Source organism: Aquarana catesbeiana, linkage group LG02 (genome assembly GCF_042186555.1).
Source record: "Aquarana catesbeiana isolate 2022-GZ linkage group LG02, ASM4218655v1, whole genome shotgun sequence".
Taxonomy (NCBI): domain Eukaryota; kingdom Metazoa; phylum Chordata; class Amphibia; order Anura; family Ranidae; genus Aquarana; species Aquarana catesbeiana.
The window spans coordinates 36451175-36523263 of record NC_133325.1 but is presented as its reverse complement, the minus strand read 5'-3'; the positions used below and the strand labels follow the sequence as shown (position 1 = coordinate 36523263).

The 72089-nt window shown below is 43.7% G+C and overlaps 1 protein-coding gene across 1 annotated transcript; it reads right to left on the bottom strand.

Annotated features, from left to right (window-relative positions):
* Positions 1–23521: 23521 nt before the first annotated feature.
* PLEKHB1 (pleckstrin homology domain containing B1) lies at positions 23522–60378 on the bottom strand. The gene is made up of 7 exons (XM_073612770.1): positions 60292–60378; positions 46926–46980; positions 45097–45249; positions 42716–42818; positions 28144–28183; positions 25577–25676; positions 23522–24104 (listed from the first exon to the last, which is right to left on the bottom strand). The coding sequence occupies exons 2-7, from the start codon at positions 46960–46962 to the stop codon at positions 23971–23973; spliced, it is 567 nt and encodes a 188-aa protein (XP_073468871.1). The 5' UTR covers positions 46963–46980; positions 60292–60378; the 3' UTR covers positions 23522–23970.
* Between the last annotated feature and the right edge of the window lie 11711 nt (positions 60379–72089).

Genomic DNA, 72089 nt, shown 5'->3' with positions numbered 1-72089 from the left:
ATAACACCTAGTACCCTGACGGGACGGGTGGATGGTTTTGCCATTGCTCTTGACAGAGAAGTCGGGGGAAGAGGAACGTGGGGGAGGAAATATTATAAGCTCGGTTTTGGACAAGTTGAGTTTGAGGAAGTGGTGTGACATCCATACAGATATGTCGGTTATAAATATCTCCAACTGTATAAAGAACAAACCTCCCCTGCAGTTTCAGACAAATGCCGGTATCTGTAAGCAAGGTCGGAACCTTGAAAGGTTGGTCAGCATAGCACCCGCAGCGGTGCTGGTAGGGAACATCTTAGGCCCCACAGTTGGATGCATCACCGAAAAAGACATGGACACACTCTGATCTTCTCAGCACGATCACGAGGCCTCTCTTCTTCTCTGGCACCAACACACACACACGTCCCACACGGTATCAAGTAGGCTAGGCTCCTCCCACTTGTTCCTCTGATCATGTAGCTCCCGGGCTTTCACTGGCGCCCACCGCCTACGCAGTCAGAAATAAAGTCCTGCAACTTTTAACCTCTTCTTCTCCTGAGAAATTGACAAAGTCCAGCTTTCACCGTAAACTCCCGGTGAAACACTTCTCTAGGTTGCGAGAAACTGATGGCCAACAAATCCCGGACGACGCCCCCACATGTAGCAATAACTCTCGGTGGAGCTGCTGGTTTAAAGCTGGCTGTTACCTTCACTCTCGATACCTCTGTTTCACCAGCACCAGGTCTAGGGTCCCGTTGAGTTTACCTCTGGATGATATAAGCACCAAACACTTGAGTATGTTTTCCAAGGCTTTAATAAACAAGTGATAAAGGAAGTAGCAGGAAAGAGGCAGAAGGAAAGTTGCAGGGAAGCTCAAATACCTTTTCTTAGTATTCTTTAGAACAATATTTGGAATTGAACACTTGTAGTTGAATGCACTCCCCTTGTGGGATTCAATCTTTGCCCGCCTGGATAGGCCTCTCTTACTTGTCTAGCAGCCAGTACGTAGCACAAACAAAAGTCTCTGCCACAGACTTGTTTGGAATAAAACCTGTACGATCCTCTGCCACAGGATGTATTGGTTTACGATGAATGTCAGACACAGTACTTGAACCTTTAAGCCAACCCGGCAGTACTATGCAGTAAGATTACTTCAGGATATGTCCTCCAACCGAGTCACCAGGCCCCTCTCCAGACCAGCACTCTGCATGATCCTTCCATGACGGGTCCTCCCCTGGGATCTCCTCAGTTGTCCAGCTTCTTCACTCAGGATAGACAGCTCAGGACCATTCCTCTGCTGCTGTGGTAGGCCCCCAGACAGGCTTCTGGGCCAACCCACACGCCGCAGCGATGTAGGCCTCCGGAATGGAAGACCATGAGGTGTTACTCTTAATGCATACCTGTCAGCCAGGAGGGCCAGCAGGTGGCTGAAAACCAACCGCTAAACATGGCGTCTGTCCCATAAATACCCTCTTCCAGAATGCAACTCGGAGGACCACCTCCACGAGTTGTCTCCGGGACAGAGGAGCACTCATACGCTTCAACACGTTGCCTTTCCAACACCAGCCCATGGTGACGACACTCACCGGCGCAGTGTGGAACTACATGCAACTCAGCCAAGCTGGAACAGAGGCAAATCTAACTTCCTCTAACAAATAACCCACAAGATTTACCTATCAGCGATAGATTAAAAATCTACCAGCGCTACATCACTATACAGAGGAACTAGACAGGGATGTCCCCTGTCTTCTCTGTTATTTGCAATGGCCATCGAACCTCTGGCTGAAGCCATCCGACAATCAGAATCTGTTTGTGGATTTATTAGAGGAACGAGGAATGAAAAAATCTCACTATATCCAGACGATGCTCTGCTCTTTCTTGGGGATACGGATACATCTTTAACCGGTTCCCGACCGGCTCCTGTAGATATACGTTGGCGCCGTGTGCGCGCGCCTGCCGCAATCTCCGTCAGTCGGGTCGCGGGTCCCGCGGACTCGATCGCCGCGGGCATACCCGCGATCGCCTCACGGAGAGGACGAACGGGCAGATGCCGTTGTAAACAGCATCTCCCCGTTCTGCCTAGTGACAAGTGTCACTGGATCTCTGCTCCCTGTCATCGGGAGCAGAGATCAGTGACGTCACACACACAGCCCATCCCCCTGACAGTTAGAATCACTCCCCTAGGACACACTTAACCCCTCCCCGCCCCCTAGTGGTTAACCCCTTCACTGCCAGTGTCATTTACACAAGAATCATCATTTTTATAGCACTGATTGCTGTATAAATGACAATGGTCCCAAAAATGTGTCAAAAAATGTCCGATGTGTCCGCCATAATGTCGCAGTCACAATAAAAGTCGCTGATCGCCGCCAAAACTAGTAAAAAAAAAAATTATTAATAAAAATGCCATAAAACTATCCCCTATTTTGTGAACGCTATAACTTTTGCGCAAACCAATCAATAAATGATTATTGCGATTTTTTTTTACCAAAAATATGTAGAAGAATACGTATCGGCCTAAACTGACGGAAAAAAATGTTTTTTAATATATTTTTTGGGGATATTTATTATAGCAAAAAGTAAAAAATAATGCGTTTTTTTCTAAATTGTCGCTCTTATTTTGTTTATAGCGCAAAAAATAAACATCTATAAATAAAAATCTATTTGTGGGAAAAAAAGGACGTCAATTTTGTTTCGGGGCCAGGTCGCACGACCGCGCAATTGTCAGTTAAAGCGACGCAGTGCCGAATCGCAAAAAGTGCTCTGGTCAGGAAGGGGGTAAATCCTTCCGGGGCTGAAGTGGTTAAGATCTTTAATGGCACTTATACAAAATGTCGGTTTGCTTTCTGGATATGTCATTAATTGGGATAAATCTGTCTTGCTCCCTTTAGATAACCCTAGTTTGTCCATGTTAAGAGCGGCTCCTCGGGTTAAAATTGTTTCATCATTTAAATACTTGGGAATAATGATACATTATAAGGTAGAAAATTATTTGATAGATAATTTATCCCCTATTCTTACTAAATTCCAACTTAAGAGCATAGCATGGACTAAGCTGCCATTATCGGTGGTGGGTTTGACCAAATCTTATAAAAATTATCTGGGCCCCTCAATTATTATATATTTTTCACAACTCACCGATATGGGAAGCAACACCGATGCGGGTTAACGTACCTATACATCGCCTTGCAACAGTGGGTCACAGAATGTGCACCCGGGAGCCCGGCGGTCAGTATGTCACCCGGGCACATTACCACTTTGTCCAGGTGATAAGAAGTTGTTTTACCATGATCACCGCCATTTAACATACTAGCATCCTGATCACCACCACTACACCATACCAGCGTTCTGATCACCGCCATACCCCATACCAGTACCATGATCACCGCCATCTGACATACCAGCATCCTGATCACCACCACTATGCCACACCAGTGCCCTGATCACCACTATACCAGCGTCCTGATCACCCCTACCGGTACCATGTAAGGTTGCCACCTCATCCCTTTAATCCAGGACACATATTAATTACACAGGTCCTGAGGCTAATTTAATGCAGATAAGGCACCAAGTGAGTTTAATTACCACCTTAATCAGCCACAGAACCTGTGTAATTAATGTGTGACCTGGATTAAAGGGATGATGTGGCAACCCTAGTACCATGATCACCGCCATTTTCCATACCAGCATCCTGACCACCACCATACGCCATACCAGTGTCCTGATCACAGCCATACACCATATTAGCGCCCTAATCACCACCATACCCCATACCAGCATCCTTTTCATTCCATACACCATTTCAGTGTACCCCATATGACATACTAGCATCCTTGTCACCGCAATATCCTATACTAGTGCTTTAATTATCCCCTATGCCATATCAGCGTCCTGATCACTGCCATACCCCATACCAGTACCATGATCACCGCCATTTGCCATACCAGCATCCTGATCACCACCATATGGCATACCAGCGCCCTGATTACTGCCATACACCATACCAGTACCATGATCACCGCCATACACCATATTAGTGCCCTGATCACCGCCATACCCCATGCCAGCATCCTGTTCACCGCCATACCCCATACCAGCGTTCTAATCACCCCATATACCATACCAGCATCCTGATCACTGCCATACCCTATACTAGCATTCTGATCATCCCCTGTGCCATACCAGCATCCTGATCATTGCCATACCCCATACCAGTGTCCTGATCATTGCCATACCCCATACCAGTGTCCTGATCATTGCCATACCCCATACCAGTGTCCTGATCACCTCATAGGCCATAACAGTGTCCTAATCACCACCATACCACATACCAGCATCCTGATCACCCCCATACCTCAAACCAATGTCCTGATCACTTACTTGCGCACCCCATACTAGTGTCCTGATCACTGCCATACGTCATACCAGCGTCCAGAGTTTTAGAGTCTCAACTGATCAATTTTCAGATATATATACCCCCCTAGTTTGTAGGCCCAAAAAAATTTGCAAAATACAATTTGAATTGAAGTTGAGGGACAGATGGATGGTGCTAAATAGAGGAATATTCTTGAGCAAAACCTGTACCACTCTGTGTGCGATTTGAGGCTAGGACGGAGGTTCACCTTCCAGCAGGACAATGACCCCAAACACACGGCTAAAGCAACACTTGAGTGGTTTAAGGGGAAACCTGTAAGAGCATCTATCCATTAGAATACATGTTCTTCCACTGTGGAGACTCTTCAAAGTTAGAGTTAGGGTCTGCAGGATACAGGGTGCCTTGCCGTGGCCTGCAGTTCATGCACGTATTTGCAAATGTGTGTTCCTGTTTACAAAGGTGTGAACTGCTGCTTTAAATAGTTAATACTTTTATTAACAATTTTATTTATTTTTTTATTAAATATATTACACTTTAGAGTGTCACAGAGGAAAATCACAAAAAAAGACCTGCGTGCGATGGCATAGTTGAGTACAGTGTGATGCACAGCGGCATGCGACAAATGAGAGCCACTCTTTTTTTGCGGTGGTGACCGTAGCGGGGCGAGTTTGGCTGGAAAGTGGCCATGGGGCTATAGAGACAAGTTCCTGGACCTCTCTGCAACTTGACAAAGTTATGGTGAACAATGGGCCTTCTAGTTTTGTTTTCTGTCCATCGCACATGATGCCAATAAAGGAATGATTTCTCTCTTTTTTATAAGAACGTCCATTTTTTTTTTTAATGAACTGTTATTGCTGTGTACCTACCTATCTTTACAGCTGCCTTTCTCAACCAGGGTTCCTGCAGACCTTACCAGGAGTTTCTATGAGCAGTGGTGGATTGATCTCATACTCCTGGTGGTCCCTGTTTAATTTTAACCCCAATCTCACTTGGCAGAGCTTTCGGTATTTTACCAGCTGAGCTTCTTCTCCTGAATCTCAGATGTTTGTAAGGGGAACATTCTTCCCACCAACCACCATTGTACGAGACATTCTTCCCACTGACCACCATTGTAAGGGTTATTCTGCTCACCAGTGTAACGGAGCCCTTCCCTTTTCGGCCTTCAGTATGCTCTGGCAAATATACAATGAGCGAAAGCAGGGGTCTCCAAACTTTCCAAATAAAGGGTCAGTTTACTGTTCTTCAGATTTTTATGGTGGCCACACTGGTCCAAGTGTCAGTAAACACCTGGGTTGATCTACTAAAATTGGAACGTGCAAAATCTGGTGCAGCTGTGCATAGTAACCAATCAGCTTCCAGGTTTTGTCAAAGCTTAATTGAACAAGATGAATTTAGAAGCTGATTACTAGGCACATCTGCACCAGATTGTGAGTGCTCCCAGTTTTGGAAAATCTCCCCTCAGCCCGAGTTCACACCTATGCGAATTAGATGCGGATTACACCGCATCCAATTCGCAGGACATTTTAAAATACATTCATTTGAATGTATCTGGTTCACATATGTGCGTTGCATTCGCACTGCGCATTGCACAAAAAACATGTGCGTTTTTTGGGCATTGCGATGCGAATTACAAGCCCATTACTTCCTATGGGAACGCATCTGATTCGCAGATGCATTGCGTTCTGAACAAGGATTTACTCCTTCTCCTCACTACACCTCCCCCCCTCCCTCCCCCTCTCCCTGCTCACTGATCCGCAGCTACAACGCAGAGAAGCCTTTGAACAAAAGATTTTTATCTTCCCAGTGAAACCTGAGCTTCAATTTGCACCGCACATGTGTGAAACCGAGCTTAATGTCTGTGATTAGTAGGAGGAGGAATAGTTCCCCTTCGCTGCTATCGGTGGGAGAAATAGTTTCCCTATCATTGGTGTCAGTGTCAGGAATAGTGCCCCCTTCTTTGGTGTCAGTGGGAGAAATGGTGCCCACTGTTGTTGGTATCAGAGGAATACTGCCCTATCGTTGGTGTCATTGGCAGTAATCGTGACCCATTGTTGGTGTCAGTGAGAGAAATAGTGTTCCAACATTTATATCAGTGGGAGAAATGGTGAACCATCATTGGTGTCAGTGGGATGAATATCTGATCTATTTATTCATCACTCTCTTTCCTTTCTTTCTTTCTCTTTCTTTCTTTTCTCGCTTTTTTAAAAATTTTATTTGTTTTCTTTCTTTTCTCTCTTTATCTGATATATTTCTTTCTTTTTCTTTCTTTTCTCTCTTCATCTGATCTCTCTCTCTCTCTTTTCTCTCCTTATTCTCACTCTCTTTTCTCTCCTTATTTCCTTTCTTCTTTTCTTTCTTTTCTCTCTTTCTTTTTTCCCCTGATCTATTTATTCATCTTTCTTTCTTTTTTCTGAGCTATCTATTCATTGCTCTTTCTTTTCTTTATTTCCTTTCCTGTAAATGGACCTATGTGTGCTCTTGTGCTTTTTCATTCTCTTTTTGTGTGGTTCCTTCAGACAGGGGCTCAGTTACACTCCCGCACTGCTGTCAGTGTAGTGAAAGTTCTCCCTATATAAAGAGAGGAGAAATACTGTACATGCATTACAATTACAATACTCGTAATACCGGCTATTAGAGATCCTCTGCTGCCCCCTCTGGAGGTATGTGGATGGTACATTGCGTATCACATTTCTGGTATAGGAGACACTCAATCACAGTTGTGATGCCACCATCATCTGAGTTCATATCGTTTGCTGGTCACAAAAATACCCAAAGCAATAACATTGTCACTAAGGGTCGGTTCACAGTGGGGCAACATGACTTACAGCGTGACTTTGAGCGACTTACAACACGACTTCAAGTCGCCCCCAGGACAGGCGACTTTGCCTGTGGCCAATCAGAGCTAATCAGCTCTTTTGACATACAGTACCTGCCCGCGAGATGTGTTTCCAGCGCGGCAGGGTACTGTACATCTCGCGCTCGGTGCAATAGGAAAAGCACATTTTCCTATTGCAGCGAGCGCCCGAAAGAATTCCCCTCCAAGAACATACCAGGCTCTTAGGTCTGGCATGGATGTTAAGGGGAACCCCCTATGCTGAAAAAATGGCATGGGGGGTCCCCCAAAATCCATACCAGGCCCTTATCCGAGCATGCAGCCCGGCCGGTCAGGAAAGGGGGTGGGGACGAGCGAGCGACCCCCCTCCTGAACCATACCAGGCCGCATGACCTCAACATGGGGGGTGGGTTCTTTGGGGGAGGGGGGCGCCCTATGGCCCCCCCACCCCAAAGCACCTTGTCCCCATGTTGATGAGGACAAGGGCCTCTTCCCGACAACCCTGGCCATTGATTGTCGGGGTCTGCGGGTGGGGGGGCTTATCGGAATCCGGGAGCCCACTTTAATAAGGGGGCCCCCAGATCCTGGCCCCCCACCCTATGTGAATGAGTATGGGGTACATCGTACCCCTACCCATTCACCTGGGGGAAAAAAAGTGTCAATAAAAAAACACACTACACAGGTTTTTAAAGTAATTTTTTTAGGCAGCTGCAGGGGTCTTCTTCCGACTTCGGGGGTCTCTTCCGACTTCTCCGCGTTCCCCGGCCTCTACTCCCTGCTCTCCGGTTCTTCTCCCACTCTCCGCTATCTTCTGCTCTTTTGCTAGCGGTGCCTGGTCTTCTCCATCGTCTTTTTCCCTCTTCTCTTCTTCCGATGTTGATACAACGCTCCCTCCCACTGTAATGCCGTGTGCGCAGTGCGCAACGACTTATATAGGCATGGGGCGTGGTCACCGGGTGATGTCTGGTCTGGAGAATGACAATCTCACTCGCTGGACATTGCCCGGAAGAAGCTGGAAAATGGCATCTGTCCTGGGGACTTGTGAATAAAGATGCTAAAGTGATCCCTGTGACTGTGCAGTGTTCTGGCTATCGCATTGGCTACCAGCAGGTGTGCAATGGCACAAGGTAACCGGATGCCAGAAAAACTTGTCCCCTGGTCCCCAGCTGTCAGGTCTTGGTCTGTTCTGAAAGCTGAGAAAAAACTAAGGCTAGGCTAAAACTAAGTTGGGGACTTTGTATGAGGCAATAGTAAATTATACCTCCATCCCCGATAAATTGGACAAAAAAAGACAATTTGTGGGACTTTATGTGAAGCACATTACTAAGTCAAATGAACCAATCAATGTAAGCATGGTTATTTATTACAAAAGGTATACATACACATTTACAATAGTAACAAATAAATAAAATGGTATAATAGAATAATAAGTCTCAATAGATGAGGTCTGAACAATTCATAATATAAAACAATTGTCTTGACATAAATACATACAGTAATAAACCTTGGGTATGTAGACCGAAATTGTAGCAGTAGCATATAGGCATAATAACAATGAGGGATTGGTTCATTATAGTAGACTAAAACATGATACAGGTGTTAGACATGGAAACTGTGACGTGGCATCATGGAAAAGCTCTACGCGTTTCGTGGTTACATTACCACTCATCGGGAGCAGATGCATAGTTTGGGGGTATCTATAATAGAAATTGCCAAAATGATGTAAAAGTAAAAAAGAATGTAAAACACAGAAGAAAGAGGGGGGGGCCTGAAAGATCCCAAACACTCTCACCTATCTGTAGTATATGGGTACGACTGTTGGTAGTATCAAAGGTAGAGGGCACTGTAGAAGACGTTATTCCCGGGAGCTGAGGCGGTAACACCAGAGGTACGGCATTGGCACCAGCAACCAAAGTAGGTATAGAAGAGGGTATCCAGTTTTCAGCTGGGATATTAATGTTTGATGGCATGCATAGTTCATAATATAGCTAAGGGTATCTGTGGAAATCAATACTTAGACAGTAAGCTAATTCCATGGCTAATATACTGGAAAGAAAACACCCAACAGTGGCGAAAATAATTATTTGAACCCCCTGCAGATTTTGTAAATTTCCCAACATACAAAGAAATGAAGGGTCTATAATTTTATCATAGGTGTATTTTAAATGATAGAGACAGAATATCAACTAAAATTGTAGAAAAAAATCATGATACAAATGTTATAAATTGAGTTGCATTTCAGTCAGTAAGATAAGGCGTTTCTCGTAGTTGGTGACTAGGTTTGCACACATCTCAGGAGGGATTTTGGTCCACTCTTCTTCACAGATCTTCTCTAAATGCTTAAGGTTTCTTGGCTGTGTTTCTATAGGATTAAGGTCTGGAGACTGGCTAGGCCACTCCATGACCTTTAAGACACCTTTCACACTGAGGCAGCTTTCAGGCGTTTTGGCGCTAGAAATGGCCTCTAAAAAGCACCTGAAACCTGCCTCCCATTCTTTGCAATGAGTGCTTTCACAAGGGGGTGGTGCGCTTGCGGGACGTTTTAAAAAGTCCTGCAAGCAGCATCTTTGGGGCGGGTTTTACCTTTTTTTTTTCTTTAGGTAAAATCTGCCCTGCAAGTGGCCGAAAAGCGCTGCTAAAGCACAGCAAAACACGACCAGCGCTTTAGCGGCGCTGTGGTGTGAAAGGGGTCTAAGCGAAACTAAAGTCTATTTTTTTTTTCATTAAAAATAACAAGCATGTTATTCTTACCTCCTCTGTGTAGTGGTTTTGCATAGAGCAGCCCAGATCCTCCTCTTCCCGGGTCCCTCTTAGGTGCTCCTGGCCCTCCCCTCCTGTTGAGTGCCCCCACAGCAAGCAGAAAGCTTCCTGCATGGATATGACCTTTGTAGTTCGGGAATATCTTTTATTGATGAAATCTTCAATAAAAGATTAGGAAAAAAATAGTGCAATCAATATTATGTATGTAGTAAATTAACGGACCCATGTGAAAAAATTCAAAGGGGGAATTCCACTGTTAACAGGTGTCAATATCTATCCAGGTAACAATGGCCATTGGCCTCCATGTGCCTTATTGTGAATTCAGGTCTGGCCCAGATCACACAGGCAACGAGTCTTATTTTTAATATAATTTATAATATAATATACATACAGCATAACCGTGCGCGAAGTGGGTGTGCCAGGTGTGCCTGGGCACACCCTAATCACTATGCCGATTCCGCCTATTGCCCGGGCCCCTCCCCCCCTTGTTATCCGCCTCGTGCCGCAGTGCTGCTGTCTTCCCTCCTCTCCTCTCCACCCTGGGGATGTTTCAGGATGGAGAGCAGGGGAAGGAGCTACTAAATGTGTCATTTACAGGTATGATGGGAGTCACTTTGGGCAGAGGGCTTGTGGAACCCAGCTTGCCTTAGAGAGGTTGGGAAACTCCTTGTCCAGCTCCCCGGCCCCCTCCTATGTGTAAGTTACCCTGTGTCTATTAGGGGCACAGGGTGACCGAGAAGCCCAGTCTGGTCTGCACTAACCAGACTCCCAGTACAACCACACCAGACTCAACATTTTGCTTTAGCCCTGTTATCCCAGGTTCTATATGTGTGGTGTGTGCTGAATGAATAAAGGGGTTCTTTCACTTGGGACAGCAATATTTCTGAACAATATCCCTCAATGAATATATGAAGATAAATAATTTTACCTTTCAGACTGCTAGATCGTTTGAGGTGTGGTGGGGTTTGTTATTTGTTTGCCAAGTGCCTGTATCCCATTGTTCTATTGTGTCTGTCTGCCTTGAGAGCAAAGTATTATGGGATGTATATGTGTATGTGGATTGGCTGACATGTTACTGGAGGAGGTAAAGTCTACCCCGCCCTGCGTCATTATGTAAAGGAGGGGGGAATGTCCTCTGAGTGTATATCTCTTTGTGCCTCTGTTCAAATAAAGAGTTCTTATTCTGGTTTTTACTCCAAAACTGGTGTTGCTTAGTTCTTGGGGTAACTATAGCCAGATTCTTGGATCTTGTGTTCCAGAGCATTGGGAAGCAGCTTTTTGGCGGAGATACCCAGTCAGGGTGCCCGAATTCCGTCACAACAGGCCCCTTTCTTTTCTAAGATTCCAAGGTTCCGAGATTGTTCATCATCACCCACAATCCACAGTGCCTTCTCCCCTGCCTGGGATGCACGTAAGCCTATACATGGTCATTCTATCCACCTTTTTGGCTGGTTGTAATCGGTGTTACCCCTGCTGCCTTCTTTAAAATTCTTTTTTCAATTGTATACACACCACAGTCCACTATGTTGGATGTGGATACTTTTGATACTTTTGATGCTCAATTTTATTTATGCAGTTTTTTTGGCACATATTTCCGTATTTCACCATGCTCATTAGAGAGAGAACATTGGTCTTTTTTTCTTTTTTACCAACACCAAATTTGACACATTGTTTCAATTTAATTTCTCTCCCAGGCAGTCCATATTGGCACTCTTTGTCGATACTCCATCCATCTCGGCTCTGTGGCTCCCGCGCTGTTCCTCCGGGGGGGACTCTGTGTACCCGGCTCGCCAGCGCGCATTCCGCTGCACCTCAGCTCCCGGGAGAGATGCTTAATGGTCTTGGCCCTGCACTTGCCATGTCCCAATGTACCACTCACATGTAAGTGTTTTAGGGTGACCCACCCCTCTTTTGCTGCCATTATGAGCTACTATCTAGACTCACTTTATGTTGTATTACATTTTAGAAATCCCTGACTACCTGGCCCCTGATGAGTGTGTTCTACACGAAACGCGTCGGGCTTTTGGGATACCAACATATGCTGACATTACAACATCTTAAGAACAATCATTATGGTTTTATATACTATTTATTTATTTTGTTGTGCTGTGGTATTGTTTTCTGTACATATTATGTAATCCCTGTACATGCATTAAATTTCTCTATTAGACCACTATGTGGCGCCAAGTGGATTGTACCCTTGATGCCGATCGCTTATACACAAATACATGTGTTGTGATTTTGGAATGATATTTATTATAATGTCCTTCTCCACAGTATGTGGTTCTGTTTTGAATTGTTTTATGCATGTTACTTGATTAATAAAATTGCACTGCTACCCCAGGTACCTACATGGTTTCCATGACCTCATTTAAAGTCCCAATTCTTATTTATTTTCTTTTCTAAATGAACACACTCGCTCACTGTGTCCATTCATAACGGAAGCATAGTAAACTATGTTTACTATGCTTCCGTTTGTGAATGAAAAGAAAGCCACTCAGCACAGAGCGCTTCCCATGCATTCCCTGTCCGGTGCAGCTGAGGCTGCAGAAAAAAAGGCATGTGTGTTTGAGCTTTGGGGTGCATACCCTAATGCAATAGGCTCCGCACACCTATGGCATACAATAAACTAGCTGACCCATGTGATAAAAATCAAAGGAAAAATCTCACTTTAGACAGGTGTCAATATCTGTCCCGGTAACAATGGCCATGGGCCCCCAGGTGCCTTATGGTAAAAATCATGGTTGGACTCAGATCACACAAGGTCTGAGTCTCCATATAGATACATTTTTAGATCAGATCACACAAATAGCAGGTACAGTAGATTTATTTTTAGCGGATTGCTTTGGCAGGACAGGATGGAGGAGAACAGTGAGAAATAATTGGAAGGCTCCTGGGGAAATGGCCGACATTTGGCACTTTGATTTATTACACATATACGGTTTGCTCTGATACTGACGTCATGGGCCAGCTGTCTTCTCTACCGGAACCGCCTGCTGGGAATTCTGGGAGCCCCCACAACGCAGCTGTCCGATGTCTCTGCAAACACACTTCTTTTATTTAAAATGATTTAGTTAAAGTGAACCTGCCATGAACCCTGATGAGCAAACGTAACGCAGGACAAGAAAACACATAAGTTAACTTCAGTGAAAACCACATCAATCCAGTATATCTGGAAACAAAGGCAGCTGAAGTTATATGACAATCCTGTCTTCTCCACTGTGAGTACTGCTCTTGGTCACAGCTCCACCCACATCCTGGACCTCCCTGTTGGTGGTGAGCGGCTTCATTGACCAATAGGAAGGCTCGGGAGGCAGGAAGTACAGGGCAAAATTGGCTTTCATAGGAAATGTATAATCTAAAAGCACCCACCCCAAATACTTACACCTAAATTAAATATAGCTGCTGTCTTAAACACCGATCCAGTGTTCCAACAAATTGTGAATATACACTATATTGACAAAAGTATTGGGACGCCTGCCTTTACAGGCACATGAACTTTAATGGCATCCAAGTCTTAGTCTGTAGGGTTCAATATTGAGTTGGCCCACCCTTTGCAGCTATAACGGCTTCAACTCTTCTGGGAAGGCTGTCCACAAGGTTTAGGAGTGTGTCTATGAGGATGTTTGACCATTCTTCCAGAAGCGCATTTGTGAGGTCAGGCACTGATGTTGGATGAGAAGGCCTGGCTCACAGTCTCCACTCTAATTCACCCCAAAGGGGTTCTAGCGGGTTGAGGTCAGGTCTCTCTGCAGGCCAGTCAAGTTCCTCCACCCCAAACTCACTCATCCATGTCTTTATGGACCTTGCTTTGTGCACTGGTCCAATCATTTGGTGGAGGGGGGATTATGGTGTGGGGTTGTTTTTCAGGGGTTGGGTTTGGCCCCTTAGTTCCAGTGAAGGGAACTCTTAAGTCCTCAGCACACCAAGACAATTTGGACAATTTCATGTTCCCAACTTTGTGGGAACAGTTTGGGGACGGCCCCTTCCTGTTCCAACATGACTGCGCACCAGTGCACAAAGCAAGGTCCATAAAGACATGGATGAGCGAGTTTGGGGTGGAGGAACTTGACTGGCCTGCACATAGTCCTGACCTCAACCTGATAAAACACCTTTGGGATGAATTAGAGCGGAGACTGCGAGCCAGGCTTTCTCATCCAACATCAGTGCCTAATCTCACAAACGCTCTTCTGGAAGAATGGTCAAACATTCCCATAGACACACTCCTAAACCTTGTGGACAGCCTTCCCAGAAAAGCTGAAGCTGTTATAGCTGCAAAGGGTGGGCCAACTCAATATTGAACCCTACGGACTAAAACTAATACACACTATTAGATTTTTGTCTTCAGATTTACTAAAACCATATAATATGAGGTCAAACCTTAAGAGTTTCAATTTGTATGCAATCAGGCAGGCCCTGGCACTACATGGTTTTGGTAAATCTGAAGACAAAAATCTGCAGAAAATCCAACAGTGTGTATGGTGTCTAAGACTGTAATGACATTAAAGTTCATGTGAGTGTAAAGGCAGTAGTCCCAATACTTTTGGTATTATAATGTATATTCACAGCGCTGTGCCTGTACCTGTATATACACAAACTTCAAACAATCATAACCGTCCAATAAATATACATGTAAGCATGCCAAAATATTAAATAAAAGTGCTGCATTATAGAATGAAGAAAGAGTTCAAAGCTTCAATGACAAGGAATGAGTTCAGATGAGTGGTGCAGAGTTCAGAGGTCAGTATAAGTGGTGCAGAGTTCAGAGGTCAGTATAAGTGGTGCAGAGTTCAGAGGTCAGTATAAATAGTGTAGAGTTCAGAGGTCAGTATAAATAGTGTAGAGTTCAGAGGTCAGTATAAATAGTGTAGAGTTCAGAGGTCAGTATAAATAGTGTAGAGTTCAGAGGTCAGTATAAGTGGTGCAGAGTTCAGAGGTCAGTATAAATAGTGTAGAGTTCAGAGGTCAGTATAAATAGTGTAGAGTTCAGAGGTCAGTATAAGTGGTGCAGAGTTCAGAGGTCAGTATAAGTGGTGCAGAGTTCAGAGGTCAGTATAAATAGTGTAGAGTTCAGAGGTCAGTATAAGTGGTGCAGAGTTCAGAGGTCAGTATAGTGTAGAGTTCAGAGGTCAGTATAAATAGTGTAGAGTTCAGAGGTCAGTATAAATAGTGTAGAGTTCAGAGGTCAGTATAAGTGGTGCAGAGTTCAGAGGTCAATAAAAGTGGTGTAGAGTTCAGAGGTCAGCAGTAAGTGGCGCAGTGTTCAGAGGTCAGTATAAGTGGCGCAGTGTTCAGAGGTCAGTATAAGTGGTGCAGAGTTCAGAGGTCAGTATAAGTGGTGTAGAGTTCAGAGGTCAATAAAAGTGGTGTAGAGTTCAGAGGTCAGCAGTAAGTGGCGCAGTGTTCAGAGGTCAGTATAAGTGGTGCAGAGTTCAGAGGTCAGTATAAGTGGTGCAGAGTTCAGAGGTCAATAAAAGTGGTGTAGAGTTCAGAGGTCAGCAGTAAGTGGCGCAGTGTTTAGAGGTCAGTATAAGTGGCGCAGTGTTCAGAGGTCAGTATAAGTGGTGCAGAGTTCAGAGGTCAGTATAAGTGGTGTAGAGTTCAGAGGTCAATCAAAGTGGTGTAGAGTTCAGAGGTCAGCAGTAAGTGGCGCAGTGTTCAGAGGTCAGTATAAGTGGTGCAGAGTTCAGAGGTCAGTATAAATAGTGTAGAGTGCAGAGTTCAGAGGTCAGTATAAGTGGTGCAGAGTTCAGAGGTCAGTATAAATAGTGTAGAGTGCAGAGGTCAGTATAAGTGGTGCAGAGTTCAGAGGTCAGTATAAATAGTGTAGAGTGCAGAGGTCAGTATAAGTGGTGCAGAGTTCAGAGGTCAGTATAAATAGTGTAGAGTGCAGAGGTCAGTATAAGTGGTGCAGAGTTCAGAGGTCAGTATAAATAGCGTAGAGTGCAGAGTTCAGAGGTCAGTATAAATAGTGTAGAGTGCAGAGTTCAGAGGTCAGTATAAGTGGTGCAGAGTTCAGAGGTCAGTATAAATAGTGTAGAGTGCAGAGTTCAGAGGTCAGTATAAGTGGTGCAGAGTTCAGAGGTCAGTATAAATAGTGTAGAGTGCAGAGTTCAGAGGTCAGTATAAGTGGTGCAGAGTTCAGAGGTCAGTATAAATAGCGTAGAGTGCAGAGTTCAGAGGTCAGTATAAGTGGTGTAGAGTTCAGAGGTCAGTATAAATAGTGTAGAGTGCAGAGTTCAGAGGTCAGTATAAGTGGTGCAGAGTTCAGAGGTCAGTATAAATAGTGTAGAGTGCAGAGTTCAGAGGTCAGTATAAGTGGTGCAGAGTTCAGAGGTCAGTATAAATAGTGTAGAGTGCAGAGTTCAGAGGTCAGTATAAGTGGTGCAGAGTTCAGAGGTCAGTATAAATAGTGTAGAGTGCAGAGTTCAGAGGTCAGTATAAGTGGTGCAGAGTTCAGAGGTCAGTATAAATAGCGTAGAGTGCAGAGTTCAGAGGTCAGTATAAGTGGTGTAGAGTTCAGAGGTCAGTATAAGTGATGTAGAGTTCAGCAGTGAGAAATTGCAAAGAGAAGCCCCCAGTGGGACTTTAATGGCAAATATAAAGGCGTATCTTTAAACGGCCATTTATTACATAGCCGATTTCCCCTGAGGAAAGAATCTTTCCGAAACACAAATCGATCCAACCTCTAGCAGATGGATTCTACTGGCACATCTTGGACAAGAAGGGTATCCTAGATCGTCTCTGTAATGTGCTGCACTCGTGTAATTAGAACAATCACTGTCGTATGCAGTTTTGTTTGTTTTTAGATCTGCTATGTAATAAAGATTGGCATGAATATTTTTCTGTATTTAGTGATCAGGGGTCTATTAGATCCATAACGTCTGCCCGGCCCTGCACTCCATCCAAAGTACTGAAAAGTAATTGGATGATTCTATAGTGGGCCGGATTACATTCACATGAAAACCGGGAGCCAGCTGAAAAAAAACGAAACCATGAACTTGTCTTGACCCCTTGAATACCAGGATGTTTATAAATGTACCTTGGTAGATAAGGGGTTATACACATTAACAGGTGTAACTAGTAGTATAAGTAGGTGGTGCTGCGCTAATCCTGAGTGAACTAGCTAAAATTTAGTTTTACATTCTGTGACATACATTGTAATGTGCATCAAAACGTATATGTTCCACTTTGGTGGTTAATGACATCAACCGTGTAGGACTAAACACTCATACGGCAACAAATCATAATAGTGAAAAATAATCATCAGTAGTAAAAAATAAATAAGTAAATGTCGCCATATACATAAGAATAAATAACAGTAATGTGAAAGTGTCAGCTATTAATATAGTGCATATTGCAATAAAAAAGTGAATTACACTGTGTACTAAACACGCAGCACATAAAGTAACAATGTGCAGCAGTGCAGCCAAAAATTCAGCGTCAAAATGTCCAAAAATTCAAGGTGCTTCAACATAAAATCCTTCTTTTATAATGTGACAGCAACGTCCTGACACGCATCAGTTGCAGTGTAGTGCTCAAAATAAATCACATAGTGCACATCTTCGTGTTCAAACACACAGGTGGGTAGTGGCCCCTTACCTTAGGGTAATAGGGCAAACGCATATGACCAAAACTTTAGGGGTATCCTCCTATGGATTCAAGCGCTAGCCTCACAGTCCTAGTCCCGGGGTATGGTTCCCTCAGATGTTTAGGGGGGAGTGTGGAAAATGACAAATCAGGAAGGATCCCAATAGTGTAATATCGTTTTGCTTAAACAGCGGCTTTTATTAAGTAAATATAGGGTGTTCACATAAACAACATTAAAAAAATGACTTGCTCCAACGAGCGGCGAGCTCGTATACCTCTATCAGCATGTAAGGCCTGTCCTGTCCCTACGCGTGACGTCACACCACACGTGACTTCATCAGGTGTAACATTACCACCAACTTTGAAACTAAGAGGGGATTATGGGAAAGGATGCACAGCCATATGTTTGCAGAGCCAGGATGAATGGTGAGATGTTGATGATGGCCCTTGGCATAGCACTATTTTTTAGGGATGTTATTGGATCAGTTGTGGACTTCCGGCAATCATGAACAACATTGGCCATTCTGTAGTGACTTTAATGAGGAACTTCAAACCCACCTCTGAGTCTGCCGTCTTCTCTTCTAAATCATCAGGAACCAGCTGTCTCCTCAGAGTTCTGAAGCCAGGCCCCTGATGATGCACCACCAGTTCCAAGCCAATGCCTAAAGGGATACGTGACATACAAAATCCCAGGAGGCTGCTGGAAGGACAAAATATACAAAATATACCCCATAACATCACTGCTGTAAATCACACTTCCCCATAGACGTCACCTGAGGAGTGTGATGCAGGCTCTCCCCCCCCCCCACCCCCTCAGGGGAGGAAGAGGGAAAAAACAAACATAGCCCAGGTCTAACTAGCAGAGGCCTCTGCCTCTCCTACCTGGGTCTGGCTGGTGCTCGTGGCTCCTGCTCCCACCGCCGGTTCCTCTGGCTCCATTGCTCCCAGGGTTCCAGCAGACGTCCTGCAGCTTTTTATTAGAATTTTTTCGGTCCCAAAAACTTCTAAGAATCCCTGGAGGTCAGCTGCAGTCTGAAGCCAATGATTGTTCCACAAAGTGTCCTCTCCATGCTAACGTTGGGCTGGTCAACAACTGACCATGTTTGCATACGTTATGTATCTAGTTACAGCCACAAGATTTGCGATTTAGCTTTTTTTGTGTGATTGCTGAATGCAGTACACAGTTCTTGCTGATCTGCATCTCCTAAACTAGGAGTCTCCAAACTGTGGCTCTTTGTTTGCCTTTATCTGGCCCTCGGACACTATTCTTCTTACTGTCACCAACAAAGAGACACCATTGCTTCCACTGAGACCAACGTTGGAGCACTATTCTTCCTACTGAAATAATAGAAGACGATTCCTTCCACTGACGTTAGAGATGCAGCACCATTCCTCCCACTAGTACCATTGATGGGGCACTATTCCTCCCACTAGTACCACCAATGGGGCACCATTTCTCCCACTGGTATCACCGATGGGACACAATTCCTTCCACTGGTACCACCGATGGGGCGCAATTACTCCCACTAGTACCAATAATAGGGCACTATTCCTTCCACTGGTACCATCAATTGGGCACTATTCCTCCAAATGGTACCATCAATGGGGCACTATTCCTTGAACTGGTACCATCAATTGGGCACTATTCCTCCAACTGGTACCATCAATTGGGCACTATTCCTCCAACTGGTACCATCAATGGGGCACTATTCCTCCAACTGGTACCATCAATGGGGCACCATTTCTCCTCTTACTGGAGAAGATGCCATCTAATTTTTAACGATTCCGATTGACCACCAAACCCAAGGCATTGCTTACTCCCTCTGATGTCGGGAAATTTTCTACTCCCACTGGCCACAGTCCAGCCCCCTAAAGTCTGAAGGACAGTAAACTGGACCTTTGTTGTAAATATTTGGAAATGCCTGTCCTAAACCAAAGAGAAGAGGCTAGACTTGATGTAGTCATGTTTCTTTCCAAGAGAACAGTGCAACTCTTTCTGGTAACATGCAGCCTCTCGATGAGAGTGCAGCACTCTTTAGGTAACAATGCAGCAGCACTCTATGCTCTCTCAGCCACTTTTCAGTAAAATGCAGCCCTCCTCTACCAGCAAGTACCTTCAGGATCACTGCAGTTTACTACAATACAATCACACTGGACCCAACCCTCCAATGTTCAGCATGAGACCAAGGAATTGTTTTACTAATGGCTATTAGGCCCTTTACTTTGCAAGGGAATTTTCCCTTAACTTAGTGAATGAGGTGAAGCTCTGCAGACTTCCCATCATCCAATCATGTGCAAGCATACATACAAATGTTAATTTTACCTTGTATGTGATTGGGTGTTCATTACAAATTGAATTTTCACCACATTCACTAAGCCAAGGGAACATTTCCTAAGCAAAGTGAACTGCCTTTAGCAAATCAACCCCCAGAGAGTTCACCTGGACTCCTGGCATCCATAGAGCCGACAGTATGGAATGTAATTGTACAACAGATTTATGAGACAAGGAGACTCTCAGACAATGGCAGTACTTACATTTTATTTAAGAAGAAAGATCCATAAAAATTGCTTTAAAAATACATTTTATCATTGCCCTGTAAAACCAACTATAAGCTGCTGGATCAAACTATAAAAAGGTACAAACTGTCTAGAACAAAAATAAAATATGAATTATTAGAAATAAATGAGATCAGAACAGAAACACGCACTAATAATCCTCAGAAACACTTTGTATAAAGTAACAGACGACTTGTATTTGGTGATTAGACAGTGGGACGGATCATTTAAGATGTACTAAATAAAAGTGATTGGACACCGCCATATAAAAAGTTGCACGCTCTCTAATTTTCCTTCATGGCGCCCTGGAAGCTCAGAGACCTGGGGCACTTTAATATGCAAATTCTGACCTGATTTCCGGGACATGGATCTGGCCACACCCCCCTCCCGCACCTCACGATTGGTCCGTGCAGCTGCCCTTCACATCACGGAGTCATTGCATGAATTCATTGTAGGCAATATGTATTTGTACGGGGACGTATGTTGGACTGCGTACTATACAATTTTATTTGATGTCCAATATCATGTAACATTAGAGTGCAAGCTCCTCTGGTGCAGAGACTGATATGACTGGCTTAATGGTCTCTGTAGAGCACTGCGGTATATGTCAGAGCTTTATAAATGTTTAAAAATAATAGTGTGTGACGGGGGGGGGGGGGACTAGAGTGTAAGCTCCTCTGGTACAGAGGCTGATGTGACTGGCCCAGTGTTCTGTACAGCACTGCGGTATATGTCAGAGTTATATAAATACAAAATATAATAAAAAAACATGCGACTGTGGGGGGACTTTAGAGCATAAGTTACTCTGGTGCAAAGACGGATGTGACTGGCTCTGTACAACACTGCGGAATATTTCAGAGCCATATATAATATTATTATTAAAATAGTAGTGTGTGACAGTGGGGGGGGGGATTAGAGTGTAAGCTACCGCAGATTGTGAGCTCCTTGAGGGTAGGGACTGATGTGAATGTACAATATACGTATATGTAAAGTGCGGCGTTATACAAGTACCTGTAATAAATGAGCTCCTCTGGTGCGGGGACTGATGTGACTTGCTGAGTGTTCGCTGTACCGTACAATGGAATATGTCACAGCTATATAAAGTTATAATTATAATAGTATGTGACTAGGAAGGGGGGGGGGGGACACCATGGAATATGTCAGAGCTAATAAGTGACAGTGGGGGGAAATTAGAGTGTAAGCTCCTCTGGTGCAGGGACTGATGTGACTGGCTCAGTGTTCACTGTACCGTGCAATGGAATATGTCAGAGCTACAAAAAGGTATAATAATAATAATAATAATAATATACGAATAGGAGAGGCAGGAGGAGGGGGTCACACCGTGGAATATGTCAGAGCTATAAAAATTATTATTAATTATAATAATAAATGACAGTGGGGGGAAATTAGAGTGTAAGCTCCTCTGGTGCAGGGACTGATGTGACTGGCTCACCATGCAATGGAATATGTAAGAGCTATATAAAAATGTATTATTATTATTAATAATAATAATAATAATTATGTGTGACTAGGTGAAGGGGGGCATTAGAGTGTACGTTCCGCCGGTGCAGAGCCTGATGTGACTGGTTGTACAGCACTGCGGTGTATGTCAGAGCTATATAAATGCTTAAAAGTGTGTGACAGAGTATAAGGCTCCTCTGATGCAAGGACTGATGTGACTGGCTGTACAGCACTGCGGTATATGTCACAGCTATGTAAATATATAATAGTGTGCAACTGTGAGAAAGGGGGGGGGCATTAGGGTGTAAGCTCCTCTGGTGCCGAAACAGATGTGTCCGGCTTGATATTCTATGTACAGCACTGTGGTATATGTCAGAGCTATACAAATATATAACTAATACAGTAATAGTCTGATATTATTATTATTATCATCATCATCATTATTATTTCAGGTACTTGTATAGCGCTGTCAATTTACGCAGCGCTTTACATATATTATACATTTACATCAGTCTCTACCCTTAAGAAGCTTACAATCTAAGGTCCCTAACTCACATTCATACATACTAGGGCCAATTTTGACAGATCCGATTAACCTACCAACATGTCCTTGGAGTACATTAGAGTGTAAGCTCTTCTGGTGCAGATACTGATGGGACTGGAAGTGTTCTCTGTACTGCACTATGAAATATACCAGAGCTACTTATAATAATAATAATAATAATAACACAAATAGAGCATGACTGTGGGGGGGATAGAGTGCAAGCTCCTCTGATGCGGAGACTGATGTGACTGGTTCTCTGTACAGCACTGTGGCATATGTCATAGCTATACAATTATGTAATCGTGTGAGATTGTGGTGCAAGCTCCTCTGGTACTGATGTGACTGGCTTAGGTGTTCTTGGTACAGCACTGCAGTATATGTCAGAGCTATATAAAATTTATAAGTGTGTGTGACTGTGCAGTGACATTAGAGTGTAAGCTCATCTGGTGCAGAAATTGGCTCCATGTTCTCCGTACAGCACTACGGTGTACGTCAGAGCTATACAAACCTATATGATTTATAATGATATTTTTTTCTTTGTTTTAACGCCTTTATTGGAGATATTATTAGCGGATTACTGCTCTCCATAAACCGAGGTGACCCATAAACTTTGCTATCCGAACCCCACTAATATGACCCGTTTGGGGGCTCTCTGCTTTGAGCGAATGCTCTCAGGGCTCAGTTAGATAGAAGATTTGTGATCAGTTGGGGACATTAGATTGCCTACAAGTTACTACTAGTCACCTCAACCACAATAAACCAAAATCAACATTCCAAGGCATTTGTAAAAACGGGTCAACTATATACAATATCAGTATATCTGAGCTCCTCTAGTGTGTTTATGAGGACACCGGACCCCGGCATCCCCTTAGACATTTGTCTAAATACCTCACCGGTGGTGAAACTCTATATCAAACCCAACGCCATTGCCGGGGATACCATACGCATAAAATGGGCTCCCTGTTAGACATGTGCAGTTCGAAAAGTTCATAAACTTGAAAATCCAAAAATAAGAATGAAAATCTGAAAATTCAAAAACCCAAAAATCTGAAATAAATAATAAATATTAAAATTATAGGTATTGGAATTTCCTTTCAAATGTGGCTGTTAGCGAACGGAACGAGTACGAATTTATCCAAAGTTACGAATTATCTGAAATATCAAATGCCGTATCTAAAAACGAATGGAACGTAATGATCTAATAATAATAATAAATAAAACCTTTTTATTATTTATTAGTTCCATTCCATTTGTTTAGATGCGGCATTCGTTATTTCAGATACATTTGTATTCGTTACGTTCACAAACAGCCAAATTTGAAAGGAAATTCCAATATCTAAAATTTAATAGTTAGGTATTATTTCAAAATTTACTGATTTTCTTTTTTTCCTGAAAAAAGGAAAAAAAAAAAAAAAAAAAAAAAAAAAGGAAAAATGACATTTTTTTTTGTCAGTGCACATGTCTACTCCCTGTACTTTGACAGGAGAGCAGCCAACCACAAATAGAAGTGGGAATCCAAAATCACCATTTGAATAATATACAGGATGTATGGGAGAGAAATTTACAATTTACATTAAAATTACAAAATGACTCATAAAGCATTAATACACACCGACTCTAACAAAATGGAAGAGTTCCTTTAAGCATTTACGTATATAAGAAATATTTTAAAAAAGGAGACATCTGCTGGTAGCGGATCTCAGAAGCTCATTGAGTAATGCAACAGAAGGGCAATAATAGATTACACTGTAATGTATAATCTAGTATTATGTAGGGTACAGAACCTAGGACAAGATGCAGGTAGGTGGCCTATTACACAAGACGTATCGGACGCTCCTTTGAGAGAGTTTGTCGTCATGTTCTGCTCAGGACTCCTCAGAACCAGCATGGCAGCCACATGAAGGAGCCGAGAGCCGAGGAGGTGAGAGCACCGGCGAGCAGGCCCAGCGCCATCTGTTCTCCGAACGTTTCACGCTGGTCTCTGACAACGACATGCGTCATACCGGGAGCTGGGGGAGAAAAGGCAAAGATGTGACCAACCAAGCTAATGAACATTTTTAGCAAAAAGTGTATCAAAACTTTCTTTTTTGGGATTTTGGATGGAGTGTGAAAGGGTTAGAACCCTCTGTCAGGTTTATATTGCTGTCTGTGTCCCTGCTGGGGAGATTTACTCTACTGGTTCGTGGTAACCATGGTCTGTGAAGAAGAAAGTGATGGGAAATACAAAACTATATAAAAGTTGTCACTGAGACAGGAGGCGAGGGGAAATCTGCCAATGGGGGCACTTGTTCTTCCAGCAGAACAGGAAGTAAAGTGAAATCTTCCAAATGTGACGAGAGAGATAAAGATAATCTATCTATCTATCTATCTATCTAGTCACATTTGGAAGATTTCACTTTACTTCCTGTTCTGCTGGAAGAACAAGTGCCCCCATTGGCAGATTTCCCCTCGCCTCCTGTCTCAGTGACAACTTTATATAGTTTTGTATTTCCCATCACTTTCTATATCTATCTCTCTATCATCTCTATCTCTTTTTGTAAGTTTAATTGTTGGGGGGCAGGGTTTGGGAGAGAAAGAAAGGGGCCCTCTAAATTTTGAGCACAGTGGGGAAATGTCTAAAGATCTGCGACTCCTTTGGGAAGATTTTACTTCCTGCCCCATATCCAGGGGGTCAAAGGGAATGATGAGATGTAACATCTCTCCTATGGACAATGGCTTCACTGGGACAGGAAGAGAGGGGATATCACCCCAGCAGAGAGAGTCACAGATCGCAGTAACAGCCTTCTAAACCTTTTAGGCTGGAATTGGGCCTTCATTTTTGCAGAGAGTTATAGGAGGAGGTCATTATTGAGATTGGAGAAGCTGGTAAAAGTCTAAAGCTCAGGTTCCCTAACTATATATTTTGCACCAAGCAGGTCAAGTTACACCCAACACCAGTGGCGGCTGGTATTCCACTTGCTTCCACCCATAGTGTCAGGACAGAGTATACAACCCCAGCATCACAGGACAGGGTATACAGCCGGAGCATCACAGGACAGAGTATACAGCCGGAGCATCACAGGACAGAGTATACAGCCGGAGCATCACAGGACAGAGTATACAGCCCAATATCACAGCTCAGCCTCACTGGCCTGCACTGGCTCATGGCTCCCAGCACTGACTGCACCCTACCTCACCACTTACCGCCAGTACCGAGCCCTAACAATGCATAGTTATTTGCCCAGTGAAAGTGCATGTACATTCACTCTGTGTGAATGGGGGGGGGGGGGGGGATTAGGCTTTTTACTGTGCTGGTCAAGTATTCTTCTTTGAGCACCATCTAGTGGCCAAATTCAAACTTTTCCATTTCAGAGTAATGAAAATCGTTCTTCCAGTGCAGGCATTATTTAAAAAAAAAAAAAAAAAAAAAAAGAAGAAGGGGGAATTCTGCAGTATATTAATACCCTGGAAAAGCCAATACTTGCATAATTCCAGCACCTACCATAGCCGTGGCCACAGTATCCGTGGTCGACATAGACCGCATGGTGAGCGTTCATGGGAACGGTCTGGTAATAATCATCATAAGGATTGTAGATGTACACCTAGAAGACGGGAAAACAAATGACCATTATCACCAGTGTTCATAGAAAAAAAAAAAACAAACAAACAAACAAAAAAAAAACAACATCATATGTGTGCTCATTAAAATGCTCAATGTGTCTAATAAATGCTGAACAGCTTTCAAAGTTATAAGAGCAGATCCTCAAAAAAACAGATCTCTTTATTTTGGGTGGTGTCAGTTTATTGGGGTCTCTTTTGCCAGAATCCTTGGTGGGGAGATGACAGACTGAACTTGTCTTCCTATCGAAGATCAATGCTGACCCTGGCCTAAGTGACCTCTCCATGTAATTCCTTCTTGGAGTCCACTAGAGGGAGCCAAAATACTGTTATACTGTATATCTCCTGTGCACTCACCATAACCATATATATATATATATACTGTGATAACTATAGTTTAGTAGTTGATGAAGTAGGTGTGGGATATGTACGGTCAGTTAACCACCTGACCTCCGGAAGATTTGCCCCCCTTTATGACCAGGCCATTTTTTTTCTTGTGATACGCCACTGTGTTATTTTAACTGACAACTGCGCGGTCGTTTGACGCTGTACCCAAATAAAATTTTTTGTACTTTTTTTCCCCCCACAAATAGAGCTTTCTTTCGATGGTATTTGATCACCTCTGCAGTTTTTATTTTTTTTTTTTGCACTATAAACAAAAAAAAGACCGCCAATTTTGAAAAAAAAAAAAAAAATGTATATATAATTTTTTTTTTACTAGTAATGGCGGCAATCAGCGACTTTTAGCAGGACTGCAATATTGCGGCGGACAAACTGGATACCGACACTTTTTGGGGACCAGTGACACTAATACAGTGATCAGTGCTAAAAATATGCACTGTCACTGTACTAAAGACACTGGTTGGGAAGGGGTTAACATCAGGGGCAAGCAAAAGGTTAACTGTGTCTAGCCTGTGTTTTCTCACCGTGGGGGGGGGGGGGGGGTGTGCTTTGACTAGGGGAAGGCATTGATCCAGGTTATTGCTTTGCAGGAACACCAGATAAATACCTTCCCTTCTGACAAAACAGCAATCTGCCTATGTACTGTCTAATTGGCGGGTGCCGGCAGACATCAAGTCTGCGGTACCCACCGCTGGGCTTCCACTGTGTGTGATCACAGCAGGAGCGGGTCACCGGTGGCGCGTGCGCTCCAGAAGTGACAGATCACATACTAGGCACATGATCTGACAGAGCGGCTGCCCGGCCACAGTATATGTACGGTGGGTGGTCCACAAGTGGTCAAAAGACGCAGCACAAACATGAACCTCATCTTCAAAAAAAAAAAAAAAAAAAGGGGAAGCATTCAGATACAGAAGAGCTTACAATCTATTAGGGTAGAAGGGGAGGATATAAAAGAGCTTACAATCTATTAGGTCGGGGGTCTCCAAACTTTCTAAGCAAAGGGTCAGTTTACTGTCCTTCAGGCTTTAGAGGGGCTGGACTATGGCCAGTGGAAGTAGAAAATGCCCCAGCATCATTGCCCCTTCATTGGTTTTAATGGGAGGAAGAGTGCCCCATTGTTATTATTAATGAGAAGAATAGGGCCCCATCATTAGTATAGAAAAGAAGAAATGTAACAGTGCTCTCTGCAGGAACAACTCAATCCATACACCAGCATACATATACATACACACACACACACAAATACATACACACATATATACACGTGTCCAATCACGGCTGATCACGATGTGACCAGGAAGAGCCTTTGATCGGCTTTTCCTCACTGGCGTCTGACAGACGCGAGTAGAGGAGAGCTGATTGGCTGCTCTCCTGACGGGGGGGGGTCTGTGCTGATTGTTTATCAGCGCAGCCCCCCTTGGATGCCCACCCAGGACCACCAGGTATGCCACCCTAGACCACCAGGGAAATGCCAGTTCCCAGGCAGCTACCAATCAGTGCCCATCCCCAATGCCTGCCAGTGCCATCAGTGATGCCTATCAATGCCATATATCAGTGCCACGTATCAGTGCCCAGCAGTGCTGCTTATCAGTGCCACCCATGAGCACCCATCAGTGCAGCCTTTCATTGCCCATCACTGTCGCCTACCAGTGCCCCCCATGAGTGCCCATCAGGGCTGCATATCAGTGCCACCCATCAGTGCCCATCGTCAGTGCCCATCAGAGCCACTTCTTTGGTGCCGCCATATCAGTGCCCATCAGTGAATGAGAAAACTTATTTACAAAATTATATAAACAGAAACAAAAGAAAAACATTTTTTTTTCTTCAAAATTTTAGGTCTTTTTTTTTATTTAAGTTTAATTTTTTATCCACATTTCTAATTAGACCTAAAGTAGTAGAGAAAGAGAAGTTAAAAAAAACAAACACACACAAACCCCATTTGAGAAAACAGTTTTTATTTGGGTCGTACACAACATTCTCTGCATTGTACACAGAGAAAGCCTCATCAATGATAATCCCAGCACAGAAAACACACAAACAGCAACTTACCGGATGGGATCTCATGTCCTCGAGGGCCATTTTCCAAGCTCTGTATGGAGGGAGTGCAACAGTCAGAACAGAGAATATGAAATGTGGGATGGAACTTCACTTTATTATACTACAATTCCACTGTAAATGACCAATTTAATGTGTTATGATGATAATCAGATCAGTTTTTTTTTTTTAAGATGTTTTGTAGAAATTTCCCTTTCGAAATTACGTTTAGAATCGTTAGCAGCAATTACTATACTGGATGAGCACATGGTGGTAACATTTCAGTTTGTAATTCTCAAATATTTATGTCAAATACATATATACGGTTTTATCTGCCAAAAGGATTATGTGCGATTCTTTGTGATTTAGGTACCTCTATCAGACAGCACAGCCAGGTCCCTATGTATGGTAGACATGTGAGCTGACAAAAAATTGGTTCGTTTCATTTGTTTTTTTTGCTTTTTTCGGAAATTTGGATTTTCAAAATTTCCGAAATTTGGGAAATAGAAAAATTCGGAATTTTAACGAATGTCAAAACTTGTTTAAAAAACGAATTTGGAACTAAACGATTTGCACATGTCTAATGTATGTGATGTACATTAGGGAGGCAGGAGGGCCACCTAATATTTTTGCTATCAAGCCCCAAACAAAGTTACAGCCATGGTGATGACCATCTAGCCCAGGGGGTTGTCAAACTGGCAGCCCTCCAACCTAAAAGGCTGCAGTTTATTGTTATTATTATTATTATTATTATTATACAGGATTTATATAGCACCAAACACTTTACGCAGTGCCTACAATATAAAAAGGGAGACAATACAGTTACAATGCAAGAGGATTAAGAGGGCCCTGCTCAGAAGAGCTTACAATCTAATAGGGCGGGGCAAGTGGTACAAAAAGGTTGTAACTGTGGGGAATGAGCTGATGGAAGTGGTAGGAGATTAGTTGGAGGTGTGATAGGCTTTCCTGAAGAGATGAGTTTTCAGGGATGGCCTGAAGGCAGCCAGAGAAGGAGATAACTGGACAGATTGGAGGTAGAGAGTTCCAGAGGATGGGAGAGGCTCTTGAGAAATCCTGAAGACAAGCATAGGAGGAGGAGACAAAGGAGCTTTAGAGTAGGAGGTCTTAGGAGAAGCGGAGAGGAGGATTTGGGTGATATTTGGAGACAAGATTGGTGATGTAGCTCGGTGAAGAGTTGTGAATGGCTTTGTATGTCGTCGTTCATATTTTGAATTTAATTCGCTGGGCGATCGAAAGCCAGTGTAGGGATTGGTGGAGAGGGGTGGCAGACACTGAGTAATAGGTAAGGTAGAGGAGTCTGGCAGGAGCATTCATGATAGACTGAAGAGGTGTGGTTATTTTCACATAGTTACCTTGGTACAGCTTGAACCAATGTAGGTATGTAGATATGTATGTATGTATGTATGTATGTATGTATGTATGTGCCAAACCTGGCCCATGGAAGCTGGAAATCACTTCTGGGTCCTGTGCTGAGAAGCTGTCCTGCTGCATTGTGAACGGGTTTCTGGCTCGGGGTGGGCACCATTCACAGAGCACCCTGCACTTTTCTAGGTGAATGCAAAACTTTCTCCAATTGGATGACACCACCGCCTTCCCTGTCCATCTATCCAATCAGAGAATGCTTTGCTATTGATTGAGAAAAGGTTAGGTGTTCTATGAATGGTGCCCATGCCGAGTGGCCGACTTCCTATGTCCAGTAAGCAGCAGGCTGGCCACTCAGCGCGGGACCCAGAAGTTAGTGGAGACCACTGGGAGTAGCAGCGTCTAAACGGTGATTTCCAAGTTCCACAAGGATCCCACAGGTATGGTAGATACATAGTTTGATTGGTCCAATGTATCTATACAGAAATTGCCATACCCAAACTCCAGCTTAACCACTTGCTTACTGGGCACTTAAACCCCCCTCCTGTCCAGACCCATTTTCAGCTTTTAGTGCTGTCGCACTTTGAATGACAATTGCGCGGTCATACAACACGGTACCCAAATGAAATTTTTATCATTTTTTTCCCACAAATAGAGCTTTCTATTGATGGTATTTGATCACCTCTACGGTTTTTATTTTTTGTTAAAAAAAATTTAAAAAGACAGAATTTTTTTTTTTAAATTATATTTTTTTTATATTTTGTTATCAATTTTTGCAAACAGTTAATTTTTCTCCTTCGTTTATGTACGCCAATGAGGCGGCACTGATGGGCACCGATAGGTGGCAGTGATGGGCACTGATGGGTGGCGGTTATGGGCACTGATGGGTGGCAGTGTTGGGCACTGATTGGGCACTGACTGATGGCAGCACTGCTAGGTGGCACTAATAAGTGGCACTTGTGGGCATTGATAGGTGGCACTTTTGGGCATTGATAGGTGGCACTTGTGGGCTTTAATAGGTGGCACTTGTGGGCTTTAATAGGTGGCACTTGCGGGCACTGTGGGCACTGGTAGATGGCACTTTGAGGCACAGATGAGGCATCTGTGCCTCCTTCCTCTTCGGGACCGATGTCATGAGCCGGTGATCGGCTTTTTTTTTCCTCCTCACGCTGTCAGCGTGAGGAGAAAACGAAACCGATCACCGAGCTTTTGTTTACATCATGTGACCAGCTGTCATTGGCTGACAGCTGATCACATGGTAAGGGGCCGGGACCGGCCCCTTACTCGGATCTGTGATCACCCGAGTCTCCGTGACTCGGTGATCACAGCGCGCACACCGCGCGCCCTGCAGGGTGCGCGTGCATAGGGGAGGACGTCATATGACGTCCTCCCGGAGATTGAGGTCCGCGCTGTAGCCGTCATTCGGCTATGGCCCGGACCTCAAGTGGTTAAAGTGGTGTTCCGGCCAAAATTATACTTTTTAAATAAAAATACCCCTATAATACACAAGCTTAATGTATTCTAGTAAAGTTAGTCTGTCAACTAAGGTCTGTTTTGTTAGTTTATAGCAGTAGTTTGTTATTTTATAAACTTACAGCAGGCCGTGGCCATCTTAAGTGTGGGCATCTGAAGCCAGACTATTTCTTCCTGGAACTCATGCTTGCAGATCTTGCACATGCTCAGTGCAGCACAAGCAGTGTAATAGGTTTCAGGTCAGGTTTCCATAGCAACGGCAGTTTCAGAGGAAGTTGCCTCCTCTTCCCAGAAGGCATTGCAAACAGGAAATGATGCGATGGGCCACGGCCAGGGAAGAGGAAGTGAAAAATGAATACAGCAGATATACAGTAGGTGCTGAGAAAAAAAAAATATCCAATTTGTTTACAGTGCACAGTTTAGTGAGGGATGCTGAAGAGTTGTAAAAGTGGGTGGAACTCCACTTTAACCGCTTCAATACCGGGCCAATTCTGACACTTTGCTCCTACATGTAAAAATCATCATTTTTTTGCTAGAAAATTACATAGAACTCCCAAACATTATATATGTTTTTTTAGCAAAGACCCTAGAGAATACAATGGCGGTTGTTGCAACTTTTTATCTCGCACAGTATTTGCGCAGGAATTTTTCGAACGCGTTATTTTTTGGGAAAAAAACTGTTTTGTGTTTAAAAAAAAAACAAAACAGTAAAGTTAGCCCAATGTTTTTGCATTTTGTGAAAGATGAAGTTACGCCGAGTAAATAGATACCTAACATGTCACGCTTCAAAATTGCACACGCTCGTGGAATGGCGCCAATGTTCGGTACTTAAAAATCCCCATAGGCGACGCTTGAAATTTTTTTACTGGTTACATGTTTTGAGTTACAGAGGAGGTCTAGGGCCAAAATTATTGCTCTCGCTCCAACGTTCGCGGCGATACCTCACATGTATGGTTTGAACACCGTTTTCATATGTGAGCGGGACTTACGTATGCGTTCGCTTCTGCGTGCGAGCACACGGGGACAGCGGCGCTTTAAAAATTTTTTTTTTTTTTATTGTTAATTATATTTTATTTTTTTTATTTTGACACTTTTTTGAAAAAAAAATTGATCACTTTTATTCCTATTACAAGGAATGTAAACATCCCTTGTAATAGCAATATAACATGACAGGTGCTCTTAATAGTGAGATATGGGGTCAATAAGACCCCATATCTCACCACTAGGCTGGGAAGCCTGAAATAAAAAAAAAAAATAAATAAAACGATCGCCGCTTCCCAGCTGAAGCGGCGCCGTTTTTTTTAATGGAGAGGCCGGGCGTGACGTCATAACATCGCGCCCGGCCTCCGACGATCATAGAGACTCCGGGGACCATCTGGTCCGCTGGAAATCTCTATGATCTACATCCGGCGCCGGCGGATCCACTCTCCGCCTCACCGATCGTAACGGCGAGTCGGAGCAAGCTCCGGAGGGCGGCGGGAGGGGGGGGGGGGGGGGGGGGGGACGTCCCCTCTCGCCTCCCATAGGAACGATCAAGTGGGGGAACGGCCCCTATGATCATTCCTATGGTGTAGAGATTCGCCGGCTGAAACCGGCAATATCTGAATGATATCTGTAACTACAGGCATCATTCAGATATACCCGCTCAAAGCCAAGGACGTCATATGACGCCCGTGGTATTGAAGTGGTTAAAAAAAAAAACACCAAAAAACCCCCCGGACCTCGCAGTAAAATACAAGATCTGTTTATAATGGCCGGGCCCTCTCCCCTGTAAAAACTGCCGGCTGATAGAACTTCTAAAAAACGTAACTGGGAAGAAAAAAAAAGTTGTGTTATTGTAGCACCCTCATGCTCCGTACACACGGTCGGACTTTGTTCGGACATTCCGACAACAAAATCCTAGGATTTTTTCCGACGGATGTTGGTTCAAACTTGTCTTACATACACACGGTCACACAAAGTTGTCGGAAAATCTGATCGTTCTGAACGCGGTGACGTAAAACACGTACGTCGGGACTATAAACGGGGCAGTGGCCAATAGCTTTCATCTCTTTATTTATTCTGAGCATGCGTGGCACTTTGTGCGTCGGATTTGTGTACACACGATCGGAATTTCCGACAACGGATTTTGTTGTCGGAAAATTTTATATCCTGCTCTCAAACTTTGTGTGTCGGAAAATCCGATGGAAAATGTGTGATGGAGCCTACACACGGTCGGAATTTCCGACAACAAGGTCCTATCACACATTTTCCGCCGGAAAATCCGACCGTGTGTACAGGGCATCAGTGTTATTAGGTGAGGTAAAATTTAGTTTGGCTCCTCTGTAGGCAAAGGATCATGGGTTCATTTGTTTTTGACTGTGCAGTGCTTCAAGGCCGTGGCTCTGTTACCTTACCCAACTCAATGGATAGTTCTGGAACTTAAGAGGGTGGAGGAACAGAGGCTGCAACCTGAATATTTATGGAGTTCCCACCAACCCCTGAGGGGGCAAGGCTCTGTAGGTCCCATAAATAGTCAGAAGCCTGGCAGTCGGGAAGTAGAGTCCAGGGTCCAGTCACCTAAAGGGTACCCTTTGGCAGAAGATAGGCGGAGGAGGAAGAGAGCGAGAGGAAGAGAGAAGAAGCAGTTGGAAGCCTCACACCCTTTACCAGCTTCAGCTAGGCTTAGCTGTGTAGCGCTAAACACCCCCAAGCGGGGTTGACGTCATCTTTGATCCGAGGAAATAGAGAGCAGCCCAAATCTTGCTACAAGAGGCTCTTGCAATAGACTGGAGTGCCCACATGTGAGATTTGGGTATTCCTTGTTTCCTAGAAATCTTCCTGGATGGACGCCGATGTCACACCCAGAGGTGCAGAAGAGTAAGAAGACGAGCAAGGGAAGCAGAAAATCAATTTTTTCAGACTATCAGACAGCAGTTATTTTTTATTTTTATTTTTTTTTACACAAGGGGGGACCCAGACATTATAAGTGAACCTTGCATTCTAGTGCAAAGTCTACTTTAAAGCTACAGGAAATGCTACCGCAGCAGGTGGCGCTCTCCTCTCTCCGCTGACACACCAAGTTGTGGGTGGACGCTCGGACGCTCGGACGCTCGGACGCTCGGTGTTCTCACTTACAATGCAGAACTGCATATGTAGCTCATTTCTTATCAAAGTTTTATATATCCAACCCGTATATTTCATATCAAATTTTACATGTATTCAACTCATATTATCAAAATTTAGTTAATTGTAACTTGCATCTCTTATCAGATTAATTTAATGTATAACTTGTATATTTCCTAGCGAATGTATTTACATGCAACTTATACAGTGCCTTGAAAAAGTATTCATACCCCTGGACATTTTCCACAATTTGTCATGTTACAACCAAAAACGTAAATGTATGTTATTGGGATTTTATGTGATAGACCAACACAAAGTGGCACATAATTGTGAAGTGGAAGGAAAATGATAAATTGTTTTCAAAATTCTTTACAAATAAATATCTGAAAAGTGCGGCGGTGCTTTTGTATTCAGCCCCCTTTACTCTGATACCCCCTAACTAAAATCTAGTGGAACCAATTGCCTTCAAAAGTCACCTAATTAGTAAATAGAGTCCACCTGTGTATAATTTAATCTCAGTATAAATACAGCTGTTCTGTGAAGCCCTCAGGTTTGTTAGAGAACCTTAGTGAACAAACAGCATCACAAAGGCCAAGGAACACACCAGACAGGTCAGGGATAAAGTTGTGGAGAAGTTTAACCACTTGCCGCCCGCCCTATTACCAAATGACGGCGGCAAAGTGGTTGGATATTCCTGACCGGACTTCATATGACGTGATCAGGATATCAAGCCGCTGCCCCCAGGAGCGCACATCGCGGCGATCGTTGTTGCGGGTGTCATTCTGACAACCTGTAACACCGATCTAGGTAAAGAGTCTCTGACGGAGACTCTTTACCACGTGATCAGCCGTGTCCAATCACGGCTGATCACCATGTAAATAGAAAGAGCCGGTGATCTGCTTTTCCTCACTCACGTCTGACAGACGCGAGTAGAGGAGAGCCGATCGGCTGCTCTCCTGACAGGGGGGGGTCTGTGCTGATTGTTTATCAGCACAGCCCCCCCTCGGATCCCACCCAGGACCACCAGGGAAGCCATCCACACTGGACCACCAGGTATGCCCCCTAGACCCCCAGGGAAATACCAATCTGTGCCCAGGCAGCTGCCAATCTGTGCCCACTCCAATGCCTGCCAGTGCCACCAGGGATGCCCATCAGTGCCGCGTACTAGTGCCCATCAGTGCCGCCTATCAGTGCCCAGTGTCGCCTATCAATGCCCATCAGTGCTGCATATCAGTGCCACCTCATCGGTGCCGCCGTATCAGTGCCCATAAGTGAAAGAGAACTTACTTATTTACAAATTTTTTTAACAGAAACAAAAAGCAAAACTTTTATTTTTTTCTAAATTTTCGGTCTTTTTGTATTTGTTTAGCAAAAAATAAAAACCGCAGGAGGTAATCAAATACCACCAAAAGGAAGCTCTATTTGTGGGAAAAAAAAATGATAAAAATTTAGTCTGGGTGCAGTGTTGGATGACCTCTGAATTGTCATTCAAACTGCGACAGCGCTGAAAGCTGAAAATTGGTCTGGGCAGGAAGGTGTCTAAGTGCCCAGTATTGAAGTGGTTAAAGCAGGGTTAGGTTATAAAAAAAAAATATTCCAAGCTTTGAACATCTCACGGAGCTCTGTTCAATCCATCATCTGAAAATGGAAAGAGTATGGCACAACTGCAAACCTACCAAGACATGGCCGTCCACCTAAACTGACCGGCCGGGCAAGGAGAGCATTCATCAGAGAAGAGCCAAGAGGTCCATGGTAACTCTGGAGGAGCTGCAGAGATCCACAGCTCAGGTGGGAGAATCTGTCCACAGGACAACTATTAGTCGTGTACTCCACAAATCTGGCCTTTATGGAAGAGTGGAAAGTCATTGTTGAAAGAAAGCCATAAGTCGTCCTGTTTGTAGTTTGTGAGAAGCCATGTGGGGGAACAGCAAACATGTGGAAGAAGGTGCTCTGGTCAGATGAGACCAAAATTGAACTTTTTGCCCTAAAAGCAAAACGATATGTGTGGTGGAAAACTAACACTGCACATCACCCTGAACACACCATCCCCAACGTGAAACATGGTGGTGGCAACATCATGTTGTGGGGATGCTTTTCTTCAGCAGGGACAGGAAAGTTGGTCAGAGTTGATGGGAAGATGGATGGAGCCAAATACAGGACAATCTTAGAAGAAAACCTGTAATGCACACGATCGGACTTTATGGCATACTTTGTCCGGCGTACTTTTATACTGACTGTGTTGGTCTATCACATAAAATACATTTACGTTTGTAAAACATGTTTCAAATCTGTCCGACGGACTCGAGTCCGGTCGAAAAGTCCGCTCGTCTGTATGCTAGTCTGACGGACAAAAACCGACGCTAGGGCAGCTATTGGCTACTGGCTATGAACTTCCTTGTTTTAGTCCGGTCATATGTCATCACGTACGAATCCGTCGGACTTTGGTTGATTGTGTGTAGGCAAGTCCATTAATTCGGAAAGTCAGTATAAAAGTACGCCGGACAAAGTATGCCATAAAGTCCGATCGTGTGCATTACAGGTTTTCTTCTAAGATTGTCCTGTATTTGGCTCTTTCCTGTCCCTGCTGAAGAAAAGCATCCCCACAACATGATGTTGCCACCACCATGTTTCACGTTGGGGATGGTGTGTTCAGGGTGATGTGCAGTGTTAGTTTTCCACCACACATATCGTTTTGCTTTTAGGGCAAAAAGTTCAATTTTGGTCTCATCTGACCAGAGCACCTTCTTCCACATGTTTGCTGTTCCCCCACATGGCTTCTCACAAACTACAAACAGGACGACTTATGGCTTTCTTTCAACAATGACTTTCCACTCTTCCATAAAGGCCAGATTTGTGGAGAACACGACTAATAGTTGTCCTGTGGACAGATTCTCCCACCTGAGCTGTGGATCTCTGCAGCTCCTCCAGAGTTACCATGGACCTCTTGGCTCTTCTCTGATGAATGCTCTCCTTGCCCGGCCGGTCAGTTTAGGTGGACGGCCATGTCTTGGTAGGTTTGCAGTTGTGCCATACTCTTTCCATTTTCAGATGATGGATTGAACAGAGCTCCGTGAGATGTTCAAAGCTTGGAATATTTTTTTTTTATAACCTAACCCTGCTTTAACCACTTCAATACTGGGCACTTAGACACCTTCCTGCCCAGACCAATTTTCAGCTTTCAGCGCTGTCGCAGTTTGAATGACAATTCAGAGGTCATCCAACACTGCACCCAGACTAAATTTTTATCATTTTTTTTTCCCACAAATAGAGCTTCCTTTTGGTGGTATTTGATTACCTCTGCGGTTTTTATTTTTTGCTAAACAAATACAAAAAGACCGAAAATTTAGAAAAAAATAAAAGTTTTGCTTTTTGTTTCTGTTAAAAAAATTTGTAAATAAGTAAGTTCTCTTTCACTTATGGGCACTGATACGGCGGCACCGATGAGGTGGCACTGATATGCAGCACTGATGGGCATTGATAGGCGACACTGGGCACTGATAGGCGGCACTGATGGGCACTAGTACGCGGCACTGATGGGCATCCCTGGTGGCACTGGCAGGCATTGGAGTGGGCACAGATTGGCAGCTGCCTGGGCACAGATTGGTATTTCCCTGGGGGTCTAGGGGGCATACCTGGTGGTCCAGTGTGGATGGCTTCCCTGGTGGTCCTGGGTGGGATCCGAGGGGGGGCTGTGCTGATAAACAATCAGCACAGACCCCCCCCTGTCAGGAGAGCAGCCGATCGGCTCTCCTCTACTCGCGTCTGTCAGACGTGAGTGAGGAAAAGCAGATCACCGGCTCTTTCTATTTACATGGTGATCAGCCGTGATTGGACACGGCTGATCACGTGGTAAAGAGTCTCCGTCAGAGACTCTTTACCTAGATCGGTGTTACAGGTTGTCAGAATGACACCCGCAACAACGATCGCCGCGATGTGCGCTCCTGGGGGCAGCGGCTTGATATCCTGATCACGTCATATGAAGTCCGGTCAGGAATATCCAACCACTTTGCCGCCGTCATTTGGTAATAGGGCGGGCGGCAAGTGGTTAAACTTCTCCACAACTTTATCCCTGACCTGTCTGGTGTGTTCCTTGGCCTTTGTGATGCTGTTTGTTCACTAAGGTTCTCTAACAAACCTGAGGGCTTCACAGAACAGCTGTATTTATACTGAGATTAAATTATACACAGGTGGACTCTATTTACTAATTAGGTGACTTTTGAAGGCAATTGGTTCCACTAGATTTTAGTTAGGGGGTATCAGAGTAAAGGGGGCTGAATACAAAAGCACCGCCGCACTTTTCAGATATTTATTTGTAAAGAATTTTGAAAACAATTTATCATTTTCCTTCCACTTCACAATTATGTGCCACTTTGTGTTGGTCTATCACATAAAATCCCAATAACATACATTTACGTTTTTGGTTGTAACATGACAAATTGTGGAAAATGTCCAGGGGTATGAATACTTTTTCAAGGCACTGTAAAAGTTGCATGTAAATACATTCGCTAGGAAATATACAAGTTATACATTAAATTAATGTATAACTTGATCACTTTTATTCCTATTACAAGGAATGTAAACATCCCTTGTAATAGCAATATAACATGACAGGTGCTCTTAATAGTGAGATATGGGGTCAATAAGACCCCATATCTCACCACTAGGCTGGGAAGCCTGAAATAAAAAAAATAAATAAATAAAACGATCGCCGCTTCCCAGCTGAAGCGGCGCCGTTTTTTTTAATGGAGAGGCCGGCTGACAAAATGTGGAAAATTTCAAGGGGTATGAATACTTTTTCAAGGCACTGTATTTATTATCAAATTCATTTTAGGTTTAAGGTCCAATTTACACTCACATTCCTCACTGAAGAGCGATCCACATACGCAAACCCAGGAGCCAGGGTTTTAAAATCGACTCTGGCTGACCCAAGAGGTGGTGAGGAGGAGTGGTACGGCCTGCTTTAACCCCTTGAAACCCGCAATAGCGGACCGCAACTGTATTGTGGGCAGTTGCAGGGGGCACCCCCATACAGTTACATTCAGTGGGCGATACCACCAGCTGAACGCGGATGTGTGGATCATTTCTGCTGCGCTGCAAATTATCGCGGTCGCAGCATACAGTATGTACTCCCCCTCAATGGCTTTTGCAGGCAGTTTAGAAGCATGGTTTTACCACCCCTCCCCAACCACTAGTGTAAATGAGGTTTTACTTTCATTTCTTCTCAAATTGACCTATAGATTAGGTGTATATATTTTATCTACCATATATACTCAAGTATAAGCCGAGTTTTCAGCACATATTTTTGTGCTGAAAATGCCCCTCGGCTTATACTCAAGTCAAGCACTTTTCTTCAGCAGAGAATGACATTTTCCGAACCGACTTTGGGGCCCCATATCTCGTAGCCACTTGGTGCTAGGAACCCCAAATTTGGTGTACAAACCCAGTGTAACTAGCACTACAACATAGTTGGGGCTCCTAGCACCAAGTGGCCCCGAGATACGGTTCGGTTCGGAAAAGGTCATTCTCTGTTGCAGAAAAGTGCTTGACATTTTCTGAACTGACTTTGGAGCCCTGTATCTCGGGGCCACTTGGTGCTAGGAACCCCGTGTTGTTGTGCTAGTTCCACTGAGTTTGCACACCAAATTTTGGGGTTCCTAGCAACAAGTGGCCCCGAGATATGGGGCCCCAAAGTCGGTCAACTGTGTCCATCTGTAGCAATGTCATTTCGGGACCAGAGACCCCAAATTTTGGCTGCAGCTAGGAGGCATCTAGGAACCCTTAACTACCGAGTTTGAAGTTCGGGGGACCAATGGCTGCAAATAGGCACAGTGAGGCATGGAAATGGGCACAGTGAGGCTGCAAATGGGCATTGTTGACCCTCTTTTCCACTTACAATAACTGCGCATTTCTCACCCTCGGCTTATACTCGAGTCAATACGTTTTCCCAGTTTTTGTGGTAAAATTAGGTGCCTCGGCTTATACTCGAGTATATACAGTAATTCATTTTATACACAATACTGTATGTAACTCATGTATTTCCTTTTCAAATTTATATAAAGAAAACTGATTTTGGGCAGAGTGGCCATGAAATCTGATCCCCCCCTGTAACCCGAGTCTAATTTTTGGCCATGATGTAAACCCCCGGCTTACACAAGTAGTCAGTTCCAGGGCGACGGGTTCACTCAGGTCAGGCGGGTCGGGTCGAGGTGATGTTATATCACACAGTTAGTGCCAAGAACTGAGAGATTCTCCATAATCTTCACTACGGCCAACTGGCAGGATCTACCCATAATCCTCCTGTCCTAATTTACTGCGTGCTGACTAAGGCGAGCTGCGCCAGGAATAAAGCGCCACTATCCCATTGCAGGAAACAAGATCTCCAAATTGGACGTATCATGGAAGTCTTAGAGATCAGGGAATTTTCACAGCTGCCCTTTTTCAGAGGATTCTCATGTCATTGTAACACACAAAAAAAAAAAAATATAGTAAGTATGTATGTATGTATGTATGTATGTATGTATGTACGTACACATATACATACATACACACACACACACACACACAGCTGTGCTCATAAGTTTACATACCCTGGCAGAATTTATGATTTCTTGGCCATTTATCAGAGAACATGAATGATAACACAAAAACATTTCTTTCACTCATGATTAGTGTTTGGCTGAAGCCATTTATTATCAATCAAATGTGTTTACTTTTTAAATCATAATGACAACAGAAACTACCCAAATGACCAGGATCAAAAAGTTTACATACCCCAGTTCTTAATACCGTGTATTTCCCCCTTTAACATCCATGACAGCTTGAAGTCTTTTGTGGTATTTGTGGATGAGGCTCTTTATCTTCTCAGATGGTAAAGCTGCCCATTCCTCTTGGTAAAAAGCCTCCAATTCCTGTAAATTCTTGGGCTGTCTTGCATGAACTGCACCTTTGAGATCTCCCCAGAGTGGCTCAATATATGATATTGAGGTCAGGAGACTGAGATGACCACTCCAGATCCTTCACTTTATTCTGCTGTAGCCAATGACAGGTTGACTTGGCCTTGTGTTTTGGATCATCGTCATGTTGGAATGTCCAAGTACATCCCATGCGCAGCTTCCTGGCTGATGAATGCAAATGTTCCTCCAGTATTTTTTGATAACATACTGCATTCATCTTGCCAACAATTTTGACCAAATTTCCTGTGCCTTTGTAGCTCACACATCCCCAAAACATCAGCGATCCACCTCCGTGTTTCACAGTAGGAATGGTGTACATTTCATCATAGGCCTTGTTGACTCCTCTCCAAATGTAGTGTTTGTGGTTGTGGCCAAAAAGCTCAATTTTGGTCTCATCACTCCAAATGACTTTGTGCCAGAAGGTTTGAGGCTTGTCTCTGTGCTGTTTGGTGTATTGTACTTTGTGGCATTTGCGTAGTAATGGCTTTCTTCTGGCGACTCGACCATGCAGCCCATATTTCTTCAAGTGCCTCCTTATTGGGCATCTTGAAACAGCCACACCACATGTTTTCAGAGAGTCCTGTATTTCACCTGAAGTTATTTGTGGGTTTTTCTTTGCATCCTGAACAATTTTCCCGGTAGTTGAAATTTTAGTTGGTCTACCTGACCGTGGTGTGATTTCAACAGAACCCCTCATTTTCCACTTCTTAATTAGAGTTTGCAAATCAGCAGTGTTCATTCCTATGTCATTGGATATCTTTTTATATCTCTTTCCTGTTTTATACAGTTCAACTACCTTTTCCCACAGATCCTTTGACAATTCTTTTGCTTTCCCCATGACTCAGAATCCAGAAACGTCAGTGCAGGACTGGATGAAAGATACAAGGGTCTGTCAGGAGTCCAGAAACTCATTGACCTTTTATACACACAAACTAATTACAAGCAAACAGATCACAGGTGAGGATGGTTACCTTTAATAGCCATTCAAACCCCTTTGTATCAACTTGTGTGCATGTTATCAGGACCAGAATCACCAGGGTATGTAAACTTTTGATCAGGGTCATTTGGGTAGTTTCTGTTGCCATTATGATTTAAAAAGAGTAAACACGGCTGACTGATAATAAATGGCTTCAGCCAAACACTAACCATGAGTGAAAGAAATGTTTTTGTGTTATCATTCATATTCTCTGAAAAATGGCCAAGAAATCATAAATTTTGCTAGGGTATGTAAACTTTTGAGCACAACTGTATATATAACCCACAAAAACAAAAAACACTTTTTTGTGAACCACTAATCGAATGCTGCCATTGGTTCAAGTATGGGCAATGTTTACATTTCTCCTGCATGCTGAAGAAATTTCCTTGTAAAATTAAGTCAGCTCCATCTAGTGGCTATATTGTGATATTTTCCTGAAATGCCTTAATCAGGTATTGAGACCACATTATGGCCACTAGGTGGAGCTGACGATCATAGGAAATAAACATATCATACACAACACAGGGATTATTTGTGAGAGCGGTGTGAATGTTTGAGTCCTTTGCATAGCGAATGTTTTTAAAAATAGGCCCCTAAAATGGAATCCAGTTAGGGTTTAAAGCTTTAACATAATAAAAGGCAGGTTGTAAACTCTTGTGTTAAAGTGACCTTCTTCTGCCACCGGCTGGCTACTTACACTGCGTCGTCCTCGCTCTCTGCACAGAGTAGAAGTTTGGAGCGATCCCGGAATTCTACGGTGACTAAGGAGTCCTGGGTGCTTCCCTCCGGTGGCTGGAGCTCTGCAGAAGGGACATGCAATATGACATTAAGCCCTGTAAAAGGGTATTTAACCCCTATTACTGATATGCCATTAAAGTCCATCTCTGGGGAAAACAATTGCTCCTTTGCAGTGGGGCTGCCCCCACTTTGCAAGGGTTAATGCTTGTTTAGCTCTAGGGGGCGCATAAAGCACTTTACCCACCCAATCCTCTGCTCTCCTGGCAGCCGGCACTGTCCTCTACTCCCCTTTGTTCCTGCAGTGGACGGTCTCTCGTGATCCTAAACATCCAATGCAGGGCTATAGGTTCTGCACCAGCACAGAAGTAGATGGATGCCGGTAGTCAGTTCACATCCTTTAACTTTTAATCCGAGCTACAGGATGCTGTGCCTACACATGGTGTGCCTGTAGTTCCATGGTTGGTCTGGTTGACGTCCCTCTCACCCCTGATCTCCTTGATTGACAGGAGCTCCTAGCTGGAGCCTCACCAAGTTTGGAGAAAAAAAAAATATAAATCAATTTCCCCGCTGCCCTTACTTCAGTCCACTGCTTGCCCTCTATCAAGGCAGCAATGCCTCCAGCATCCAAAAAGATGATGGTGGGAGGAGCGGCCACAGTCATATGACCACTTCATCCAAAAAAGTTGCCAAATAAAGTTTTTTTTTTTTTTTTTACAATACAAAGAAGTGTAATCTGAATTTGATTTATCAGCTGTCTGTACAGCAGAGCTCAGAGTTGGGGAGGGAGAAGCAGAACAATGAGCCAGTCAGTTGTGCTGCAGCGTAAGTAGCTTGCCGATAGGAGGAGAGAGTAGAGTGACAGATAAGCTAATCAGTCTGATGCTTTTCCGTTCACGGTCCAGTTACAGGGTGAGGTGGGGAGGTGACTTAGGTCAGATCAAAGATTAAACTGCTTTTATAACCATATGCTGTAAATGTGGGGAGGTATGATGATCATAGTAGGACTAATAGATATGCATTGAAAAAAAAGCATATGTGGTCCTTATCAGCCAAACAAGAGCACATTCTAGAGAAAAGATCCCTGAAGTCTGGGTGCCGTGTCTTTGAGGTTTGTTCTTTTTGATTAACTGCTGTCTTAAAAGGATATTTTGCTGAATGAAGGTCGGGGTTTGGTATTGATCTGCTCTTGTCTACCTGGGAGGTTTGGGTGTTCCCGACAACATTTGTGCGTTTCAGCTTCTCCTGTTAAATTCTTCATAATATAAAATAAAAAGGGACATTGCTGAGCTCCCGGGTCAGTACATGTCTTGTGCCCATAATGAGGGGCTCCAAAGTGGTGGTGGTTGTCATTTATAATGGAGCACGGCAGTTGTGCACATCAGATGGTGGGAACCCCTCATAATGGGCAACACAGGTGTACGGACACAGGAACTCAGCACAGGGATGGTGAGGACCACTCATAATGGGCACAGCAGATGTACAGACCTGGGAACTCAGCACAGGGATGGTGGGACCCCCTCATAATGGGCACCGCTGCTGTGCAGATCCAGGAACTCAGTCCAGGGATCTTGGGAACCCCTCATAATGGGCACAGCAGGTGTGTACATCTCTGGAAACTCAGCTGAGGGATGGTGGGAACCCATTATAAAGGGGGAAAAACAGGTGTGCACATCTGAAAACTCAGCATGGGGATGGTGAGAACCTCTCAAAATGAGCACAGCAGGTGTGCAGACCCAGGAAATCAGCTCAGGGATGGTGGTAATCGCTCATAATGGGCACAGCAGGTGTACAAGCCCAGGAACTCCACTCAGGGATGGTGGAAACACCTCATAATGGGCACTGCTGCTGTGCAGATCCAGGAACTCATCTCAGGGATGTTGGGAACTCCTCATAATGGGCACAGCAGGTGTGTACATCTGGAAACTCAGCTGAAGGATGGTAGGAACCAATTATAAAAAAAAAAAAAAAAAGAAAAACCAGGTGTGCACATCTGGAAACTCAGCACAGGGATGGTGGGAACCCCTCATAATGGGCACAACAGGTGTACAGACCCGGGAACTCAGCACAAGGATGATGGGAACCCCTCATAATGGGCACAACAGGTGTACAGACCCAGGAACTCAGGTTAGGATGCTGGAAACCCCTAATATTAAACACAGTAAATGGAGACCTAGGAACTAAGCACAGAGATCTCATCAATAGAGTCCCCGAGAGATAGAACAGTTTTGGGTTGACTGACCCGCAGAAGACTTTAAAACAGTGAAAGAATATAAACAGTGAAAGAGAATATAATAGGTTTCTTTGGGCAGCATCTACTAGAGGTAATGCCAAGAGCCTCACCTCCACACTCCTGCCCCGACAGAACATTCAAACAGGTAAATCTTAGGGGTATCCTTTCTTCTATGTTCTGCCGATTGTCATCAGGGTAATAGACCAGACCCCCGTCCATCCACAGGTCAAACCAGTGCTTCTTCCAACGGCGCAAAACTGAACCTGCGGGGTGAGCAGTTATACAGGTTTAGTCTCCCAGAAGATACTGACATTACAATGAATTATCCATTAAAGTGGACAGATCATCACATATAGTCTCCCATGTTTAGTACATAAGTGCTAATGCAGCGCCCTGGGGTTTAGTCAGGGAGCTCCTCACCAAATTCTTTGTCAGGAGTAGCTACTGTAGATAGTTGTTAGAGATCCATTGATTTCTCCCTAAGTTTGGCCTTTTTGTTCTTTCTCTTCTGCCACTAGGTAGCCATGCTCTTGGTGGCATTAGATGTGAGAAGGGCATTTCAAGGTCAAGCTATGGGTATATGGGATATCTCAGCCAATGGGCAGAGGTTTTCTTGAATCTCTTAGCCTGCTGGGAGAACCTATATATTCGGGGGGAATCAGGTTACCTGTGTTCTGTGCCACCCGGACTGCCATCTGGGTGGACGCGTATCATTTTCCCAGGGCTGCTAGGCTGGAGATTGGGCCTATCCCAGGGGCATCTGGCTGCCAGGCTGTGTGAGGGCCTATCCAGAAGTAAGATCGCAGCACAGGGTTGGGACTGCAGCTTGCAGTCCAACCAAAAGTGACGGTTTGACTGCTGGCCAGAGAACCTGTCGTGGTCGGAGGTAGAAGGGAACCTGTCACCACTAAAGGGACCAACCACCTTTACCAGGGACCACAGTGAGTAACTGAAGCAAGTACTGGAGTAACATTCTCACTGACCGGGCACGGTGGAGAATTGGGAAGCTTCAGGTGGTGATCAAGTCAGGGACCCCAACCAGCGGAGATGACGCTTGCAGAGCAGCCTTGTCTGTCAAGCCAGGGACCGAGCCGCTAAGCAGGGGTGAAGCTTGAGATGTATCTGGAGTGCCAAGCTAGGGACCCAGCATGGAAGCCTGGGTGACGCTTGAGGGAGATACCACTGCAAAAGCCTTGAGGAGCTCGCGGGATTCAGAGTCAGTGAATCAGAGATTCCAGTGAGAGACTAGGAGCTCAAGGGGCTGAAGAGCTACAAGTGGACATTGTAGTGAAGCTGAGAGAACTGTTGAACTTTGCGTTAGGAACTGTTAAATACTGTTGCCATAGGAGACAGTAAACCTGCACGTGCAGAAGTGGCACCTTGCTGGGGCCTTTCCCTGTACGGCTTTATTCCTATTGAAGTCTCAGAGTCTGCCTATCGAAATTGCAACAACTTAAGGGTGTTCCTGGCCCTTACCCTCTTTCCCTTGCAAAATATAAGAAAAAAAGACTGTTAAAAGAAATAAAACCTCTTTTGCATCCAAGAAGTGTCTGGCGCCCAATGACTTTCACCATCTTTTGCACCCACTACTGTGGCCTCAAACGTTCTCATTAGACTGGACAAGGCCAGAGAGTCTGCTACACTAGGAAACGTGTATACCTCCCAGAGATCTGGTCTATGAAACAGCCCTGAAATGTTGGTGGTCAGGCCCAGGTGGGAGTCCAGGCCTAAGGCTGTGTAAAGGCCTCAACATTTCTGATGGCTGTCCAGACTGTACAAACTACAGAACTTCCATGTACTGCACAGAACCACAGTCCTGGTGTCTTCTCTTGCCCTGGCTAACCAGAACACACATACTCCAGACCATACAAACTTGGTACCATGCTACTACAGTCTTCAGAGACTAGAAGACACAGTAAAATAATTTGAGTCCACTTACTCTGCCTCCAGAGCCAGCCGCTCTTCACTAAAGCCATCTCCAACCGCGGGATTGTCTGCAAGAGGAACAGAGATTAGATCTACATGAAGCCAGTCACACAATTCATGGTGAAAAGTAACTGGGGGAAAATATGAAATAAAATCCAGCAGTTTTGTCATGTGACTAGTTTGCCGCCTTAAAGAGAACCAGTGTTTTGTCCATGCAATTTTCAATTTAAAGCAATTATTTTACTTGAATATAAATGTTTAATAAAAGCCAGCCTGGAATATAAGGGTTAGAACTTACTTGTGCCACTGCCTGCCCCACCGCCCTTTGCTGTATTGCTAAGCTTGTTGAAGAATCCTCAGTAATTACCAGTCCTGGTAGTGTAAGGTATAAGGTCCATAGGCGTGCGCACAGGGTGTGCCGGGTGTGCCCAGGCACACCCTAATCCCCCCATGCACATTAATGTTATCGTTCTGTGTAGCAACAGGAACATGGGAAAGATCTCCCTCTTACCGGCTCCTTTTCTCTTTCACTGTGCCAGCAGGGAGATCAATGTGCTGGAGTCATATATATGTAGATACATACACATGCATGTGTGTTTAAGCTTAAGGGTGCACACCCTAATGCATTAGGCTGCGCACACCTATGATAAGGTCCCATGCTACGCGCCAATGTCATTATGTAGAATGCCGTACCAGGACCAGTACATGAGGACTTTGGAGGGCCTGCCTACATTCTGGGGATGGAGTAGAATCAGATAAGTGTAACCTAAATGGGCACTAGACCCTTAGTATATAATGGGTGGGACTACCAGAAGGGAATTTTAAACAGCTGAATAGAGTATTTCTTTAAATAATTCTAATTTTACTGGTCAATAGATTTTTAAATTTTGTTCATCCAGTCTGATGATCCAGGCACTCCTGCCACACAGTCCAGGCAGGTCTGGGACTTCTCTGCAGGATACTCTGCAGTTGAGCAATAGAGCCTGGCCAGGACCCGCCTTCAGCCTATGATTGGACAATAAATGAGCACCAACAGAAGGCGAAGGTTGTCCCTTTGCTCTTCTCCCCTATATGCACGTTCATAAGTTTGACTGCCCTTCTCCCTCGCTGATACAGCATAGGAGGAGAAAAAAAAAAAAAAAAAAAAGTTTTCATCCGACCTTCTTTCAGAACAGACTCTCCTAATTATTAATATTTGTAGAAATTTACATCTTATATTGTAGCTGTAGGGAAGCTAATTCACTTTCATGGCCATGCGATCAGGGTCAGCGTTCATTAACACTCCAAGTGGTTTTTATAATGACAAAAAAAATAGAATTTGATTAACTTTGATCTAACAGCAAAGTTATTCAATATACCACAAGCATCCATGCGCTGGTTAACATAATGGGATTGGCGGTTCTAGATATTGGCAAACTACATATCCCAGCACACCATGTCAGCAACTTTGCAGCTGGTCAGCTCAGACATTGGCCACGGAGGACATAGAGCAGCCCAAGAGACCCAGAACTGAATCCCAACAAGAACAATGAATGGGGGCTGGAAATGCTTTGGCGTTGGAACGGGGTCAAGTTTCCAAGACCTCACTTTTCTTTAAAATTATATATGGTGCCAATGATTTGAAAAATTAGGAGGGACACCATAAATTAAACGAGAAGCCACATGCCACGTCTGCCAACAACTGCTAGTGGGTGTGGGCAAAAAAGTGGTCTTGGCCAATAAAATGGGCGTCACTTCACGACGTATGAATTGTAGGATGCTACCTTTTCCTCTATGCTAGATTTAACATAAAATAGGGTCTGAAGGTACACTAAAGAGAAAGTGCAAGTAAAATGAGACCAAACACTGGTGTTAATGGCAGGAATAGTCACTCCCAACATTGGGGTTGGTAAAAAAATTATAATAAAACTCCAGCATTGGTGGTCAGTGGCAGTAATATTAAAGCTCCCCTCTTTTCATAGGTGGTCAGTGGCAGGAGTGTTAAAGCCTCCCCTCTTTCATGATTAGTGGCAGTAATGATCAAACCTCACCCCATCCACCTTTAATTGTTGGTCAGTGGCAGTAATAATGAACCCCAAATATCCTTTTATTAGCAGCCAGTGACACTAGTGTTAAAGCTACCCTTTCATTGGTGGTCAGTGGTAGTAATATTAAAGCTTCCCTTTCATTGGTTGTCAATAGCAGTAATAATTAACCCCTACTTCCCCCTTTCATTGGTGGTTAGCTACAGGAATAATAAACCTCCCCCTTCGTTGGTGGTTAGTGGCAGTAATAGTAAACCTCCCCCTTTTATTGGTGGTCAGTGACAGTAATAGTAAATTCCCCTTTCATTGGTGGACAGTGGCAGTAATAGTAAACCTCCCCCTTTTTTTTGGTGGTCAGTGGCAGTAATAGTAAAGTCCCCTTATATTGGTGGTCAATGGCAGTAATAGTAAAGTCCCCTTATATTGGTGGTCAGTGGCAGTAATAGTAAACCTCCCCCTTTTATTGGTGGTCAGTGACAGCAATAGTAAAGTCCCCTTTCATTGGTGGACAGTGGCAGTAATAGTAAACCTCCCCCTTTTTTTTTGGTGGTCAGTGGCAGTAATAGTAAAGTCCCCTTTCATTGGTGGTCAGTGGCAGTAAATAACCCCTCCCAACCCCTGCCCTTTGTTAAATCAGGCAGTGACGAGGTGACATAAGACCTCCTCACCACCTGTCAAGCTCCTTCCAATGTAGATCGCTGTTCCAAGGGCACTGCATGTGTGAAGGAGCCCTTTCAGTGGCGGGTGCTGGAACACAGGGAGCGCCGTCGCTCTACACCAGTGCCATGTGTCCTGGGTCCTGTGCGACCCAAAATTCTGGGACACGTCACACTTGGTTTGTTATAAAACTCCGGTGCTGCTATTATCTCTAGGACCCCTCTATACATGGACAATAATTACCAGCACTACAGAACTGTCCATACATGGGTTTGCACAATTTCTTCAGCTTCTATAAAATAACTGAACACACTTCCTCTGGGCTCTTTTTATATACCTTTTATCTTTTGTTAAAATTCTTCATTGGGGTTGATGAATTTACTTGAACCTGCAAAAGCCTCCCCATGGGGAAGACATCTTGTACCAGTGGCTGAGTGCCTGTCACACCCAGGACAACGTGTCCCCTGCCGTAAAGGTCTGGATTCACCGATCAGATAAAATGTACGCCCAGCTGGATGAGTAGATTCATAAAAAGGTCACAGGACTCCAAGGGAATCTAAATTTTGGAATACCCGAATAGGTCATTGCAGGGGGCATTACAGCTCGCAATAAACAAGAAATGAATGCCGATGAACACAGACTGACGGCAACTGAAAACCAAAGACTGGGACGGATGGATGTGGACTGACGGATGATAAAAAGCACACAGATTGCTAAAAACAGGAAGAATAAATTAAATCGCACTACCCACTTCTTCATATCTCAGCGCTATGGAGTCACAAGTAACATCAACACAGGTAGTTTTTTTAAAACATAAATACAATGTATATAAATATATAAATCAGCAGCCACTTAAAAGATTAATTATAGATTTACACGTAAGACAAATAATTCAAACTGCTAACCAGTAGTAAATACTCAAAGCGGCGCCCCCGTCAGTTAATAAAAAATGACTGGCTAGTATATGAACATCACCATATACACATAATAACCATTGAACAACAGAAAAAGGCAGATGATGGTGAAGAAAAGTCTATAGTGGACACATTTGGTGGTCTTAAACTTGTTAGTGATGCGCGCACCATTCACCAAATTCCTCCACACACCCCGCTGGGGTTTAAACTCACCAAAACGATAAGGTTATCAGGCCTCAATCCACATCAATATACTGCCATATACTCGATCAGAGCCACGTGGTTAAGCCTCCAAAATCCAGGAACATGGGAAGAAAGACTCCACATAGTGTAGTTCCGTTTGATCGTCCGTTGACCATTTATTAAAGTTTTTCGGTTAAAATTCAATGTTCCATGACACTATAGAGCAGGGATCTTCAAACTACGGCCCTCCAGCTGTTGCGGAACTACACATCCCATGAGGCATTGTAAAACTCTGACATTCACTGACATGACTAGGGGAACCGTAGTTCCTGAACAACTGGAGGGCCATAGTTTGAAGACCCCTGCTATAGAGGTTCCAAGTTGATCGTATAGCTCAGTGTCAGTGTACTGAGGCCTGATAACCTTATCGTTTTGGTGAGTTTAAACCCCAGTGGGGTATGTGGAGCACGGTGTGGAGGAATTTGGTGAAAGGTGCGCACATCACTAACAAGGTTAAGACCACCAAATGTGTCCACTATAGACCAGTGCCGCTACCTGAACTTTTAAGGTACTGGCTGCCAAACCCTTCTCCTTTCCGTCATGGAGAAATTTGAGAACGGAAATGTCCTCCTGTGGAGAGTAACTTTTTGACACACACCAGGAGTGAAAGCACTTCCACATTTTAAAATAAAATGGCCCTTGTGACCTTCTTTGTGCTATTTAGCAGGGTACAAACTAAACCGTCGGACAAACCTTTTCTCCTCAGGATTTGCTCCTCAGAATCCAGGATGCCTGCCTGAGGTGACCTATAATCGGTATGCAGAAGGGGACCCCGAGTCAGCAGGTCCCTCTGAACAGGAAGCAAACAATGGGGCTCTACTGCCTTCTCCCAGGGCCCCTCTCTCCTTCCTTTTCTTTGTTTCCTCACTCTCCTCTTCATCTGTGGTATGAAGGCCATTAATGAAGACTGCGGTTCTTTAGGGGACAGTGCAGTATAGCCTGTGATAGTTACCCAATTTTTAATCTGATCCTCTATGGTCCTGGTAACATTTTACGGTTACTATGCGTACACACGTTGTTTCCTTACATGCCTGTTCCATGTTGCCCCTGCGTGGGGAAACCATGGCTTGTTATGATTTCTTGAAATTCCAATAAAAATGGTGAAGCAGAAAAATTCACTGGATGATACAAAAAGTTAAATTTTGTATTAGGCTTTTACTTTATTGATCAGGAGCGCTGTTATAATTAATTTTAGCGTATCAGAAGTATGGGAATTCATTTTTTAATCATACTTACTGTACCTACGTGGATGCAGCATCTGTTCCCCCACCGGCACTATCACTGAGTCTCAAGCGATCAAACACCACCGATCGCTCGTTTCTCAGGAGCTCCCTGAGCAGAGAGCTGGTGACTGTCAGTCCACGCTGTCTGCTCTGCCTCTCCAGTGTTGAGCTTTGAAGGGGCGGGAGCAGGCAGTTCAGGTCCTCAGCGGCTCGCTATGATGCTGAGCCGGAGGCAGGTCCAGGTATGTGGGTGGATCCCAACCATACGATCGCAATTCTTTCCTGAGCCTGGACCGGCATTCTGATGTCAGCTAACAGCTGTCTGCTGAAAACGAGTCAAAGGAATGCAGAATGAACTGTGATCCACAGGAGAAGTGCAGCCAAACGAGCTTTCCCTGTACTTTCCCCGTACTTCTCCTTTAAGGTAATGAAATATTAATGGACTCTGAATGCAGTGATGTTAAAATAACTCTCTACAACTGCAGCATCAAGGAGTAGATCAATGTAGAGAGACTCCATGCACATGCAGTTTCTTTATAGCCAATTGGCTGCTTTAAAAAGTACCATGACTTTAAAGAAAGATGGCCAAACTGGTAATTTTCCATTTGCTGCAGCGCAAAAACCGTGTATTGACAGAGCATCAGAAATCCTTTTCAGGTTCCCTTAAATGTTCAGCAAACATACAAATCATCAACTATAAACCATTTACAAAGCAGAGGATTATGGGTAGTGGGGTGCGGTTTTTAGGAGGTAGATGTTTTGTGGGTCACAGGTGGTATTGAAATAAAACACCGGCATTAAAAATATTTCAAAAACCCCTTTGTCCTATTAAAGGCTGGTTTGTTGGCTGTTATTTATGACCATTAGGGACTATTTATACAGCAGAGAATGAGGCTTTGACTAAACATTCCCTGGTGGAGAACCAATCACTGCCTTGTAAAACTCATTCACCTGGAAGATTCACCCACAGAACATGTTTTAGGAGCATAATTACATGGATGATGATCAGGGATACATTTACTTTTATAGCTGGGAGACTTCCAGTAACCTAACTGTCCCTGTAACTTCTACACTAATAATCCAGTAACCCTAACACTAACCCCAACTGACCCTGTAAGCCCAACATTAACCATCCAGTAACCCTAACTGTTCCTGTAACCCCAACACTAATCTTCCAGTAACCCCGACCATCCCTGTAACCCCAGCACTAACCCCAACCATCCCTGTAACTCCAACACTAACCCTAACCGTCCCTGTAACCCCAACACTAACCATCCAGTAACCCTAATCAATCCTGTAACCCCAACACTAACCGACCCTGTAACCCCAACACTGATTTTCCAGTAACCCCGACTGTCCCTGTAACCCCAACACTAACCATCCAGTAACCCTAACTGTCCCTGTAACCCCAACACTAATCTTCCGGTAACCCTAACCATCCCTGTAACCCCAATCAATCCTATAACCCCAACACTAACCATTCAGTAACTCTAACCAATCCTGTAACCCCCAACACTAATCTTCCAGTAACCCCGACCATCCCTGTAACTCCAATACTAACCCTAACCATCCCTGTAACCCCCAACACTAATCTTCCAGTAACCCCAACTGTCCCTGTAACCTCTACACTAATAATCCAGTAACCCTAACCAATCCTGTAACCCCAACACTAACCCTAACCGTCCCTGTAACCCCAACACTAATCATCCAGTAACCCCAACTGTCCCTGTAACCTCTACACTAATAATCCAGTAACCCTAACCAATCCTGTAACCCCAACACTAACCCCAGCTGACCCTGTAACCCCAACACTAACCATCCAGTAACTCTAACTGTTCCTGGAACCCCAAAACTAATATTCCGGGAACCCCAACCAATCCTGTAACCCAAACACTAATCTTCCAGTAACCCCAACACTAACCCCAACCATCCCTGTAACTCCAACACTAACCCTAACCGTCCCTGTAACCCCAACACTAACCATCCAGTAACCCTAATCAATCCTGTAACCCCAACACTAACCCTAACTGACCCTATAACCCCAACACTAATTTTCCAGTAACCCCGACCATCCGTGTAACCCCAACACTAACCCTAACCGTCCCTGTAACCCCAACACTAACCATCCAGTAACCCTAACTGTCCCTGTAACCCCAACACTAATCTTCCAGTAACCCTGACCGTCCCTGTAACCCCAACACTAACCCTAACCTTCCCTGTAACCTCAACACTAACTATCCAGTAACCCCAACTGTCCCTGTAACCCCAACACTAATCATCCAGTAACCCTTACTGTCCCTGTAACCTCTACACTAATAATCCAGTAACCCTAACCAATCCTGTAACCCCAACACTAACCGACCCTGTAACCCCAACACTAATTTTCCAGTAACCCCGACTGTCCCTGTAACCCCAACACTAACCATCCAGTAACCCTAACTGTCCCTGTAACCCCAACACTAATCTTCCGGTAACCCTAACCATCCCTGTAACCCCAATCAATCCTATAACCCCAACACTAACCATTCAGTAACTCTAACCAATCCTGTAACCCCCAACACTAATCTTCCAGTAACCCCGACCATCCCTGTAACTCCAATACTAACCCTAACCATCCCTGTAACCCCAATACTAATAATCCAGTAACCCTAACTGTCCCTGTAACCCCCAACACTAATCTTCCAGTAACCCCAACTGTCCCTGTAACCTCTACACTAATAATCCAGTAACCCCAACACTAACCCTAACCGTCCCTGTAACCCCAACACTAATCATCCAGTAACCCCAACTGTCCCTGTAACCTCTACACTAATAATCCAGTAACCCTAACCAATCCTGTAACCCCAACACAAACCCCAGCTGACCCTGTAACCCCAACACTAACCATCCAGTAACTCTAACTGTTCCTGGAACCCCAAAACTAATATTCCGGGAACCCCAACCAATCCTGTAACCCAAACACTAATCTTCCAGTAACCCCGACCATCCCTGTAACCCCAACACTAACCCCAACCATCCCTGTAACTCCAACACTAACCCTAACCATCCCTGTAACCCCAACACTAACCATCCAGTAACCCTAATCAATCCTGTAACCCCAACACTAACCCTAACTGACCCTATAACCCCAACACTAATTTTCCAGTAACTCCGACCATCCGTGTAACCCCAACACTAACCCTAACTGTCCCTGTAACCCCAACACTAATCTTCCAGTAACCCTGACCGTCCCTGTAACCCCAACACTAACCCTAACCTTCCCTGTAACCTCAACACTAACTATCCAGTAACCCCAACTGTACCTGTAACTCCAACACTAATCATCCAGTAACCCTAACTGTCCCTGTAACCTCTACACTAATAATCCAGTAACCCTAACCAATCCTGTAACCCCAACACTAACCGACCCTGTAACCCCAACACTAACCCTAACCGTCCCTGTAACCCCAACACTAACCATCCAGTAACCCTAACTGTCCCTGTAACCCCAACACTAATCTTCCAGTAACCCCAACCATCCCTGTAACTCCAACACTAACCCTAACCGTCCCTGTAACCCCAACACTAATCCTCCGGTAACCCTAACCATCCCTGTGACCCCAACACTAACCATTCAGTAACTCTAACCAATCCTGTAACCCCCAACACTAATCTTCCAGTAACCCCGACCATCCCTGTAACTCCAATACTAACCCTAACCATCCCTGTAACCCCAATACTAATAATCCAGTAACCCTAACTGTCCCTGTAACCCCCATCACTAATCTTCCAGTAATCCCAACCATCCCTGTAACCCCAACACTAACCGTCCCTGTAACCCCAACACTAACCATCCAGTAACCCTAACTGTCCCTGTAACCCCAACACTAATCTTCCAGTAACCCTGACCATCCCTGTAACCCCAACACTATCCCTAACCATCCCTGTAACCCCAACACTAACCATCCAGTAATCCTAACTGTCCCTGTAACCCCAACACTAATCTTCCAGTAACCCTGACCATCCCTGTAACCCCAACACTATCCCTAACCATCCCTGTAACCCCAACACTAACCATCCAGTAATCCTAACTGTCCCTGTAACCCCAACACTAATCTTCCAGTAACCCTAACTGTCCCTGTAACCCCAATACTAATAATCCAGTAACCCTAACTGTCCCTGTAACCCCCAACACTAACCGTCCCTGTAACCCCAACACTAACCATCCAGTAACCCTAACTGTCCCTGTAACCCCAACACTAATCTTCCAGTAACCCTGACCGTCCCTGTAACCCCAACACTATCCCTAACCATCCCTGTAACCCCAACACTAACCATCCAGTAATCCTAACTGTCCCTGTAACCCCAACACTAATCTTCCAGTAACCCTGACCGTCCCTGTAACCCCAACACTATCCCTAACCATCCCTGTAACCCCAACACTAACCATCCAGTAATCCTAACTGTCCCTGTAACCCCAACACTAATCTTCCAGTAACCCTAACTGTCCCTGTAACCCCAACACTAACCATCCAGTAACCCTAACCAATCCTGTAACCCCAACACTAACTCCAACTGACCCTGTAACCCCAACATTAATTTTCCAGTAAGCCCGACCGTCCCTGTAACCCCCACAATAACCCTAACCATCCCTGTAACCCAAACACTAACCATCCAGTAACCCTAGCCGTCCCTGTAACCCCCAACACTAATCTTCCAGTAACCCTAACCATCCCTGTAACCCCAACACTAACCCTAACCGTCCCTGTAACCCCCAACACTAATCTTCCAGTAACCCTAACCATCCCTGTAACCCCAACACTAACCCTAACCGTCCCTGTAACCCCAACACTAACCCTAACCGTCCCTGTGACCCCAACACTAGCCTTCCAGTAACCCTAACACTATTTTTGCAGTAACCCCAATGGTCCCTGTAACCCCAACACTAACCTTCTAGTAACCCCAATGATCCCTGTAACCCCAACATAACCTTCTAGTAACCCCAATGATCCCTGTAACCCCAACATAGCCTTCTAGTAACCCCAATGATCCCTGTAACCCCAACATAACCTTCTAGTAACCCCAATGGTCCCTGTAACCCCAACACTAACTTTCCAGTAACACATTTTAATGTGAAATTAAAAGAAGCCTCCCCAACTCTATAAACCAATCAATGGGGGGGGGGGGGGGGGCGCAATCCTACTTATATGTTTATATGTATATTCCTTATATCCTTGTAACTTTTTCTTCATACTTACATATTCTTGTACTGCTCCTGTGTTGCCTGGGTCCCCATTTCCACATCGCCATTTTAAAAAGATCTAACCACCTGCTGACCAGCCGTCGTCATTATACCGCGGCAGGTTGGCTCGTTCCCGCGAATCGCCGTAGCCGTACGTCGGTCCGTTTTACAGCTGCAAGGCAGGGGGGGGGGCTGATGTGGTCGCGATGTCCGCCGGCCACCCGCAGTCGCCAGAACGGGGATCTGTCAATGTAAACAAACAGATCCCCGTTCTGTCAGGGGAGAGGAGAGAGATCTGCTGTTCATACTGGCCAGTGATTAGGAACAGCAATCTCTGTATTCCCAGTCAGTCCCTCCCCCCCCGCAGTTAGAAACACCTCCAGGGAACACATTTAACCCGTTGATCGCCCCCTAGTGTTAACCCCTTCCCTGCCAGTGTCATTTATACAGTAATTAGTGCATTTTTATAGCACTGATCGCTGCATAAATGTCACTGGTCCCAAAAAAAAAAAAAAGTGTCCGATCTGTCCACCACAATGTTGCAGCCCTGCTAAAAATCGCTGATCACCGCCATTACTAGTAAAGAAGAATGAAAAAAAAAAAAAAAAAGAATATTTATATATATATATATATATATATATATATATATATATATATATATATATATATATATATATATATATATATATATATATATATATATATATATATATATATATATAGGCGCTATAACTTTTGCGCAAACCAATAAATATACGCTTATTGCGATTTTTTTTAACCAAAAATATGTAGAAGAAGAATACACATTGGCCTGAACCGATGAAGACATTTTTTTTTTTTTTGGAATATTTATTATAGCAAAAAGTGAGAGAGATATTGTTTTTTTTCCCTCAAAATTGGCGCTCTTTTTCTATTTAGAGCGCAAAAAAAAAAGAAAAAAACACTGCAGAGGTGATCAAATACCACCAAAAGAAAGCTCTATTTGTGGGAGAGAAAAAAAGGACGTCAATTTTGTTTGGGGACAGCGTTGCACGACCGCGCAATTGTCAGTTAAAGTGACGCAGCGCCGTATCGCAAAAAATGGCCCGGTCAGAAAGGGGGAAAATCTTCTGGCGCTAAGTGGTTAATATTGTATATGCACAACATGAAGAACATGACAACTCACGCTTCACTTCACGCATGTGCCATACAACATTACAGGCTTCTGTTGGGGGGAAAAAAAAAAAAAAAAGTTTTCTTCAAGATCTCAAGAAGAAGCTTTTTTTTACCCCCTCAGCAAAAACAAATGTAATTTTTTACAGCACATATGTGAAATGGGGTCCATGATGTCATGTACTTCATCATAAACATCTGAGGTACGATAGTACTGTCAGATCTTACATTTTAGGTAGAGAATTTCCTGAAGGCAATGGTGACGTTGTCTTCCTAGGACAGTGATGGTGAACCTTGGCACCTCAGAGGTTTTGGAACTACATTTCCCATGATGCTCACCTACACTGCAGAGTGCAGGAGCATCATGGGAAATGTAGTTCCCAAAACCTCTGGGGTGCCAAGGTTTACCATCACTGCCCTAGGGGGATATCTGTGTGGCCAGGGCTATGTCACCACTGCCATCAGGGAAGACAAGAAGAGAAAAAAAAAAAGGTAAGTAAATCAAAAAGACTAAAAATAAAACCAGTGAGACAATTTCACATCAGTATGCAGAGATACACGCCGATGTGCAACTTAGGGAAAAGGGGGAATAGTCTGGTGTAAAGTGGTTATAAAAGGTAGAAGGTTTTTTTGTTTTCTTCGTTTTTTTTTACCTTAACCACTTAACCTCCGGAAGATTTACCCCCCTTCATGACAAGGACAATTTTTTTTGTTTTTTTGGTACTGTGTTACTTTAACTTACAATTGCGCGGTCATGCAACACTGTACCCAAATAAAAATGTATATATATTTTTTTCCCAAGAAAAGCTTTCTTTTGGTGGTATTTGATCACCACCGAGTTTTTTTATTGCATGCGCTATAAACAAAAAAGACCAAAAATTTTGAAAAAGAATATCTTTTACTTTATGCTATAAAGGGGGGGGGTCTCACATCCCAAATCGCGGCAGTGTGAACCGAGCCTTATGGTATGTCGGCTGCACCAAAGACCAACCATTCCTGTTCCCAACAATACCAGTAATCCCCCCCCCCCTTCACACCGCCGCGACTTGAAAGCCGCGCAATTTTACGGCCGCGATCTCAGGGAATGCTCCTGTAAACTCGAGGTCTGTGGACCTCAACTTGCGTCAAAGTCGGACCAAAAAAGTAGCACAGGGCACACCTCCCGACATTTTGGAGATGGGAAGGAGGGACACCTACTAGCAAAACACATGTAGGCGTAGGACACGCCCCCTGCCACACCCCCTTAAAGGAGAATTAACACAAAAAAAAGGGGGGGAAGAAGGTTAATTAAATCCACAAGGGCTTTTTTTTTTTTAACCACTACTATTCCTTTATATTGGCTTTTAAAATTTTACAAATGCAGCAATTTAGAAATCGGATGAAAGGTTTAGCGCTGGGAAACACAGATAAAAAGTGCATTTTATATACATCTATACAGATCAGACCAAAATGAGGGACAAATAAGGACAGAGGGACATTGCTCCAAATCAGGGACAGTTGGGAGCTATGGTACAGGGACTACTTTGAAGTCGCACAGATAGGAATGGTTCTCACTCCCAAGTCGCAGCGCAAGTCCCACAAGTGTGAAAGGGGCCTAATGGGACCTCATTTCCAGATCTGCTTCTTCACATTATGGTGTCCTAAGCACGGCTAAACTGACCCCTCCGGTGAGTACTTACCCTAAGAGGAATTGGGGGCACCCCCCCCATCTGGAGGTCCCCTAAATATTGAATCTATAACCAATGTATGGTAACAATGAATACAAATCCCTGAGTATCACCTCCAATGTTACAAGAGCAGGATATATAACCTGTCCGTCTCCAGCTATTGTAGAACTAATAGTCCCAGCCTGGCGCAGAGTTCAGGGCATGCTGACACTTGTAGTTCTGATTTACAGGAATCTTCAGGACCAGCGAAGAGAGAAATCAAAGCTTTATGTCCTTACCTGATCAGCCTCCTCTGTGTGTGTCTGCCCTCCTCTGTCCTGCCTGGATATTTAAAGCTCAGGTAGGATTAGGAGGGGAGGGGATGATGGGATTTGTAGTCCTCACCCTCCCCTGTGACAGCTCACAGACTACACCTCCCATCATGCAGTGCGGACTTCTGGTGCCTTCCAGAAAAAGGTGACAGCATGTTTGTGTGTCACTTGTCTGATCCTCTTATGGTGAGCGTGTCACCCAGGTGTGACCAGAGGCAAAGCTGGATGGAGCCGGTCGGGTCCAATCCATCCCTCAAATCGATGTCCCAGTTTTTTGGGCGGAGGCTGAAAACGTATAAGCTGACCGCACGCTATACAATCTGATTGTACAATCTCCTTTTAGATCTACCAATATCTATGCAAATGGATAGAAATTGATTGGATTGTGCGCATACCTCCCAACTTTCTGAGATGGGAATGAGGGACACCTATCAGCAAAAGTATGCAGGCATAGGACACACCCCTTGCCACGCCCTCCTTAAAGGAGAATTGTACAAAAAAAAAAAAAAAAGAAGATTGGTTAAACACACAAGTGCTTTTTTTATCACTACTATTCCTTCATATTGGCTTTTGGACACACCCCTTGCCACACCCCCTTAAAGGAGAATTGTACAAAAAAAATAAGATTGGTTGAACCCACAAGTGCTTTTTTTAATCACTATTATTCCTTTATATTGGCTTTTGGAATTTACAAATGCAGCAATCTAGAAATCGGATGAAAGGTTTAGCACTGGAAAACACTTTTTGATAGATATAAAGTACATTTTATATACAAATATAGAGATCAGACCAAAATGAGGGACAAATGAGGAGGAAAGAGGGACAGAGGGACATTGCTCCAAATCAGGGACAGTTGGGAGCTATGTGTATCGGTTTGTCATAGTTTTGAAAATCAGATTGTGGTGTGTATGGCCGCCGTTAAACCATTTGACGATTTTTTTTCCTCGATCAGTTTATTAAACAAGATCTTTGCCTACAGCTCGGCTCTTCTCATTTTGGTTTATATAAAAAAAACGCTAATGTGGGCTGCGTCAGATAGTCACAGCACTGGTGTCCACCCACCGATCGATTTGTGATCAATCCAGGTAGGAGAGATTCACCACCGATATAAAATATTGGACGCTGCTTACGTTCTTGGCAGCTACATTCCTGCTGGCCTGACATGGTCTTGGCTATTTTCAAAGGGCTTTCTTACGCTATATTTTGTAGCTCATCATATTTTCAATGAAAAACGGGTTGAAAGTGAACATATTGAACGTTGCGGCACATACAGGAGGATCGACTGAAGAGTTATCAGGAATGATTTATTGAAAATGATCAATTAACCGATCTGTATTATGATTGGTTGCTTGGCATGATCATTCGATTGATCTGGAAACGATCAATAAAATTCCACCACACCGTTGATTTGGCTTGCTGATGTCGGAATTAATCAAAAGCTTACTAAATCGATCAAATGGAGGTCTAATTTTTTAATGGTGGCCATACATGGAACGATTTTTTTTACATACACCATGTTACCAAAAGTATTGGGACGCCTGCCTTTACACGCACATGAACTTTACTGGAATCCCAGTCTTTAGCTGGCCATACACTGTACAATTTTGTTTAGATTTACCTTGTAGTGCAAGGGCCTGCCTGATTGCATACAAATTGAAAGTGTTTGGGTTTGACCTCATATTATATGGTTTTGGTAAATCTAAAAGTAAAATTGTACAAGAAAATTGTATAATGTATGGCCAGTCTAAAGCCTCGTACACGCGGTGCGATTGTTGGCCAACCTTTGGGCATCTTCTGCTAATGTCGTGTTTGGTGAGCATTGATTCCGATCCTGCGTGTTTGTACTTTCGACTTTTGTGTGACGGACTTGTGTACAGACCATACGAAAATCTGACGTTAAACCGTTGTCCGCCAAAAATTTACTAGCCTGTCATCCAACATTTGTTGGCCCGAAAGTTGGACAACAATTGTCTGAAGGAGCGTACGAACGGTAAGATTTTAGGACAGCTTAAGATTGTATTTATATATATATATATGTAATTATATATCATTATTTATAATTGTATGATTGTATATGACTGATTATATTTGATTGACTGTATATACCGTATATATTCGAGTATAAGTCGTTCCGAGTATAAGTCGAGGCCCTAATTTACCACAAAAAAATGGGAAAAACTTATTGACCCGAGTATAAGACGAGGGTGAGAAATGCACAGCTACTGTAAGTGGAAAAGAGGGTCAACAATGCCCATTTGCAGCCTCACTGTGCCTATTTGCAGTCATTGGTCCCCTGAACTTCAAACTCGGTAGTTAAGGGTTCCTAGATGCCCCCTAGCTTCAGCCAAAATTTGGGGTCTCTGAACCCAAAGGGTCCCGAAATGACATTGCTGCAGATGGACACAGTTGACCGAATTTGGGGCCCCGTATCTCGGGGCCACCTAGAGCTAGGAACCCCAAATTTGGTGTGCAAACCCAGTGGAACTAGCACCATAAAATATCCAAAGCTGGGGTTTCTAGCACCAAGTGGCCCCGAGATACAGGGCCCCAAAAATCGGTTCAGAAAATGTCAAGCACTTTTCTGCAGCAGAGAATGACATTTTCTGAACCTATTTTGGGGCCCCGTATTTCAGGGCCACTTAGTGCTAGGAACCCCAGCTTTGGATATGTTATGGTACCAGTTCCACTGGGTTTGCACACCAAATTTGGGGTTCCTAGCACCAAGTGGCCCCGAGATACGGGCCCCAAATCGGTTCAGAAAATGTCAAGCACTTTTCTGCAGCAGAGAATGACATTTTCCGAACCAAATTTGGGGCCCCCGTATCTCGGGGCCACTTGGGGCTAGGAACCCCAGCTTTGGATATGTTTGGATATGTTGTGGTACCAGTTCCATGGGGCCCCAAAGTCAGTTCGGAAAATGAAATTTTTTGCTGCAGAAAAGTGCTTGACTGGAGTATAAGTCGAGGGGGGCACTATAAGGGGCACTATAAGCACAAAAAAATGTGCTGAAAAATTCGACTTATACTCGAGTATATACGGTAATTGTAAAATTGATTATATATGATTGATTGTATATGGTTGTATGATTGATTGCATATGATTGATTGTATATGGTTGTATGATTGATTGTATATGATTGATTGTATATGGTTGTATGATTGATTGTATATGATTGATTGTATATGGTTGTATGATTGATTGTATATGATTGATTGTATATGGTTGTATGATTGATTGCATATGATTGATTGTATATGGTTGTATGATTGATTGCATATGATTGATTGTATATGGTTGTATGATTGATTGCATATGATTGATTACATGTGATTGTATGATTAATTTAATGTCTGGGAGAAAAATATAATCAGAAGACCAAACAGGCACCAATGCACTACTTAAAATCGCTTCGATATGATCAGAACATATACTAAAAATCTATTAGAAATAAGTCTGGAATAGCATATTGAGCTATTGCCACCCACGTAACCCATTGGTGTGACAGCAAAGAGGCGGGGCTATGACACTCACATGCGGCACATAAGCATCCATGAATGGCCAAGGCTTCTATGCTGAGAGCATCAAAGACAGCTGTCAGGCTCTGCTAATGGTCATGTGACCACTGCAACAGCCAATCACAATGGCCTTGTGAATGGCTGGTCCTTCCTTCCCGGGTGTAAAGACCCCGTTAAAGGGATGCTGGTACGGAGAAGGAAAGGGGCTAGGAAAACCCAGTGACCCGTTCTGTACCATTATTTTAAACGGAAATCTGTTACACCAAAACCAAAAAATGTCATATATTGCAGCTTTCCAATCATTAGATGTGGTGGCTGCATTAGTTTTCTTTTTTTACCCCTCTCTTTTCACCCGGTGATCTGGCCAGTAACGCACCTCCTGTATTTATGAGCGCCTCTACTCTGGATGAAGGAGCCCGGGGGGGGGGGCACAGCAGACATTGTCAGTCTGGGGAGACGGGAGAGTCAGATGGATTAGCAGATTTACATACACTAACAAACTGAAGCCAAACTCCAGCTAATACTTTATAAATAGTTACAGCAAACAGTTTTTTTCTTATTGGGATAAAGGTTTTTACATGAATAAATAAAAGCTGACCATTGTAAGCACCCCTGTCAGTAGTAAATGGTTTGTCTCAACTAATGTAAACTGATACATCTGTAGGACAGCTTGTTCTGATGAAAAACAACAGACTTGCTGGATGGATCACCAGATGAAAAGAGAAGAAAGAAAACTTAAAAAAAAAATAAAATAAAATAAAATAGAAAAAACGAATGCAGCCGTCACATCTAAGAATCAGTAAGCTGCAATATAATAAATGTTTTGCTTTTGGGTTTAATATTATTTTAAACTTCTCCATGATGTATCTACCAAAAACAAAACGCTTTATTAAAATGAAATGTATATAACACATACCTCCCAACTTTTTGAGATGGGAATGAGGGACACCCATCAGCAAAAGTATGCAGGCATAGGACACACCCCCTTAAAGGAGAATTGTACAAAAAAAACAAGATTGGTTAAACCCACAAGTGCTTTTTTTTACCACTACTATTCCTTTATATTGTCTTTTAAAATGTACAAATGCAGCAATTTAGAAATTGAATGAAAGGTTTAGCACCGGGAAACAGTTTTTGAAAGATAAAAAGTGCATTTTATACACAACTATATAGATCAGACCAAAATGAGGGACAAATGAGGAGGAATGAGGGATAGAGGGACATTGCTCCAAATCAGGGACAGTCTCTCAAAATCAGGGACAGTTGTGAGCTATGTATAATGGTGTACTTCTACACAGGGCCGCTGATAAGGCAGTACAGCCAGCCCTCCTGTACTGGGCCCGGGGGCCGCATCCATTCAAAATGGGGGGGGGGGGGGGGGGCACAGGCACCTGCTGAGAAGGAGGGCCGGCTGTGCTGTCCTATTGCAGACACTGATCCTCTGCCAGCTTCCCTCCATTCCCACCGGGGAAAGCTGCTGGGGGCACATAGGGGTAGGTCTCAGGATGGAGAGCTGTGGGGGGGCAGTAAATTTGTCATTTACTGGCCCCTTCCTTTCCTGAATGAACATAATGAGCGATCGGTACCAATCGCCTTTGTGTCCATTCACGATTGAAGCATAGTAAACATTGTTTACTATGCTTCAGTTTGTGAATGAGCAGGAAGCCTCACAGTGCTTCCTTTTCATTCCTCTCTGCAGCTGAGGCTAGTAGAGGAAGGGACTGATCAATGGATATTCTCAATCAGTTTCGGCTGGGGAAAGAGAGGCCTGTATGGGGCCCCCCATGATATCTAACAGCAGCCCTGCATGTACACTAGTACAGGTTTTATTCTTTACAAAAGATATGTTTATTAGATTGTAAGCTCCGTTAGGGTAGAGACTGATGTAAATGTACAATGTATATGTAAAGCGATGAGTAAATTGATGGCGCTATATAAGTACCTTAAATAATAATAATATGTTATAATATTCACAGCAATAAACTAGAATGTTTTTTTTCCTAATTTTGGATGAAGTAAGGGAGGATTATAACCCCTGTCAGTTTTTTTTTTTTTTGCCATCTGTGACCCATTGGGGAGATTTCCCTTCACTTCCTGTCCCATAGTCAAACAGGAAGTGAGAGGAAATCTCTCCAAAGTGAGGGGATCCCTGGTTGTCACTAGTGTCCCCCGTTGAAATATTTCCCCTCTATTCCTGTTCTGGTGACAACATAAAATTTGGGATTTTTTTTTTTTTTTACTCTCAGTGAAAACGATCACCAGGACAAAATCGAGAGGGAGAATTTCCCTAATGGGCACACACAGATAGCAATAAAAACCTGACAGGGGTACTAATCTCTCTCTATTGGGTTCAAGAGACTTTGTTTTACTTTGCCTGCTGTACCATTGCTAACTATTTTTTGTTTTTCCTTGTATGTTATTTTTTGGATATATATTGGTATGTACCTACCCTCTGTAACTGCTATGTGTGCTGTATATAAGAATAATCCTGGTTTAGGTACTTTTCTTATATAAAATGTGCATTGCACTTATAGGGGTTCTTGTTGTCTTTTTGGGTGATCCCCCCCCCCCTATTTCAGCCAACAGCACCCTCCTTACTTTATGCTTGTAATGGTGTTCATCAAGAGACTATTTCTACAATTATTAAAAACAGGGCCCTATGAAAGTTCTTAATTGTTTATAACGATTGTGCTTTAGGCCCTTTTCACACACTTGAAAGTCGCGCTATTTTGCGGCTGCGATTTTGCCGCGATTTTCAGGGAATGCCTGTGTAAACAACATGGGGTCTATGGACCTCAACTCCCATCAAAGTAAGACCAAAGTAGTTACAGGGACTACTTTGAAGTAGGGCTGCAACTAACGATTATTTTCAACATCGATTAGTTGGCTGATTATTGTTTCGATTAATCGGTTAATAACCTTAAAAAAAAAGTGTGGTGTATAATTTAGTATATGTAAAGTTTAAAAAAAGGCAATTTTTTCTTAAATATCTCTATGCAGTGGTAAATATAAATAACCAACTATATGGTTAGGGAGTAAAATATCTAATCCACTCTGAGAATAACAGACAGAAGAGATATACTGTATATACTATTAGAGGAGAGATGTAATGTATATACTATTAGAGGAGATATACTGTATATACTATTAGAGGAGAGATATACTGTATATACTATTAGAGGAGATATACTGTATATACTATTAGAGGAGAGATATACTGTATATACTGTTAGAGGAGATATATACTGTATATACTATTAAAGGAGAGAGATACTGTATATACTATTAGAGGAGAGATATACTGTATATACTATTAGAGGAGATATATACTGTATATACTATTAGAGGAGATATATACTGTATATACTATTAGAGGAGATATACTGTATATACTATTAGAAGAGATATATACTGTATATACTATTAGAGGAGATGTATACTGTATATACTATTAGAAGAGAGATATAATGTATATACTATTAGAGGAGATATACTGTATATACTATTAGAGGAGAGATATACTGTATATACTGTTAGAGGAGATATATACTGTATATACTATTAAAGGAGAGAGATACTGTATATACTATTAGAGGAGAGATATACTGTATATACTATTAGAGGAGATATATACTGTATATACTATTAGAGGAGATATATACTGTATATACTATTAGAGGAGATATACTGTATATACTATTAGAAGAGATATATACTGTATATACTATTAGAGGAGATGTATACTGTATATACTATTAGAGGAGATATATACTGTATATACTATTAGAGGAGATATATACTGTATATACTATTAGAGGAGATATATACTGTATATACTATTAGAGGAGATATACTGTATATACTATTAGAAGAGATATATACTGTATATACTATTAGAGGAGATGTATACTGTATATACTATTAGAGGAGATATATACTGTATATACTATTAGAGGAGATATATACTATATACACTATTAGAGGAGATCTACTGTATATACTATTAGAGGAGATATACTGTATATACTATTAGAGGAGATATATACTGTATATACTATTAGAGAAGAGATATACTGTATATACTATTAGAGGAGATATACTGTATATACTATTAGAGGAGATATATACTATTAGAGAAGAGATATACTGTATATACTATTAGAGGAGATATATACTGTATATACTATTAGAGGAGATATATACTGTATATACTATAAGAGGAGAGATATACTGTGTATACTATTAGAGGAGATATATACTGTATATACTATTAGAGGTTGAATCTGGTAAATATCATCAGACTCAGAGATCAAAGATCATTTTTTATTTAACCACTTGCTTACCAGGCACTTAAACCCCCTTCCTGCCCAGACCAATTTTCAGCTTTCAGCGCTGTCACACTTTGAATGACAATTGCGCGGTCATACATATATCCGTGAAAACGGGAAGGGAGGGGGAAGGGGGAGAAGAGAAGAAGGGGGGGGGGATAGGGTATGGGGGAAGGTAATGGTATACATACAGTGTGTTTGTTATAATTCATTCGTTCTTAGTGTAACTGAAACAAAATGGTTGGAAAGCCGTTCACTGGAACGTGGTCATCAACTCACTAGGACCATATTCCCTGGTGATCCTCCAGTGGTTGAACATCTAGGGTTTCCCTCAGCTCAACCTCTGTTTAGCCTGTGTAATAATCTATCCAAGGCGGAATAGTGAACCCAAACATATCACTGTTTAAGGTGTTTGTCCCAGTTGTCTCCCTCTCTAGCCTGCATCTCCTCCATAAGCATGACATCATTGAGGACATCAATCCACCCGTGAAGGGGGGGGATTACCTCTGATTTCCAGAATTTCACAATCAGCTGACGGGCTGCCGACAGAAAAAACCAGAGGAGGTTATTTTTCTGGGATTTGAATAAACCCGGGAGGATAGACAGTAGGGCCACCTTAGGGGAGAGGGTGAGAGAGTCATCATACATTTCGTTATAACTTGTGTACACTCCCACCAGATATGGAGATAGGTTCCTCTTCCTCTGTGACAGCACCAGCAGGTTTTGGGGGTGTTGGGGAACATTCCGTGGACCGAGACTGGATCTCTATACCATCTAGAGGGTAGTTTATAGTTCTTCTCCTGCACGAAGCTGGAGATCGAAGACTTATGGGTAAATGTGAAGGAGGTATGCCATTCTCCTGGAGATATTTCGGTATCTAGGTCATTGGACCACTTTTGTGTAAAGGAGGGTATGGTGTTGTGTGTGTGTGGGAGAGAATTTCTTTGTATATTAAAGATAATTGTGTGTCTAGGGACCTGGGAGAGACTGCACATTTCCTCAAAGGTCGTTTTGATTTGCATTTTAATGAGTGAAATAAGTATTTGACCCCTTCGCAAAACATGACTCAGTACTTGGTGGCAAAACCCTTGTTGGCAATCACAGAGGTCAGACATTTCCTGTAGTTGGCCACCAGGTTTGCACACATCTCAGGAGGGATTTTGTCCCACTCCTCTTTGCAGATCCTCTCCAAGTCATTAGGGTTTTTGAGGCTGACGTTTGGTAACTCAAACCTTCAGCTCCCTCCTCATATTTTCTATGGGATTAAGGTCTGGAGGCTGGCTAGGCCACTCCAGGACCTTGACCACATCGGTACCGCCCATAGTCATATGACGTCCGCAGGAGGGATCTCCCATCCTGGGCGGGCGTCATATGACGTCTTGGGTTTCCCGGCCGTCTGGGGGGGCGCGCGGCTGCCGCGTCACTCGGGAGCCGATGCGCGTGCCTGGTGGCTGCAATGTCCGCCGGGCACCTGCGATTGCCCGGTAACAGAGCCGGGATGTGGATCTGTGTGTGTCAACACACAGATCCACGTCCTGTCAGGTGAGAGGAGACCGTTCATGTGTTCCGTGTACAGAGGAACACCGATCGGTCTCCTCCCCTTGTGAATCCCCACGCCCTACAGTTAGAATCACTTCCTAGTGTTAACCCCTTCACTGCCGTTGACATTTATACAGTAATCAATGCATTTTTATAGCACTGATCGCTGTATAAATGTGAATGGTCCCAATGTCCGCAGATCGCCGCCATTACTAGTAAACAAAAAAAAAAAAAAAAAAATTCCATAAAATATTTTAGACACTATAACTTTTGCGCAAACCAATCAATATACGATTATTCCGATTTTTTTTTTTTACCAAAAATATGTAGAAGAATGCATATCGGCCTAAACTGGGAAAAAAAATTAGCTTTTTTTAAAAAAAATTGGGATATTTATTATAGCAAAAAGTAAAAAAAAAAAAAAAAGTTGTGTTTTTTTCGCTCTTCTTTTGTTTATAGCACAAAAAATAAAAACTGCAGAGATGATCAAATACCACCAAAAGAGCAAAGAGCAACAAAAAGCTCTATTTGTTTTGAAAAAATCATTTTCACGTGGATACAGTGTTGCATGACTGCGCAATTGTCATTAAAAGTGCGACAGCGCTGACAACTGAAAATTGGCCTGGGCAGGAAGGGGGTGAAAATGCCCTGTATTGAAGTGGTTAATTTGCTTCTTCTTGAGCCACTCCTTTGTGGCCTTGGCCGTGTGTTTTGGGTCATTGTCATGCTGGAATACCCATCTACGACCCATTTTCCTTGCCCTGGCTGAGGGAAGGAGGTCTCATCCAAGATTTGATGGCCTTTACATCATGGTCCCCATCAGAGTCCTCCCCTCTTACATCATGGTCCCCATCAGAGTCCTCCCCTCTTACATCATGGTCCCCATCAGAGTCCTCCCCTCTTACATCATGGTCCCCATCAGAGTCCTCCCCTCTTACATCATGGTCCCCATCTGAGTCCTCCCGTCTTACATCATGGTCCCCATCATTAAATGGATCCACTCGGATCGCTTAAGCCGTTGTACACACGGGCGGACTTTTCAGCATCAAACGTCCGACGGTCTTTCCGACGGACTTTCAACGGAGTTACGACAGACTTTTGGACGACCGGACTTGTCCACACACGAATGGACTGAAAGTCCGTTGGTATTAACGTGATGACGTACGAAGGGACTAGAATAGGGAAGTTCATAGCCAGTAGCCAATAGCTGCCCTTGCGTCCTTTTTTTGTCCGTCGGACTAGCATACAGACTAACTGATTTTTCGACCGGACTCGAGTCCGTTGGAAAGATTTGAAACATGTTCTAAACCTAAAGTCCGTCTGATTTTCGACAGAAAAAGTCAGCTGAAGGTCCGATGAAGCCCACACACGGTCGGATTGCCTGACGGATTCGTTCCGCCCGTGTGTACACGGCATTAGTGTCCAAAAGCTGAAGGGGGGGGGGGGGGGGCGTCAAAAAAGCGGAACTTCCCTTTTAGAGGTGAAGTTCCAATTTAATAAATGACAAAGTACTAAAGTTGTTGCCGGACAAACAGGCCCATAGTGGAAATGTAAAAATGTCTCTGGTCTATAAGGGGTATAGAGAGGGGGGGGCTGTTCTGGTTAATGCATGGGATTGTTTTAAACAGCAGTGCAGTGGGATTAGTATACAGAGTCCTGTATAAGTGACGTTATAAATACCACATCCTGGAACTACCAGGAATCCACTTTGCTCCGTTCTGTAACAGGTACCTATTTATAGTCAGGCAGGAGATCAGAGGAGATTTATGGTGTTATCATCCTCAACTTAACTCCATGTAAGATCTGTTTACCTGGACGACGTCCAACTGTCGCCCAGCACAGTTTATGTAAAATTACATTTACACCCCGACCCAGAGGTGCAGTATGGAGGAAAGAGACATACTAGATTACTGCTATTCATATCTACATTGTACTGAAAAGGAGATGAGATTCTTGGTCTAATACCTGCCGCTCCCTCTTAGATTGTAGAGTCAACCTGGACTAGGCCCATGGAGGGAAAAGAAACAGGTTCACTTTCAATCTGACCTCCAGCCTTGTTGTATAAGACCCCTCTCCTGGACCGAAATGGCTTACTCTGATTTCACTGCACACTGTGAGCTTCTCACAGTGTGGATTAGAAGCTGCAGAATCAGATATAACCCACCTCATTACCTGGCTGCAGGACATCTTCATACCGCCTCTCCTTTTTAACCACTAAGCCACCGCCCACCGTCATATGATGGCGGGACGAGGCAGCTCTTGTTCTGGGCGGACGTCATATGACGTGATCGCCCTCCCGAGCCACTAGGGGGCGCGCGCGTGCCCGCTGCGTCGCTCGGGACCCGGTGCGCGTGCCCGGCAGCCGCGATGTCCACTGCCGGGC

Bases quoted from the DNA above. Each gene is read 5' to 3' on its own strand.
- PLEKHB1 (XM_073612770.1), bottom strand. From the start codon at position 46,962: ATGGCTTTAGTGAAGAGCGGCTGGCTCTGGAGGCAGA. The intron at 42,819-45,096 runs GTGAGGCTCTTG...TCCCTTCTGCAG, and splicing joins GTCGGGGCAGGAGTGTGGAG to AGCTCCAGCCACCGGAGGGA. The intron at 28,184-42,715 runs GTAAGTAGCCAG...CCCTCCATACAG, and splicing joins GAGAGCGAGGACGACGCAGT to AGCTTGGAAAATGGCCCTCG.